This window comes from Plecotus auritus (genome assembly GCF_963455305.1).
Source record: "Plecotus auritus genome assembly, chromosome: 10".
Classification (NCBI taxonomy): Eukaryota; Metazoa; Chordata; class Mammalia; order Chiroptera; family Vespertilionidae; genus Plecotus; species Plecotus auritus.
The window spans coordinates 54,810,974-54,864,312 of NC_137785.1; the positions used below are offsets into that span (position 1 = coordinate 54,810,974).

The 53,339-nt window shown below is 52.7% G+C and overlaps 2 protein-coding genes and 1 pseudogene across 3 annotated transcripts; 1 reads left to right on the forward strand and 2 right to left on the reverse strand.

Annotated features, from left to right (window-relative positions):
- Positions 1–1,519: 1,519 nt before the first annotated feature.
- CX3CL1 (C-X3-C motif chemokine ligand 1) lies at positions 1,520–14,408 on the reverse strand. Its single transcript, XM_080643769.1, has 3 exons — positions 14,032–14,408; positions 7,211–7,331; positions 1,520–4,790 (listed from the first exon to the last, which is right to left on the reverse strand). Exons 1-3 carry the CDS (start codon positions 14,099–14,101, stop codon positions 3,647–3,649), a joined length of 1,335 nt encoding a protein of 444 aa, XP_080499895.1. The 5' UTR covers positions 14,102–14,408; the 3' UTR covers positions 1,520–3,646.
- An 11,490-nt stretch (positions 14,409–25,898) lies between these two features.
- Positions 25,899–30,194, reverse strand: CCL22 (C-C motif chemokine ligand 22; the record flags this gene model as incomplete). The annotated part of the gene is made up of 3 exons (XM_080645232.1): positions 25,899–25,983; positions 28,449–28,572; positions 30,122–30,194. The coding sequence occupies 3 exons, from the start codon at positions 30,192–30,194 to the stop codon at positions 25,899–25,901; spliced, it is 282 nt and encodes a 93-aa protein (XP_080501358.1).
- Positions 30,195–35,198: 5,004 nt separating this feature from the next.
- LOC308236024 (ubiquitin thioesterase OTUB1-like) lies at positions 35,199–35,988 on the forward strand (annotated as a pseudogene). Its single transcript has one exon. The product of its transcript is annotated as a ubiquitin thioesterase OTUB1-like (transcript).
- The last annotated feature ends 17,351 nt before the right edge of the window (positions 35,989–53,339 follow it).

Here is a 53,339-nt window from a genome sequence, read left to right on the forward strand (position 1 = left end):
TATCAATAAAATATATTTAAAAAAAAAAAAAAGAATTTAGGACATTGGCTGGCCCATGGTAAACAGGAAACAAACAATGGCTATTATTATTATTATTATTATTAATCTCAGAGCAAAGATTTCAGAGGCCCCCAAGTCTCTATCAAACTCTGCGTTAATTGTGGAAATTGTGTCAGCTAAAGTTTAGCTCTGTAACTAAAAGAGAAAACAAATCACAAATGGGACTGGGATGTTTCAAACCCTGGGGAAGGGACTGAGCCAGAACAGAGGGCACACTCCCCCGAGCCAGCCTCTTCCTTAAGCAACTGATAAGACAGGGACAAATATGTTCATTTCAGAGCCTCTGTTGGTGTTTCATGTTGCTGGGAGCGTGATGTTGGGGAGCGGTTGAGGGGGCTGGAACCCTGCCTCGGGCAGAGCTCCTTCTGGGGGTGGGAGTGGGCAGAGCAGGTGGGATGTCTTTGGGGTGGAGGGGATGGTAGAGACCTAGAACCACCCCGGCCGGCCCCATCTCAAGGGGCAGCTGCTGTTTAGGCTCCGCCCCAGTTACCGTCCGTTAGGCCATTGTGTGGAGGGCAGACCTTCTGAGTCATCTGAGAGAAGGTAGAAAACTCTGTTTAAGTGTGTAATTTCCAGATTCTTGCATGTTGCCTCTACTTTTAATTTCCTTTTAATTTTTTCAATTGATTTCAGAGTGGAAGGGAGAGGGAGAAAGGGATAGAAACATCAATGAAGAGAGAATCATGGATCAGCTGCGTCCTGCACGCCCCTTACTGGGGATCACGTGCCCTGACTGGGAATGGAACCATGACCTCTTGGTTCATAGGTTGATGCTCAACCACTGAGCCACACTGGCAGGACTCTAAGTATTAAAAACATCATGTGGACATAGGATCAGAGATGCCATTGACTGTAAGACATTCTGATATTTAACGAACTAATAAAGCAAGAGAGACCTGTTCATTAAATTATGACAAGCCATTGACTCTAGGACTAATCTTAATCCCAGAGGTGTCCCGATGGGAAAGAATGTGCGTCTCGGGACCCATGGAACACTGTGTATCAAGAGGCTGGAGTCGGCCTGGGGCACCTCGTGCAGTTTCCAACTTACACAACTGTTCACGGCAGCGCCTATGACGCCACCCAGGTCACTAGGATGGCGGTTCCGTAGGCATGTGGCCGGGGCGGGGGGGCAGGGGGCAGCCTCGTCATGGATTCTGATTCCTGCCAGGGATGGGAGCCACGGGAGGGGCCTCACACCTGCCTTTGCACAGGCACAGACAGGTGAAGGCTCTGCCCAGCACCACACAGCTGCGCAGAGCAGAGCCAGGCCAGGGCTCCACCCTCCTCACCCCTGCCCCCATCGCCCCTTCCGGGGCTGACTGTAAAAGTGCCTGCCGCTGTGCCCCATGGGGACTGAAGACAGGGGTCTCGGTGACTGCCCAGGGAGACTTGTCCCCTCCCCTGTGCCATCCCTGCTGAGGCTCTAAGCCCTCCCTCACCCCCTAGAAAAAGCACCTTGATTTGATCCACAAGACTTTCCCATTTTATTAGTAAAGTACAAAATGGCACAGACATTGGTGATGGGTTGGAAAAGCAAGAGGATCAGCCATCTCCTTCTAAAGTCCTCCCCAAATTGTCCTTGTCCATGTCCCTTGGCAGGGAGCTAACCACGTCCGTGGGAAGGGGGCCAGCTGCTTTCTGACAAAGGAGGGGAACCCATCATGGGTGCCCCACCCCTTGAAGGCTCCCAGCTGGGAGGAGCCCGTAAAAGTGCATTCAGACCTGCTGTTCTCCCAAAAGTGCCCCCCACTCAAGCCAGGCCCAAAGAGGGGGTGCCATGTCCAACAGCAGGGTGCGGGCGGGCCCGGCCCTCTCCTTGTGGACCAGAGCTGTGCCTGCTCCCTCTGAGCGTCCATCATAAAGGAATGTGTCACCTGTACCCGGAGGGAGCCCCACCCCTGGGAGGCTTCTCAGGTGGAGGGCAAGGGTCAGTCTTGGGGACAATCAGAGGGAGATGGGGAGCTGCCATCAGGGACCCCAAGGAGGGGGTGGGGGCTGCAGGTCCAGCTCTGGGTGGGGTGCTGGCCAGCCACAGCTGCCAGCCTCACCCAGGCCTGCCTGCATCCTCAGCAGCCAAAAGGAACCCCTTACCACCCCCCCCCCACATACAACTTCCCTCCCCCCTCGGGTCCCTCCCCACAGGGCAGAGTTCCTTTCAGAAATAAACACGGAACCTCAGGTGTCAGCAGTGGATTCTGAGCTCGTGGGAAACGTCACGGACATTCCTGGCCCTGCCTGCCATGGGGGCAAAGGTGAGCGTGCACACAGGGAGCCAGAGAGGTGGCTGGGAGCCCGGGCTGCAGGTAGAAGGACCAAACGCTGGACCCGAGTCCCTAACAGGGAGTGTGGCTGCTCCCTGCAATTTCTCCCTGGACCCTGCCCTCCCCCCCCCCCCTGCCCGCCCCTCGCCCCCAGGCAGTGCCTCAGCCTTCCCCGGAGCCTGCAGGCTCCCCTCCTCCTTCAGCCTGTCACATGTCACCAGGGCCATCTCAGTGTCCCTGAACGCCTGGTGGACACAGAGAGGGGCTGTTCTCCAAGTCAGGAAGGGGCCTTTAAAATTGGTCTCCCCCCCGCCAAGTACCGCAGCCCAGCCCCCACTCTGGGGCCCACAGTGCCAACTCCTTCCAACAGGGCTGGGCTGGGCTGCCGGGCCCTCTGGGTGCCAGGGCGGTGCCTGCCTCACTGATGGGTGGAGACTGGCTAAGGTGCTCTGTTGATGACAGACTGTGAAGCTGTACTCAGGATCCGGGGACAGGGGTCTCTGGACCACTGAGTGATGCCCGTCGGGGTACAGGTTATTGCCACATATTGGCGGTCCCTCTTTCCTTTCACAGATGGGAAGCCGGAGGGGCGGATGCCTCAGCAGGTTGGTGGTGGGCTTGGGCCCAGAACCCTGGGCTTAACGCTCAGAGTCAATGTTCCCTCCCCGTGCAGCACAGACCGAGGAGGGAGGCAATCCAACCAACCGGCCAGGCGACTTCGTCTCAGGTTTCCATGGAGCCTAACGCAGCGGAGTCTCCGCCGAGAGCAGTGCCAACAGACACCACGCCCGTCGTCATGCAAGAAAAGACAGGTCCCCGCTAGGGCGTGGGCTCTGTACAGGGGGTGGGGGCTAGCACCGCAGGCGGCCGGGGTGACTGGCGACTGCAGCGGGACCACAGGACACGATGAGGTCGGAGGGAGTGTACAGAAGGGCCTGGCCCGAGGCTCATTTGGGAGAGGGATGACGTGGTACCTACATGGGGACACGGGCGGGGGGGCTGAGACTTCAATAAATAATTGTTCGTCGGGGCTGGGATGGTGTCAAAGGGACCCTTTAAGCAGCCAGCAGCAGAAGAGTTTTCCGACTTGGGGGCGTCGGGGTGAGTTTCGGAGGCCACCCCCTCTGCCTCCAGCAGGTCATGGATGGCCAAGGGGCCTCCTGCATCTGCCAGGAACTGGGGACAGTCCCACCTGGGGGGTCCTGCCTCCCTGCTTCCATCATCCCAGCTCGGGCCAGGCCCTTGAGGGAGGGGAGGAGTGAGGACGGGGGACCCCAGGCAGCTGTTTGAGTTGAATATCTGGACACAGGCAGGTGGGCCGCTCACACTGGCACCAGGACATAGGAGTTGCTGCCACAGCTGCGGGGGACGTAGCGAAGCCCCTCCACCATGTCCCCCACCGCGCTGCGGGGACAGCCCTGGAGCCTCTGATAGGTGAACATGGCCACCCCCAGGCAGAAGAGGAGGCCGAGGAAGGCCAGCAGCCCCACCGCCTGCCTCCGGGTGGCCTCCGGGTAGGTGATGGGAGTGGTGAGGATGCCCAGCCTCTGGGGGTCCTTGGGCGTGGGGGCCCAGCTGCCTGAGCTCACTGGCTCCCTGCTGGGGGCCACGGAGACATGGGGCCTGCTGCGGGGCCTGGTGACAGCATCTGTGTGAGCTGAACTGGACCCTAGAGGGTTCTCCGGCGTGAGGTCCTGCCCAGGGTCTGGGGCTGTGTGTGAAATGGTGGGGGCCTGTGGGGAGGGGGCCTGGGTAGAGGGGGTCTGGGAGGAGGGGGTATCGGTGGGGGCGGTCTGGATGGAGCCGGCCTGAGAGGGGAGGGCCTGGGTGGAGGGGGCCTGGGTGGAGGGGGTCTGGGTGGAGGGGGCCTGGGTGGAGGGGGCCTGGGTGGAGGGGGTATCGGTGCGGGGGGTCTGGATGGAGCCGGCCTGAGTCGGGAGGGCCTGGGTAGAGGGGGTCTGGGAGGAGGGGGCCTGGGTGGAGGGGGTCTGGGTGGAGGGGGCCTGGGTGGAGGGGACCTGGGTGGAGGCAGCTTCAGAGGCCTTCCCCTCAGCCCAGAGGTCCGCTGTAGGCTGGTAAGAGCTCTGCCAGGACGTGGCAGTGGTGGTGGCGGCGGCTGTGGTGGTGGCAGTGGTGGTGGCAGTGGTAGCGGCAGGGACGTTGAAAAGCTCAGTTCTCTCGGGCCCACCTGAAGGCACTCCATCCGGAGCCAGTGAGATGGTGGGGGACCTGGGTGGCTCTGGGGAAGTCCCCGAGGCCCTGTGTGCCTCCTGGCCGCTGCGTTCCTCTATGGCCGGGGGCTCTGAGGCGGGAGACCGGTCCATCCCCCTGGAGGCCGGGGCAGTCATGAGTCCGATCTGCTTCTCAAGGGAGGGAGCGGCCTTGCGGTCCAGATACTCCATGGCTTCCTGCACCCATTTCTCCTTGGGGTCCGCACAGAACGTTCTGCTCTTGATGGTTGTCAAGCTACAGGGAAAGAAGGCAGGGACCTGTGATGCCCAGGCGCCATGTGGAGTGGGGGTGCCACGCCAGTGCCTGCAGGCGAGCAGGCCGGCCGGAAGTCCTGCCTGGCCACTTACTACGACCCATGAGCTTAGCTGGGGTGCAGCAACCCCTGGAACTTCTGTGTCCTCGCCTGAGAAGTGGAACTATGATCCCTACTCTGTGGGTGACCAACCACTCAGTCAACGGGGGCTGAGGGGGTTCCCGAGATGCAGGCCTCTTCGTGAGAGTCCAGGCAAACGGGGACCAGTTGGCCACCCTGCTTTTGTCTTATTATAAAAAACAAAAATTATGTAAAACACTTGGCTAGGGCCCTGGCCGGCGTGCTCAGTGGTTAGAGCGTCGACCTGCAGGTCACAGGCTCAATTCCTGGTCAAGGGCATGTACCTTGGCTGCAGGTTCAATCCCCAACCGGAACCGCATGCTGGAGGCCAGTTGATGTGTCTCTCTCACATCGATGTTCCTCTCTCTCTCCCTCTCTCTCTCTCTCCCTCCCTCCCTCCCCGCTCCTCTCTTCCTTTCACTCTCTAAAAATCAATGGAAAAAACATCATCGGGTGAGGATTACCAAAATAAATCATGCTCTTCAGCCCTTCTTTTTCTTTCTTTCTTTCTTTTTTTAAAGAAAAAAATTAAGCAAACTAAAGAAAAACAAGGCCCCTGGCTCAGAGTAGATCGGTAACCGCTGAACATAATAACGATCTCACTAATATGGTTGTTGCCACTGAGGTGGGGGCTCTGGGCTGGGAGTCCTGGGTTGTTGGGGGCGGTGACAGGGGTTCTCTGCCGCCAGGTGAGTGACTGGCAAGCTCCCTGGTGGGACCTCCTCACCCTGGAAAGGAACCGATGTCACGGTGTCGTCTCCCTCTCCTCCCTCAGTAACAGGCTGCCCTCTGGACCTCTACCCTCTCTCCTAGTGTGTGTGTGTCTCGGCTTGAAAGGACACCTAGCAGCTACAGCCATGTACAGGGTGGCCTCGTTGGGACCCTGAGTGCCACCAAACCCTGAGCGTCCTCTGAAGCCCTGTGTGGCTGGCTCGCTGCCGGGACACGGCCCAGAGGTGACCGGGCCCTTGCTCCGTGTGTGGCCTGTGCCTCTCACCCCCCCTGCAAGGTGGCTGCCACGCTCATCCCTGTTTTGCAGAGAGAAAAATCAAGCCTCCTGGGTAACATAACCGCTCCCGGTCCAGCGTGCTGGACTCCACAGCTGTCCAGGAGGCCAGCGTGATCCTGTGCGGCCCCCAGGCTGAGACCCCCTCCCCGGTGCTTCCCGCGTCCCCTGTCCCTAGAAAACAGAAGCAAATATGTGGGGGAGCCCGGGGCAGCAAGCCTGGGGGGGCGGGGTAGAGAGGGCTCTTGAAGCAACTGCACACTCAGTGGGCTGGGTGGTCGATGGGAGCGCACGGCTTCCCCGAGCTGAGCCTGCATTTCAGAGGCCCACTGGCCACTCCTTTTTTAAAAATATATATTTTTATTGATTTCGGAAAGGAAGGGAGAGGGAGAGAGAGATAGAAGCATCAATGATGAGAGAGAATCATGGATTGGCTGCCTCCTGCACGCCCCCCATTGGGGATGGAGCCCGAAATCCGGGCCTGTACCCTGACTAGGAATCAGACCGTGGTTACCCTGGTTCATAGGGTAACGCTCAACCACTGAGCCAGTCCAGCAGGGCCCACTTCTTGCTGGCAGACCTCTGGGTCCTACTGTGTTGCTTTAGGGCCCAAAGTCCTGAAGAAAGGCCTCCGGGGTGGGCCACTGGGCAGTGCCCAAGAGGACCCCAGAGGAGCAAGCAGCCAAGGTGGCCAGGGGTCCCCACGGCCGAGCAGAGCTGGCTTGGCTGGAGCCTGCCCGAAGTCTCATAGAGATCCTGCTTCCTCGTCTGTCACATGGAGATGCCAATCTTATCGTCACAGCTTCTGGGCACCCTCCCAAGCACGTTAGTTACATTCTCTCCTTTCATCCTCCCAACCACCCACCTTGCAGCGGGCAGGCGCCGTGACCAGGGCCACCAGCTGCAAGTGGCCAAGCCAGGATTTGCCCACACCTGTTGGATCCCGGAGCCTGCACTTTGAGACACCCACGCGTTACCTCCCCATGAAACCCAGCAGGCTCTAGAGCTGCACAGAACCTTCTCTGGCCCAGGAGAAGTGACCCTTCGTGGCTGCTCCGGGCCACAGGCCATGCAGGAAGCCGCTCCCCACCTTGCTTGTGGCGCGGATATTAAAGTCAATGAGGGGGCAAGCAGGCCAGCAGCAGGGGAGCATTTGCTGAGGCCCTTGGCCAGAAGCCCGGGTGGGGCTGGGAGGAGGTGGACATGCATTATCGGAGGTCTGGGGCCGTCCCCAGGGCCTGACAGGGATGCAGAGGCGGAGAGGGTGGTACCTACATGATGGCGGGTTTGCCGCAAGACGCTTCCCTTCGTCGATAGCTGGCTAGGCGTCCCAGGGGGATCTTCGAGGTCATTGCGCTGCATGTGTCGTTGCATTTGCTCACACCGTGGTGCTGTCCTGAGCCCACAGAGGCCCCCAGTCAGCAGGGCTGTCCAGGGGCATCTGGCTTCTCACCCCCATGGCAGTAGGTCCCAGCCACATGGCCCAAGTGCCAGCGCCTTGCACACCTGGCTTTCAAGGCCCTTGACCTCAGCTCCCCATCCTGCCCCTCCCGTTCTGTCCGTCCCTGGTCAAACCTCTCCATGCCTCAGTTTCCCCACCTGTAAAATAGGGACAATGATAGTATCTACCTCACAGGGTAAGGCCCTTCTTGCCCAGCACATAGTAAGTGTTTAACTGTAAGAATTAAGTTGCTATAATTGGTCTGTTGTAAACAGAGTGGCTGAGTCTGAGAGTGACAGGGATCTGCCTGAGGTCACACAGCCAGGAAGTGATAGGACAGGCTCTCCTACCAGGCCTGGCCCCCATCATGCTCCTGGGCCTGTGGTGTTGCCCATGCACCACTCCTGTTGCCTTTACTCCAGTAAGTCACCTGCTCAGCTATCACCTCCCCCCATACACACACACCCTATCCCTCCCTCTCAAGCTGTCCATATTCATGGATCTTCATGGCCTCTGAGACACACCCAGCCCTCTTGCCATTCACATCTCATGTGCCTATCTGTGACATGTTCACACATACACACATACACACCAACAAACACAATGGCATATCTATAATAATAAAAGCATAATATGCTAATCAGAGCAGACAGCTGGATGACCTTCAGGATGTCCTTCTGGATGACCTTCCGTACGAAGCCGGAGCTGCAAGAGCCGAGGCAAGCCACCGCAGCTGCGAGGGCCAACACCCTTGCACGAATTTCATGCATCGGGCCTCTAGTCCTATATAATAAAAGGCTAATATGCAAATCGACCAAATGGCAGAACGACCGGTCACTATGACGCACACTGACCACCAGGGGGCAGACGCTCAATGCAGGAGCTGCCCCCCTGGTGGTCAGTGCACTCCCACAGGGGCAGGTCAGCTTGGCCAGAAGCCGGCCTCATGGCTGGCGAGCGCAGAGATGGTGGCGGGAGCCTCTCCCGCCTCTGCAGCAGGCAGCGCTAAGGATGTCTGACTGCGGGCCTAAGCCATTAGTCGGACATCCCCCAAGGGCTCCTGGACTGCAAGAGGGTGCAGGCTGAGCTAAGGCAACCCCCACCCCACCCCCGAGTGCATGAATTTTGTGTGCTGGGCCTCTAGTACACACACACACACACACACACACACACACACACATAAAGGCATACATACAACCTGGCACATGTAGCAGATAATATAACAAAACATTTTAAATGTGTAAGTACAACCACCTCTAAGAACAGTGGGGAGGGGTCTGCTGAGTAGACCATCCTTTGTTCTGTCATTAAGAACCAGGTGGTCCTGGCTGGGGTGCCTCCTATAAACCAGAAGGTCGGGGTTCGATTCCGGTCAGGGCACATGCCAGGTTGGTGGACTCGATCCCCGGTACGGGGCGTGCAGCAGGCAGCCGATTGATGTTTCTCTCTCACATGGAAGTTCCTTTCTCTCTGAGGAAGGAGGTGCCTGGGGTGGCAGCAGACTTGGGGAAGCAGGGGTCTGCAGATGGCTGGCTACTAACCACATGGAGTCAGAGAGAAACCCCCAGACAGGATGAGGGTGACTCAACAGACACTTGAGAACTCAAATATTTTATATAAAACATTTGAAGTGGTTTGCATTGCAATCCCCCTTCCCCTAACCCCCCTCCCTGCTAAAACCTTCAGTAAAATGTCTTTGTTTGGTGTAAGCTGGGCAGGGGTATGTGAAAAATGAGGAAGAGGCTGAGTTTCAGTTCTGGGTTAAGGTCATATGCAGCAGAAGCAAGACCCTGGAAGGTTTTGCAAAAATGCAGAGCCAGGGCTTCCACACAGCGGAGTAGAGAGAGCAGCTGATCTTGTCTAACGCTGCAGGGCCCTGCAGGCCCCCGCTGGTGCCTGGGCTCCACCAAAACACACATTGCTCATGCACAGGTACATGTATGTGGACATGCAAACATGCACTCGGGTGGAGAGTGAGGAGGGGGCGGGCTCCCAGCAGCTGCTCCCTGAGTCATGGGCTGGTTGCCTTTCTCTCTTGGGAAAGTCCCCTGGCTGCCTTGTCTCCCTCCTTCTCCCCCAGCAGGACCTCGAGCCACCCAGCTGCAGTGTCCCCAGGTCCTGGTGAGCCGAGCCAGGAGGCAGCTCCCTGGACTGGCCTGGCAGGTGTCAGGGAAAAGCCGTGTGAGGACAAGCCTTAGAGGCACCTCCTCCAAGAAGCTTCCAAATATACCCCAGTGGTGCGGAGGGTTACACGAGGGAAAGACCACTCCCTGCTACAAGTGATCTGGGAGGCTTCTTGGAGGAGGTGCCTCTAAGGCTTGTCCTCACACCTCCCTGGGAAAAGCCGCAGAGAAAAGGTGCCCCTGGGTGACCTGGAGCCAGGGGGCAGCTGCCCAGTGGGCAGGAGGGAGAAGCTAGTAAGGTCAGTTCGCTCTCTGGACTCAAGTTCCCTGGAGGGGGAAGGCCACTGTCCACCTCGGGGGTTTTAAGGAGCCACAAAGTCAGCCTGTCCCCACAGCCCCCACCCTCTGCACGGTGCCTGAATGCCCTTGGCCGGCTCTGCTCAAGGTCCTGCCCAGGGAAGGTTGGATGACTAATCCAGGAGCCTATTTCCTTCCTGGAACTGAAGTTTTCTCTCCTGTCGATGGAGGTAGTGCCTCCAGCCAGACAGGCATTTATGATCTGTCACATGAGTTTCAGGAAGGCAGGAGCTTGTCTGTCTTGTGTCATAATGTCTTCCAGCACAAAGTGGATACTCAATAAATATTCACCACATGAAATAATGCCTCAGTCCTCTTATCCCTCTACCATCTATCCATCCACCCATTTATCCATCCATCCATTCACCCATTTATCCATCCATCCATACATCCATCCATCCATCCATCCATTCACCCATTTATCCATCCATCCATCCATCCATCCATCCATCCATCCATCCATCCACCCATTTATCCATCCATCCATTCACCCATTTATCCATCCATCCATTCACCCATTTATCCATCCATCCATCCATCCATCCATCCATCCATCCATCCGTCCATCCACCCACCCATCCATCCATCCATCCACCCACCAATTTATCCGTCCATCCATCCATCCATCCATCCATCCATCCATCCATCCATCCATCCAATTATCTGCTCCCTCTTGTCAATCCTTTACTCATTCCACATCCACCCACATCTACCTCCCACCCATTCCTGCTTACCCCATCCATCCATCTACCCAGCCCCACTCACCCACCTACCACCTTCCATCTGCAGCTCCACCTCCTCTCATTTATCCACTCATTCATCCCTCATCAGCCCACTCACCTATCCTTCATCTATCCATCCATCCATGCCCTGATTCAGCCAACATTTGTTTGAATTACTTTTGAATATCTACAAAGACCCAGGTCCTCTGTCCTTAACCCTGAACTTTCTCCCACAGGTGCTGGTGCTGAGCTTGGAGAGATCACCTCAATCCCAATAAATGCTATCAGGTCACTGTGTGGACTCAACCAACAAATGCTAACCCTCCATCTTGCCGGGAATAGCGAGTTGAACAAAGCCCGCCGCTGCCTTCAGACAGCTCCTAGCCCGATGGACAGCTAAGACACACCCACGGATTACCAGAGAACTTCCTATTGGAGCACCTACTATGTGTCAGCCTGTGCTCAGCCCACGCACATCTGCTCTCATTAATTCTCAACCTCCCTGCCGAGGGTGTGTGGTTATCCCCATTTTACAGATGCAGAAGCTGAGAATCAGAGAGGCTAAATGACATGCCCGCGGCCACACAGCTGCGTAGTGCCAGATCCGGTTGTCTTCCCAGGTCCTAGACACCCCACTTTTCCAGGGTGAAACCCCAAGCTTCCAAATATACCCCGGTGGTGCTGAGGGTTACACGAGGGAGAGACCACTCTCTGCTACAAGGGATCTGGGAGGCTTCTTGGAGGAGGGGCCTCTAAGGCTTGTCCTCAAGGACTGCGAAGAGGCCACGGACAGGAAGAGGCAGGAATGTTCTGGGTCTCTGAGTGAGGTGATAGAGGGCTTGAGCCAACGCTAGGTGTGTGTCCTGGATGAGTCACTTGGGCTGTCCGAGCCTCGATTCCCTTGCCTGTGAAATGGGCACAATAAGACCCGCTTCGCAGGGTGGCTGTGAGAATAAAGCTTTTTCAATATCTGGACCCTCAGAGCAGGGTTTCCTCAACAGCAGACACCACTGACCTTTCGGACCAGGCAGTCCTCTGTCACGGGGCCATCCTGTGTCCTGTAGGGCCCATGGCGGCATCCCTGGCCTCTACCCTCTAGGTGGGAGCACCCCCCAATTTAGAACCACCAAAAACATCTCCAGAAATTGCCAGATATTCCCATGGGGGCAAACCCTCACTGAGGACCACTGCCCTGGCGATATCCACATGCCCTCTCCCCACCCCCGGCTGGCCTCCCTCAGTTCCCCCTTCTCAGGGAGGGTTCCCTGGCCTCTTACTTAAAATTTCAACACCCCACCCCCCTTTTTTTTTGAATCACTGCTTTTTTTCCCTTCTAACAGATCAAATGGTTTACTGATTTATTCTGGGTATTGTCTACCTTCACCAATCGATGTTCACGCCCCGAGGCCCGGGATCTTGGGCGATTTCATTCATTGATCTGGTCTCAGCACCAAGAACAGTGCCTGGCTCAGAGTAAGTGCCCAAGAAATATGTGTTGAATGAATCAGCAAAGTGCGCACAGAAGCACTGTGTGACATAGAACATCTCAACCCATGGAGATAGAGGCATTTTTATTTCAGTCCCACGGGGGCCTGGATCTGACACCCCGCATTTATCCTCCCCTGCCTTCCCCATCCGCCCCCCTCACCGCTAAGCAGGGGGGCGGACTGCAGCAGCTTCAAGCGGATTTTTTTTCTTTCTTTCTTTCTTGCTGGGGCTTGAGTGGGAGTGAATGCGTCAGGGCTCAGGGAGAAAATTTCTCTGACTTGTGTCTGCAGGTTTGTTATATAAAGCGGAGCTTCCTGCCTGCCACAGCCCCGCAAACCCTCACTTGGGAACTGACGTAGCTGCCTGCACCAGCAGAGCAGCAGCCACGAACGTCCCCCTCCCCATCCCCATCCCTCACCCCGCCCCTGGGGGCCTCTCTGGCTGTGGACCACCCCCTAGTCCTGCAGGGCTCCCAGGGGCCGCTTAGAGCCACACCTGTCAGTATGGGTAAGGACTCTAAGGGGGTCTGGCTGAATGCCATCTTTCCAGGAGGAGAAACGGAGGTTCAGAAAGGTCGAAATAATGCAAGCATCTCCCAGCAAAGTCAGGGACCAAGATTAGGACGGGAACCTGTGGTCCTGAAGCCCTAGGTTGCGAGGGAGAGCATCCAGGGTCCCCTCTCCGCCCACCTTGGAGCCTCCCCGCCGCCCCCCGCCCCCCGCTGTTATAAATAATCTTCCTCCCACTTCATCACAGCCTCAGGACGCAGAGGCAAAAACTCTGTCTGGAGATGCGGTGGCTGGGACCAAAGAGGGCAAGACCCCCTTCAGGTCACGGCAAAGCACCTCCATCTGACTCCCCCTCCCCAGGCTCACGATCCCCAAACACCTCGGGCTCTGGCCTCGGGCCCAGGAAGCAGGAAGCCAGCAACACTTGGCCTCCGCGGTGCTGCCACCTCCGCCACTTCCGCCACCCTCACCTGCCTCCTCCCTGTCCCGCTGGTGTGTTCCCCTGGAGGTGTTCTGGAAGCTAGAGGCTGGTTCTCATTCTCCCGGACTCGCTGTGTGTCCTAAGGCGGGCTGCCACCCTCTCTGAGCTTCGACCTGCCAGATGGCCTGGGTACTCCCCGAGGATGGGGCTGACTCAGGTGGTTCCCAGAGGCCGTGTGGCCACAGAGGCGGTGAGCATCATCCACGCTCCGTCCTGCACCCAGCCCACCGCCTCCTGCCCTACTTGCCGGCCATACCCTCAGGCCGGTTTCTCCACCCACCCTACTCGTGGCAGGTGGGATGGATGTAGCATGCCCTACCAGGTCCCAGGCTCCAGAAAGCAAGTGACTGGAGGTGCGCCTTACCTGGACCCTGCCTGGACCACCATTTTCTGAGCTGTGCTTGGAGGAGGAAGACGTACAATGGGGGAGATGGGGCTACAGACCACAGCAAGAGCGATGAGCTCACCCCATGAGCTGCAATGACCTTGACCTCCTCTGGTCCTGGGCCCCCGATTCCTAGGGTGGCCTTGACATCAGGGCAGGAGAAAGTCCCAACTGTGGTCTAGCCCAGGGCCAGGCTGCGGCTCAGGACTTCAAGTTATATATTAACCCTGGGTCCCACTGAGGCTCATACCGGCAGGAGCCACCTCCCGTGCTCGAGCCCGGGCCTCCTGATACCCACCTGGCCCCCTTGTATCTCCCACACCTCCCCCCCCCCCCCCCCCCCCCCCGCCTGGCGCTCCAAGCAGTAGCAGCCTTGCTCATTGAGCCAAATCTTTTCCTCATGGAGCCGCATCTCCGCGCCCACATCCTCCCCGCCCCCCCCCCCCCCCGCCCCGCACATTCCCCAGGCGGGCCTGCCACAGACCCCAGCCTCAGGTAGGAAGGGTCTGGTGACCTGATGTCAGGCCTGAGGGGCAGGCGTGGGGCTGGGGCCACCCCCTCCCTGTTCATGCTACGCCCACCCCACTCACCCTTCAGCAGCAGGACTAGATGGCAGAACACAGCCAAGCGGAGCAGCCAGGAGAGTGGATGAGAAGCCATGGCTGAGGGCAGGCGGGGTCCAGGCAGGGTCCCAGCGCGGGGACCAGGCTGGCACTGTCTCTAGCCGGAGGAGCTGGAGCTCCGGTGTTTCTAAGATCTAAGGAGATCTGCGCCTCTGCCTGTCTCCGCCTCCTGGCCCCCCTGCAGGCAGGCGGTGGGAGGGGAGAGGCAGGGAGCCAGATTCCACAGGATGTTGCCTTAGAAACAGAAGTCTTGGGGATCCTGGGCTGCTGCTCAGAATGGCTCCTCAAACCGGAACCTGCCCGGGAGGACTGCTCAGGTTCAAAGGGCCTTTTCTCTTCCCTTCTGCTGGTCACCTCCCTACCGGGAGCTGGACTCGCCCTTCGGTCTGGCCTGGGGCCCTGGCTCCTCCATGGACAATAAGCAAAGGGCAGGGGCCGAGGAATTGAGGGTGCTGGCTGCGAGCAAACCGGAAGGGACCAGACTGGCAGGGCCCTGGTGGACCTTTTTACGAATGGGGAAACTGAGGCATGCAGAAGTTAAGGAATTTCTTGAGGATCACCAGCCAGGAAGTGGGGGAGCCTGGATTTGCCCCAGTCCGTTGGCTCGGGGGTCTGAGCTCATGACCACCAGATGACCCCCTCCCCACGCCCGCTCCCCCCCATGTTGTGAACTGCTGTGAGGATTGAGTGAGTTTATGCCCATAAGGTGCTGGTTCAGAGCCTGGTATGAAACAGGCGTCAAAATGGCACTGCTTTCCTTTGTTCAGCCCTTGGGGTGTCTTCTGCCCGCTTCTGGCCCAGTTTTTCCTCCCATAAAATTGGAATGGTCACCCCACCCACCTCATCAGGGTGTTCAAGACTAACTGTGTGTAGCTTGGCCGGCCGGTGTGGCTCAGAGGTCGACCTGTGAACCAGGAGGTCACGGTTTGATTCCCACGCAGGGCCCATGCCCAGGTTTTGGGCTCAATCCCCAGCAGGAGGCATGCAAGAGGCGGCAGATCAACGATTCTCTCTCATTAATGTTTCTCTCTCTCTCTCCTTTCCTCTCTGAAATCAACACAAATATATTTTAAAAACGACAATGTTTCTCTCTCTCCACTCTCTCTAGAAATCAATGGAAAGAATATCCTCCGCTGAGGATTAAAAAAAAGAAAGAAAAGACTAACAGTATTTGGATTCAATCCAGACACAACAGCCAGGCTTTCAACTCAGCCAGACCTGTAGTCCAAGGGACTCCACCACCTGTGAGGGGTATTGCCTTGGGCAAGTGACTTAACCCATTTGAGCCTCAGCCTCCCCATCTGTGAAATGGGAGGTAATAGTCACCACATCAAATCAGCCGCTGGGGGCGTGAATACAACTACCGACTTCCACCGAGCGGCACACAGAAGCTACTCTTATTGAGCCCTGGTGTGTGCCTGGCATTGTGGTGGGCAAATCCACAAGCCAAAGTCCTTGCCCCAGGGAGCCCCCGCTCAGCAGTAGGAAGCAAGAGCAGGTGGTGAGGAAGGGAGAGCCTTTATTCTTATGGAGGCGGCAAAGAGGGCAGCGTGAGACAGGCGATGCTGCCCTCAGGAGGCCGAGGGCCGCGTTTTGCTCTCTCTCTTTCACATTGCCATCTGGAAAACTTTCAGACAATAAGGAAGAAATGGGACAGAGAACATATCTCTGCCACCTAAATTCAGTGAGTAGCATTTGGCCACATTTGCTTTGACTTTTTTCCATTTCGAAGTAAATTATGGATGCCTGAGACTTGGCCCTGAAATACATCAGCATGCATCTCCACAGTGTAAGGATAGTGCCTTTTATAAATATACTATTATCTACCCTAGCTGGTTTGGCTCAGTGGATAGAGCGTCGGCCTGTGGACTGAAGGGTCCCAGGTTCTATTCCAGTCAAGGGCATGTACCTTGGTTGCGGGCACATCCCCAGTAGGAGGTGTGCAGGAGGCAGCTAATCGATGTGTCTAACTCTCTATCCCTCTCCCTTCCTCTCTGTAAAAAATCAATAAAATATATTTAAAAAATAAATATACTATTATCTCACCCAAAAAATGAATAATAATTCCTGTCATGTAATTTTCAGTTAACATTAAATTTCTCCAGTTGTCCCCCAAATGTGTTTTATTGTTTCTTCTCTCTTCCTCTTTCCTCTTTTCCCTCCTGCCTCCTTCTCTCCCTCCCTCCCTTCCTTCTCTCTTCCTTTTTTTAAAGTTTTGAACCAGGACCAATCTAGGTTTATGCATAGCATAAAGTTATTTCTTTTCAGTCTACAATAGCCCTCCCAACACATTTTTCATGGCTTGACTTTCTGAAGATTCAAAGCCACTGTCCTATACGCTCTTCTCATTCTTAATTGCTCTAATTATGTCCTTGTGAAGTCATCTAAGTTGTTCCCCTAACCTCTGTATTTCCTGTAAACGGGGAGTTGGAGCCACGGGCTCGATTAGATCTCCGCCACTTTGGCAAGAATTCCTTATGAGTAATACTGGGTTCTTCACACAGCACCTCACATCGCCTCAGACATGTTATTCTCCTAACAGATTTCTGCTGGCGGGGTCTCCTTTGTGATCATAAGTAACTTACCTGTGTTGTGGGTCGAACCCTGGAGTCAGAATAAGACCACCGGAGGCTGCTGATGGATTAAAAAAAAGCAGGCAAGGATTGATTGAGCTGGCCAGGACGGCCACGAGAGCACCACACGCAGGTGGAGTCCACCCTCACGACCGCGCCGTTTCAGGTGTAGGCAGTCCTTTTAAAGGTCTAAACCACAGAAATTTTCCTTTGTTCTAAACGAGCCCCCAGCCACATCCTGCTGGACATCGGATTGGCATGTGGACCTATTTTGCGAAGGCAGATTGTACAGAAGCAGAATTGAGCAAAGTTAATAATCTCTAAAAGTTGTCTGCAGTTTCAACTCCTGGAGCTACTGAGTCAGTGGGAATCCATCTCCTGTGGTTCTGGTCCACAGGCCCAGGAAATAACCTTTGCGATGTGGGATGGATTTATGTGCTGGGGTAACTACCCTATTGTTTAAGCAAGTAAGTGTGTGTAGAAGCCAGAATAACAGGGTTAAAATTCAAACAGCAATTTTTACCCAAGTATAGTTGCTACCATACTTCATTCCCCACTGGTTTTATGTGTATGAGTCAAATCACGGACTCATCCTTATTAGTTAGGGGATTGTACTGCCCCCTAACTTTAAGTAGTTTGACTACATTAATTTTTCTAAACTATCTGCTTGGCACAATTAGTTTTCTATTTACTCATCCCACTTCCTTTAAGGGCATTCTCTGTTCTGTTCCTGCTCTCCTGTCCCCTAGCACATCTAGCCTCACTTAGCCCTGGACTTTCTCACTGGCTAGCAAAAATGTTCTTACAGTTACCAAGGCCCCTAGTACCATGGTCCCCATCAGTACTGTCATCACTGAAGTTCAGTTCCCCTCCTGCAGGCGTGGAGTCTCCTCCTGGCCTGTGTGGAGCCCAGGCTAGGGATTTCACTGGTGAGGCTGCTGGTTGCCAGGATCCAGGCCGTCTCCTGATGCAGGAGCTGGGAGTGGTGTAGCCAGGTCTGGACGCCGTCTACTGTAACAGCCGTGGGCGTGCTCAGGATAACAGTGTAGCGTCCCTTTTAGGTTGGGGTGAGTCCTAGGGCAGTGAACTTCTTTACCCACACCGAGTCCCCGGGCTGGAAGGGATGTATAGGGTCCGCGGTGGGCACTGGCAATGTGTTTCAAACAAGCTTATGGGTGGCTCTGTGGGTATATTGCAGAGCCTGTAAGGACTTGAGCAAGGAATGGTTATGAATTCTAGTTTTCAGTTTCTTCCTGACCCTGGGAAGGATGGGGGGAGGTCTACTATACATGATCTCAAAAAAAAGGGGGGAAAATCCCTCCCGGTAGAGGGTACACCTGGCCCACAAGAGGGCGAAGGTCAGGAGGTTGGTCCAGTTTTCACCGGTTCCTAGGACAAATTTAGTTAAATTCCTTTTTAGAGTCCTGCTCATGCCCATCCTGAACTTTGTGGCCGGTATGCACAATGGAGTTTCTAATTTATGCCTAAGGCTTGAGCTATACTTTGAGATCTACAAAGGCGGGCCATTCTCTGATCCTATGACTACTGGCAGCCCGAATCTAGGTATAATCTCCTGGAGTAATTTCTTGACTACTATAGAGGCAGTTTCTGTGCTAGTGGGGTATGCTTCAACCCAACCCGAGGAGGTGTCTGTGAGAACTGGCAGGTACTTGTACCCTGACGCTGGTGGCTTAATCTCTGTGAAATCAACCTCCCAATGCTCTCCTGGGGAGTTTCCCAGGGGCCCAAATTCCCAGGGGGACCCTCTTACCTTGCTTAGCATTGCACAGACAGTACTTCTAGTGACTATGCTTTTAATTACCTTATCTAAGCTTGGTATATAGCACCTGCCTCACAGAAGTTCAGAAGTCTTGGTGACGCCTAGGTGGGTAGCCTGGTGTAACTGGGCAACTAACGTCCGACCTAGAGCCTCTGGGACCAACAGTCTGTCATCTGTAGGGTCCACCAACCATGTGGTCCTTTGATGGCTTGCTTCTGTTCTGCCAATTCCTCCTCTTGTTTGGTGTAGGGGGGGTCTGCCGTAGGTCGGGGTCCGGCAGGGTTACTAAGACCTGTAAAGGCCCCACTGGTTTTTGGGCGGCTTCCTTGGCAGTTAGGTCTGCGGCTCTATTTCCTCCGGCTTCAGTTGTCTCCCTTTCTGAGGTCCTTTGCAGTGCACTATTGCAATTGCCCTTGGGAGCCAGATGGCCTCTAATAAGGCTAACATCTCTTCCCTATTTTTAATGTCCTTTCCGGCTGAAGTTGGTAACCCTCTTTCCCGGTGGATGGCACTGTGTCCCCATCGAAGGGCCTTGTCTGGTGATGATAGCGGGACATCTGTCAGGTCTGGGCGAGCCGTTTGTACTGCGTCTGTTACCTCTATGCAGTCATGAATGGGTTCCTCCGGATCATCATCTGGAAGCAGGCTGGCAGGGTTGATGGCCAGTGTCTTATGGAACCGAATACGGGGCTGGTCCAGGAGAAGAGCTTGGCACTGGGTGATCCTGGTGTTTGATATCCACCTCTCCGGAGCACCTCGAAGGAGGGCCTCCACAGCATGGGGTGTCGTCAGGGCTAGTTCCTGGCCCAGAGTCAGTTTATCTGCCTCCTTTACCAGCAATGCTGTGGCGGCCACTGCCCGGAGGCACGCTGGCCACCCTGCTGCCACGGGGTCTAGTCTCTTAGATAGGCCACAGGTCTCTTCCAGGGACCTAGAGTTTGAGTGAGAACCCCTTTGGCAATGCTCCTTACCTCACTCACGTAGAGGTGGAAGGGCTTCGTGACGTCTGGCAAGGCTAGGGCAGGTGCTGAGACGAGAGCCTTCTTTAGCTCCTCAAAGGCCCGTTGTTCCACTTCGGTCCAGTTCAGCGGACTTGCAATTGGACTACCACAGGAGCTTGATGACTTGCCAACCCTGGGGGGGGGTGGGGTTGTTTTCTGCCCAGACCATGGGATAGAGATGCTGTAACTCCTCCAAGTAGGTGGAGGCTTTATGTTCTTCCCCTAGCACCGCTTTTTCCATTTCCTGCAAGAGATATTCTTCTGAGAGAGAACAGGTTTAAAAGAATACAGGCAGGGGAGGATGCAACCGGAGTTGGGTTCCTTTTTGATGTCCAAGGAAAATAGGCAGTTTGTCAGGTGGCTCCCTGGACTGATGTCTTCTTAGAGGTAACGGGTCCCTTCGGCTCTGTCAAGACTGAATAGGCTGCCCCAGTGTCCACCAGGAAACTAACAGGTTTGCCCCCCACTTGTAAGGTTACCCTGGGGGCTTAATGGAAAGGAGTCCCAGCCCTGTCAGTCCTCTTCCTCTAAGTTAAAAGATCCTTAGAATCTGAGTCTCCCCTTCTCATCACGTGCCTTCACAAAAACCTCCACAATTTCAAATTAGCCTTCAAACCTTCTTTCTGTGTCCTTCAAAAATGTATAACCATGCCTCAAACCTTCTATTATTTTAAAATATTTAGAAAAGGTAGAGGGAGGACGGAACAGGCCCAGCACCCGGTTCCCAGGCCTCCAGCCGCTTGAAATTCAAACGGCCACCTTCTTCCTAAAGATAAAAGATCTCAGTTTCTGATAAGCCTGAAAAGGGGAATGGGGGAATTTCTAGCTGCCCTCTTTAAGCCCCCTAACAGAACACGGTGAAAAGTGTCCAAGGAGTCGCCGGGGTTTCTTGGGTCTCATTGGGGCGCAGGGGGTCACAAGGGAATTTCCCTCTTCACCACCGCCTCCAGCTACTCAAAACAACCCCAGAGGGGACGGTGCCGGGTGGGCGGAGGCAGGGAGCGCGGCTCGGGTCCCAGGTGGCGAATGGAGGTGCTCCCACCGAGGCGTTTTCATCTGGCAGACCTCTCTCTGTTCCCACTGGGAAAAGCACTTGCCTCCTGCCCGCGAAGGTGGCGTGTGGGGAACCGGTGACCCTTACACTGCAATCAGACTCCCTGACCTCTCTGAAAAGCCCCTCTGCTTGAGTGTGTTTCCATTAAAAAGTACTGATTTTAGAACCAATAACTTGAGAGCTGCCACACACAAAAGGACCAAGTGGCCCACAAAATATTTTCCTTTTCTTCTAAAGGTTTTACAATGTAGTGTAATCATTAACTATATTAAACTCAAACGGCCAATTGAGACAAACAGTTCTGAGACCGTTCCTCCACCACTGATTCAGACTGGGTGGCGGCAGGTGTCAGAAATAAGATTCATTTAGTTTTTGAGCTTTCTGGGCAGACTTGGTGACTTTGCCAGTTCTGGCTTCCTTCTTATAAATAGTTAACTTTAGAATGTGGTCCCTGCTTTAAACTTCTTCGGACCACAACTGTTACAACTTCATACCTTCAAATGAATAGACAGAAATTTTATTACTTAGGTGGGCCGATTCCCCCTCTGACGGAGAGCAAGCACCCCTGGGAAAAAGGAATCCCAGTGGCCACTCGGGGCGGTTTGCTATGTGTCAGAGCACTCAGCCTTAAAGAAATTAAATGTTTTTTTCTTTTTTCTTTTTTCACAGACTTCCACACTTACATGAACAAATAATTATACCCAGGCAGACAAAGAAAATATCAAACAAACATCTGTCCCATAATGAGGGCGGGACCAGGAGGGGCGGCGCGGGGAGACTGAGGGCTCAGGAAGCGAACATCCTGAGGGAGGGGAGGGTGTGCAAACGCCCGCTGCTTTTTCTGGCTCCGCTGCCACCGCCTCAGGCCAGTGAGCTGACGGTGTGTGTGAAGGAAAAAAAAGGTTAAAACCACTCCTGGAGTCCGCCAGGGACGGTGAGGGGAAAGCCATCCTGCACTCCGGTGTTGACCTGGGAAAAAGAGTGCTTAGTCGGAGGGGCAGGTTACACATAGAGGGTCATTTCAGGAGAGGTAAAATCCTGCAAGGAACCTTGATACAAAGATCAGTAATCCAGTCACACGGTCAAAGCTTAAACAGGAAGGGAAGAACCACTCAGTGTCCCCCAAGATTTCAACAACCTGACAAAACCTTTACAAATCCATAGCATTAACATCAGAGCCGTAGTCGTCCACCCGTTTCTTGAAGTCCTGAAAATTTTTCAAAAAACATTGTAGAGGGGAACACAAAGACACAGACGAACCTGGACCCATTTTGACGAAGACCAAAACACAAAACAAATAGTCCCGACACCTGTCCCGGGCCGAGGACACCGTCGGGTCCTCCGGCCAGAGTCTGGAGGTTATGCTGCGTCCAGCCCTCCGACAGACTCGTACCCTTGAGATCTCAACCTAGGCGCCTTACCTCCTGTGAGACCGGTCTCCCCGTTTTCAATAAATCCTTGCGGCTCCTGTCTCTGGCTAAGGTTCCCGAAAGGAGGGAGAGCCTCCAGCCCCTTCTGGGGGGTCCCTCTCTCCTCTCTCTCGCTGGGGCCTCCAAATGTTGTGGGGTCGAACCCTGGAGTCAGAATAAGACCACCGGAGGCTGCTGATGGATTAAAAAAGCAGGCAAGGATTGATTGAGCTGGCCAGGACGGCCGTGAGAGCACCACACGCAGGTGGAGTCCACCCTCACGACTGCGCCGTTTCAGGTGTAGGCAGTCCTTTTAAAGGTCTAAACCACAAAAATGTTCCTTTGTTCTAAACGAGCCCCCAGCCACATCCTGCTGGACATCGGATTGGCATGTGGACCTATCTTGCGAAGGCAGATTGTACAGAAGCAGAATTGAGCAAAGTTAATAATCTCTAAAAGTTGTCTGCAGTTTCAACTCCTGGAGCTACTGAGTCAGTGGGAATCCATCTCCTGTGGTTCTGGTCCACAGGCCCAGGAAATAACCTTTGTGATGTGGAATGGATTTATGTGCTGGGGTAACTACCCGATTATTTAAGCAAGTAAGTGTGTGTAGAAGCCAGAATAACAGGGTTAAAATTCAAACAGCAGTTTTTACCCAAATATGGTTGCTACTATACTTCAACCTGCAACACAGATGATTGCGGGTGGAGGGAAAACCTCCCCAGGTGGGAAGTGCCAGGCCTCTGCAGGGGCTGAGGAGTGGTCTGATGCCTTCGGCTCCGAGGAGGGAGTGGGCAGAGAGGCTGCCTTAGACACTGAAGCTGGAGCGAGGGATGAGGATGCTGCTGGGGCAGAGGAGCTGGGAAGGTTCTGAACTGAGGAGTAAGTAGAGCCACACAGGCGATTGAAAAGTGGAGCCATTCAACAATAAAAAATGTATTTAAAGAGAAAGAAACAAAAAGGAAAGTGGAGCAGCAGCTGGGCAGTAGGAAAGAGTGGCTCAGGGGTTGAGCCTCGACCTCTGAACCAGGAGGTCACGGTTCGATTCTGGTCGAGGCCACATGCCCGGGTTGTGGGCTTGATCCCCAGTGTGGGGTGTGCAGGAGGCAGCCGGTCAATCATTCTCTCATCACTGATGTTTCTATCTCTCTCTCCCTCTCCCTTCCTCTCTGAAATCAATAAACATATTTTTTAAAAAGAAAGAGGGTTTCCTTGCGGGTCAGTGGGGTGGGGGGATAGGGGTGTCCCTGCCCACACCTTCCTGGGTGCCCCAGAGAGCAGGCAGCCGGCACCTATCTTGTGGGACATGAGGGATTCTCCCTGGACCCTGGAAGCAGAACAGAAACAGCTGCGGGGAGCCTGGCATGGAGCCCAGGGCACTCCTGCGGGGTCCCAGAATGGTCGGAGGGGCGGGACGGCCAGTGAGGCGGGGGGCAGCCTGGCCTAGCTTTCCCCTGCCCCACCCCAACTCTGCCCAGCTCACATTTCTGGCCAATAAGGAGGGCTGCCCACGTGCCCTTTGTGTGCACACATAGCCACGCCCTTTTTATTGTGAAATATGAATAACATAAACTTAACCATTTTAACCATTTCTGAGGTTACAATTCAGTGGCGTTAAGTACATTCACACTGTTGTGCAACCATCACCACATCCATCTCTAGAACTTTTTTTTTTTCTTGCAAAACTGAAACTCTGGACCCATTCAGTAACTCCCATCCCCTCCTCCTCCCCAGCCCCCGGAAATCACCACTCCTCTTTTTGTCTCCATCAATGTGACAATCTAGGAATCACACGGTGTGTGTCCTTTGTGCCTGGCTCATTCCACTTACCATCATGCCTTCAAGGTCCATCCTGCTTGTTCACCCACCCCTCGATGGGTGGTTTCCACCTTTTGGCTGTTGGGGGGAATGCTAAGCTCCACATGGGTGTAAGATGTCTGTTAGAATCCCTGCTTCCAGTTCTTTTCTGTGTATACCCAGAAGCGGATCAGATGGCGATGCCATGTTTAATTTGTTGAGGAACCACCATGCGGTTTTCCATGGCAACCGTAGCATTTTACATTCCCACCGCCAATCCCAAGGACTCCAATTTCTCCACACCCTCGCCAGCCTTGCTTTTTTTTTTTTTTTTTTTTTTTTTTTTTTTTTTTTAATAATAGCCATCCTCATGGGTGTGAGGCGGCATCTCATGTTGAGCATCTTGTCATGAGTTGATTGACATTTGCATGTCCTCCTTGAAGAAACGCCTCTCCCAGTCCTGCCCATGATGAGATTGGGCCGCTGTGTCTTCTCAGTTCATTGACTCTCACAACCTCATGCACGGACATCTGCTTTACGCCCCCTGTTCCCAGAGGTAGAAACGGAGGATGAGGGACACCCAGCCAGTGAGAGTTCCTAGTCTGCCTGAATCCGTGACATGTACCCTTCCAGATGCGTCTCCTGCCCCCCAGACAAGTACTCTGGGAGGACATGAGGGAAGAGGGGTGTGTACTAAATCCAGTCCCAGTCCTTAGCCTGGCCCCTGCCACCAGAGAATGACCGCCACCCCAGGTTTTTCACTTAACAGTACCCCACCTCTCACTCCCAGGGCCAGGAAAGCCCTATTCTGTCCCCTTCCCCACAGCTCCTAAAATCCTTCCAATCATCCACATGGACTCTTAAGCATTTGCCTTCTTTTTTTAAAATATGTTTTTATTGATTTCAGAGAGGAAGGCAGAGGGAGAGATACAAACATCAATGAAGAGAGAGAATCTTGATCCACTGCCTTCTGCATGCCCCACACTAGGGATCGAGCCCAAATCCTGGGCATGTGCCCTGACCGGGAATTGAACCACGATCTCCTGATTCATAGGTCAGTGTTCGACCACTGAGCCACACTGGCTGGGCTGCCTTCTTTTCATATACAAATTTAACTAGAGTTCAATACCAAGCCAAGGGGAGTCATTCACATCATACCGTGACTTCGGTCATCAGCTATTTGGGGAAACAGGAAGGGAAAGTCAGGGGCTCTGAAAAGGTCAGGCCTGGGTTTTGGAGGTTGGAGGAGCAGTGAAAACCGGAGGGAAGCAGGAAGGACAAAGAGACCCAGCACAGAGGTAAAATGGGGAAAGAAAGGCGAATCTGGACAAATGAAAGGCTTCGCAAGGGACCCAGCTCCCTGGATGACCTGTAGCCTCGGCATTGATGTGTGAGGGCCTTCAGGGGGCGGGAGAGGGGCCTTATTTTTATGGAGTGAGTCTGCAGCCACCTGTTGGGCTCTGATTCTGAGCCAGGCCCTGTGCTCTGTCCTGGAGGCCAGGAGACAAAGTAACTCAGGTGTGGACACTGGTCCAGCCTTGCGGCTGGAGGACACGCTCTCCAATCCCGAGGGTTCTGGGCAGACTGTAACCAGGGCTGTTAAGAAGGGCAGAGGGCCGGTGGAAGTCTAAAAAATGAAATCGACTACTTAGAAATAGTGAGTCACTTAGGACTCATTGGTAGAAAGTGGACACAGACTCTACCAACCTAAGCATCAAAGAAAAAAAAAATAATAAAAAGGTAGAAATGAAACTCCATTACTGGCTGCTTAGGCTGAGCTGCGCCTTGGAGGGCTGGTGGGGTTGTGCAGGGATGGGGAGTCATTCTGGGTGTCAGGAGCAGCACAGGCAAAGGCCGGGAAGTAGACATGTAATTGGCATGGGTTTGGAATCCAACGTGCATGAAGGGGGATGAGATGGGGCTGGAGACAGAGATGCGACCCAGATCCAGAGGGCCTGGTGCCAAGCTCGGGCACTCTGACCTCGGCCTAGGGCACTGGGGAGCCATGGGAGGGTTTTGAGCAGGGGAGTGACTGACCCGCTGGCTTCAGTGGGGCAGAGGCTGGGATGGAGGAGTAAGAGGGGAGATGAGAGTAGGGATAGAGATCGGGGATTGCAGACAGAGTCACTGGCTGGGGAGCAGCTGTCATGGCAGGAAGGTAGGGCTCCGTGAGCCTTCCCGGAGGAGCCAAGGCCACGGTCACCAGGGCAGGATCCTTCCTCAACCGTTCAGCTTCTGGAGAATCTTCTTCACCCAGGGTACCCTGGGGTCAGCGCAGACCTCCCGGCCCTTGAGGGTTAGCAAGCTGGAAGGAGGAGATGCCAGGGGGACAATGAGATATGCAGGGAGGATGCCACATCCTGCCTGGAAAGCTTGGCACTTATGAGTCACCTACTGTATGTAGAGATGCCTTTTATAGAGAGTGGCTTAGCATTTATGAGCTGCCTGCTGTATGCAAACACATTTCTTCAGGAGGAGGGGGGGTGAGCATCAGAACTTCCCAGGTGGTCCCTCAGCCTCAGCCTCGAGTGCCAGGTCAGGCCAGAGAACCGAATGCCCTCTCTCACGGCCATTGCAAACATTGCCTTGGGAGAGAGAGTATTGGGCAGGGGCCAAGAGCATGAACTTTGGAGCCACCTTATCTGATTAAAATCCTAGCCCTGTGACTTGTTAGCAAGTCCTTTAACGTCTCTGAGCCTCAGTTTCCACATCTGTAAAATAGGGATGATCATCGTGGTCCAACCTCACAGGATTCTGATGAGATTTGCTGAGTTAATTAATATAAGCTAGATGCACAGCAGATGGTAGGTCCTGTATAACTGTGCCAGGAGCTGGCCTGAATTCTTTTTTTAAAAAAAATATTTTTATTGATTTCAGAAAGGATGGGAGAGGGAGAAAGATCAACGATGAGAGAGAATCATTGATCGGCTGCCTCTGCATGCCCCCTACGGGGGGATCAAGCCCTTGATTGGAATCAAACCCGGGACCCTTCAGTCCACAGGCCAACTCTCTATCCAATGAGCCAAAACAGCTAGGGCTGGCCTGAATTCTTAACATTCATTGTCTTAATACATCCTGACAGCAATCCTATGAGGTCGGATTGTTCTATCCACTTCCTAGCTGAGGGGAGGGAGGCAAAGCAACGTGCCCCTCGGCCTCACCATGCTCGCCGTGAGCTGGATACTAGGGGCATTGTCTCTGGTGAGTGTCCCCACCAGGCCCTCTGAGAGGCTCCAGGCACAGAGAGGCGAACACTGGCCCGGCATCACACAGCCATTGCGGGCGAAGGCTCCCACCCTCGCCCAGCCATGGCAAACACCACGCTGGGCCCTTGGGTGGCTCTGCCCCCACCATTGTTGGTAGGACATCCCCCAGCCCAGGGCTCCCTGCCTGCCTTCTAAGAAGGAGCCTGTCGGGGGGTGGGGGCATCCGGGGAGTGGTCCATGGGGGAAAAGGAGACTTATGTAATACTTTAAACAATAAAAAGTTTAAATAAAAATAAATAAATAAATAGATAAAATAAAATCAAGTGATGTAGGTAAATCATATTTCTGGGATTGATTTTCAGATTCTTTTACCTCCAACGCCTACCTTCTCCTTTTTAGCTTATTTGCTCTCCAGTTACCAATAACTCGATTCCAATAGAATTAAAATAGGACTTAAAAAGAGAAAAAGGAGCCTGTCCGTGGGGCGGGGGAGCTCCTAGCTTCCCTACGTCCCTGCCCTGCCCCAGCCCACAGACCACCAAGGAGCAGAAAGAACAAAGAAGGCTGTGGTGTTGGTCCTGGCCCCGTGGGCAGCCTGCCCCGCCTCCCGTGGGACCCTGGGCAAGGTTCAGCCCCCAACCTCCCCATCTGTCAAGCTGCATTCTTCCACCTCAAAGTCCAAGGATGACACGTGTGCTGTCCTTTACTGAGCACCTAGCATATGCCAGCGTTCCACTTCCCGCTCACTATGACTCTGCCCTGGGATGCTCAAGAGGTCCCATACCCTCTCGGTGCCCTTTTCCCGCCGGTAAAGGGGGATCCTAACAGCACCTCCCACATAAGGATTAAGTGCGTTACTATTTATAAAGTGTTTGTAACAGTGCCTAGCACTCAGCAAGCACTCTCTACAAATGTGATACATAAAAATAAGTGAAGGTGGTCATTTGGGGATCCTGATGGGGAAAGGGAGGCTCAGGATTGAACAAGGACCCAGGAATCTTGGTTCAACCTGGGCCACTGTGAGCAAGTCACTCCCCTCCCTGAGCCTGTTTCTCCATCGATAACATTGGGAATAATCGCACCTCCTCGCAGGGATGTTGTGAGGGTCAGGGACTCAATGCAGTCATGCTCAGAACAGTGCCTGGCCCAGACCAAACACTCAATAAGGGTGAGCTCTTTATAGTCTTCTAGGAAGATCGGCTGCCTTGGGGAGGGTCCAAGATGCTTCTGATAAGAGCATCCTCATTAGCTCCACCCACCAGCTACCCTGTACCCCATGTCCTACAGCCTCTATACTGCCTGCACCGCCATGCCCGCGGAGTGAGGGCACCTGTTCGTTCGGCTCTGCATCCTCAGAGCCTGGCACGCTGCCTGGCACATAGCAGGGGCCCCATCACATTTCTTGAATGACCACATGGCTTCCTTTCTTGGCACACCCAAGCCTGGGCTGAGCCATCTACTCCAGCCCGTCTACAAATGCCCAGCTGCATTCCCCACCCGCCTGCCCCTGGGCCCTCCTGGGCCACATCCGTCGGGCTCCCTGCCTCCCCAGCGCCCCACTCACACGACGCCAGGCCTCCGGCACGAGTCGGAAGTCCAGTAGTAATACTTCACCAGGCGCAGGGGCAGCGGGTGGCGGGCATAGTCGCGGCAGCAGACGCTGTTCTCCACGTTGGCTCCGTAAGGGCCTGGGGGAGAGGGGCGCTCAGAGGGACACAGGCTGGGCACAGGGAAGTTTCCCCGCCCCAGCCTCTGACCCAGCTTTTCTGCTCCACGTGGAAGGTCGGTGTCCAGAGGATTCTGAGCCCTCAGTGTCCCCGATCTTGGGCCTCTGAGAAGCCACGAAGGGCCCAATGTCATTACTCCGGGTGGGTCAAGTCCAGGGAGAGGGATTCCGAACAGCTGAGCATCCACGATGCCCTACGCTTCCAGGCGGAACCCAGGGCCTCTGAACAGGGGCCTTGCTCTTCAAGGAGAGGTCCCCGGGATGTCAGCATCGTCTGGGAGCCGTGGGGTGCTGCTCCACCAGCCCTGCTGAACCAGCGGGCAGTGACGGACCCCAGGGAATGCAGACGCCTGCTCAGTGCACAGCCCCGTGGAGCCTGTGGAGGGCTGTGTCCAGAACGGGGAGGACTTGCCCCAGTCACACAGCACGGCCTTGGAGAGCCAGGACAAGGGTTCGGGGCCCACTCTGCCCTGAGTCACCCGGCCACTGAGGGAAGTCATTTAACGTCTCCGATTGACGTTTTAAAAATTGAGTTTTGGGTAATATTTTGGCTTAAGATATATCTTGTAAACTTTTTATTATCTCTAGACTTTCTCAGCTATTTTCTTAAAAGTATATTTTTTCTATGAACATCCTCTGCTGCTAATTGAACCGTCTGTGACCTGAAAAAATAAATAAATAAAAATAACGTCTCCGAGGCCCAACTTCCTCCTCTGACCGAGGGGGCGATAACAGCGCTGACTCTGCGGGGGCCTCTAAAGCAGGGAAAGCACACAGGAACCCCATCCCTGAGCCGGTATTGTTCCTCGCTGCCCGACTCCCAGTCCAGTGCTCCTTCCCCTACCCAACACGGGGCAGGAGCAGTTACACTGGCGTGAAAAAAATCAGGACCCCAGGTGTGGCTCAGTGGTTGAGCGTGGACCTATGAACCAGGAGGTCACAGTTCCATTCCCGGTCAGGGCACATGCCCCAGTTGCGGGTTTGATCCCCATTGTGGGACGTGCAGGAGGCAGCCGATCTATGATTCTCTCTCATCATTGATGTTTCTATCTCCCTCTCCCTCTCCTTCTCCCTTCCTCTCTGAAATAAATTTTAAAAATAAAAAATAAAAATAAATCAGATCGCAGGGCAGGTTCTGGAGCAAAAATAGGGAGGTGGGAGGCAGGGCCAGCTGCCTTTCCATGGGGATATCTCAGGCCCCAGCTCCTATCCTCCACCCCAGGCCCTCTTCAGCAGCGCCTTCTCCACTCCCCAAGGGCCCTTTGCTCCAGTTCTCTGGAGTGGAGGAGCCCGGGCCATGCCTACCACACCCCCCAACCTGGCTGAGACTGATTCTACACTTAAGCCTTCAAGACTACCCATTTAACAGATGTGTAAGTGGAGGCCCAGAGAAGCCATGGGACTAGTTTGAGAGCCAGCAGCAGACTGGGGTGTCTGCCCTCAGTCCCGCGTGTTTCCACTCCACGAGGAAGATGCCCAGGGTGCGATGCCCTCTCTCTCCCCAGCCTCACCTGCTTCGGTTGCTTGAAGAGCCAGAGCAAGGAGCAGGAGGGCAGCCAGGAGCGGGGTCCGCAGGCCGGCCATGCTCCTGTCCTGTGTCCCAGCCAGGTGTCTGCTCTCGCCGGAAGACAACCAGGTCTGCTATTTAAGCGCTGGCTACACCCACAAGCCTCAGCCACTCTTAGTCACCGGTGAGCAAGGACTATTGACATTGACGTTCTGAAAGAAGAACTCCCGCTTCCTCCAGATTGGAGGAAATTTTCTGTGGCTGGAAACCATCAGAGGGGACCCCCACCCTCCACCCTCTGGGTCTCCAGAGACTTGCAAAATTCCCCGTGAGCCAGGCCTCGTGGAGGCCTGCGCCCCCGGGGTCTGTCGCGTGTGTCCCTGCCCACGTCCCCGTGTGGCTCTGGAAATGGGGAGATGGGGCCACAGCCCGACCTGGGAACCTCGGTGTTTGTGAGTAAATGACACGAGAACGTGGACGGGCGTTGAACGGCCCCAGCCCTCAGCTGGACCGAGGCCACCTTGTGCCCTTGGCGGTCACGGCCCATCTCTCTTCCAGGGGAGAGGCCTGTGAGTCCCCTGGGCTGCTTCTCAGCCTCTCCTCCGGGTTCTCACCAAGTCCCGACCTGGGCCAGCTCGTGGGCCCCTCAGCAGTTGCAAGGGGCTCCCACACATGTTTCCATCTGGCCCGTCTCCCCCGCAGCTGCCTCTGAGCTCTTCCTCACTCGCCCCTTCGCAATCTCTCACCCTGTCCCACTTCCCACTTCCTAAATCTCAGATCTGTCCTCTCTCTCTCTCTCTCTCTCTCTCTCTCTCTCTCTCTCTCTCTATATATATATATATATATATATATATATATATATATATATATATATTTCAGAGAGGAAGGGAGAGGGAGAGAGAGACAAACATTAATGATGAGAGAGATTCATGGATCGGCTGCCTCCCGCACGCCCCACACTGGGGATGGAGCCCGAAACCCGGGCATGTGCCCTGACCAGGAACGAACCATGACCTCCTGGTTCACAGGTCGATGCTCAACTACTGAGCCACACCGGCTGGGCTGTCCTCTTCTCTCCATCCCCACTGTCCCTGCCCAGTCCAGGCCACCTCCATCTCAGGCTCGGACCCTAGACCCTCAACCCCCTCTCTACCTGGTGGTGGCCCAGGAGCCAAGCTGCACACGTCTCTCTTGTGCTTCAGGACCTGCTGTGGTCCCGTGAGCTGAGGGCAGAGCCAAAGCTCCTGACCGTGGCCTTCAAGGCCTCGTTTCCAGACATGTTTCCGCCCCCACTGGGCTCCGGCCACGCTCCTCACAGTTCCTCAAAGAGGTCGGTGGCCTGTGCCAGGCCGTCAGTGCCCTTTCCACTTCTCTACCGCATAAACTCCTACTCATGCGTCAGGAGCCCTGTGAAATGTCACCTTCTAGGCAGGCCCACCCACTCTGACTTGACAGTTCTCTGGGGTGGCCTAGAATGTGAGTTTTCTCACTCAGGCCCCTCCCCAGAAGCCCACGTCTTGGAAGGCTGGGGTCTCCTTTCCTGGTCTCAGCATCCCCAGTGTCTACCAAGAGTGGGGTACACAGTGGGTGCTGGGGGGGACAGCTAGTGAAGCAGGAAACAGAAGCTCAGAGAAAGAGGACTGGCCCAAGGTCTCACAGCCAGGGAGTGGCTAAGCCAGGCCTGGGATTCAGAACTCAGCATTCCATTCGTAAAGGGAGCCACCCGTTCATTTATCATTCATTCAACAAGTACTTACGGAGTCCTCTAGCGACAGAATAATGCCCTCCCCCCCCCACCCAAAAAAAAAAAAAGAAAAACAAACCTGCCCACTTTCTAATTCCCGAAACCTGTGACTCTGTGACCTTGCATTTCAAAAGGGCTTTGCAGTGTGTTTAAGGCCAGTCAAGTAGAGAGAGTTCCTGGACGATCTGAATGGCCCCCTGGAGCCGCACTGGGTCAGCCGCAGACAGGAGATGGGATGCCAGAGACACAAGTAAGCGATGCGAGACCATGAGCCCAGCAGCGTCAGGGCCTCTGGGAGCTGCACGAGCAAGGACTCAGATTGTCCCCTGGAGCTTCCCCGGGGGGCACAGCCCTGCTCACACCTCGATCTCAGCCCAAGGAGACGGATCAGGACGTCCCACCGCCTGACCCGCCAGCCAATGCGTTTGTGTTGTCTGTAAGCCCCTACGAATGCGGTCGTGTGTTAGAGCGGCGAGAGGAAAGGAAGTGAAGCCCCTGCCGCATGCCAGGTGTGCTGCCAGGACCTGGGGTCACCGCGGGGAGCGGGTCCCTGCTCCATGGCGTTTACCTTGGAGACAGACGACAACAGGCAATCAACTACCAAACATGGTCATGTCAGGTTGTCCTGAGCGTCGTGAAGAAGATGAAACAGAGACTGTGACCATGGGGGAGAGGTTGGGGGTACGCAGGGAAGCATCTACGAGGGGGTGACACTGAGCCAAAATCCAGAAGATACGAAGGAGTCTGCCAGGGAGCAAAGGGCGTGTGCAAAGGCCCTAACGGGTGGGGGGCTGAGCAGCTGGGGCAGAGTGGGTGTGGAGGGGAGGCAGCTAAGGGGAGAGGCGGGCAGGCCTCCTGATGGTTTGCATCGGAAGCGCACAGCATCACCTGGGAAAACCTCTTGTAGAAGGTGTTACCCAAAGCCCGTCACAGCAGACAGACCCCCTGTGAGCCCACACCCGAGAGGTCCCTAGAGTGATCAGTTCATAGAGACAGAATGGCCCTAACCGGTTTGGCTCAGTGGATAGAGCGTCAGCCTGAGGACTCAGGGGTCCCAGGTTCGATTCCGGTCAAGGGCATGTACCCTGGTTGCGGGCACATCCCCAGTAGGGGGTGTGCAGGAGGCAGCTGATCGATGTTTCTCTCTCATTGATGTTTCTAACTCTCTATCCCTCTCTCTTCCTCTCTGTAAAAAAATCAATAAAATATATATATTTTTAAAAAGAGACAGAATGGTGGTCGCCAGGGGCTGGAGGGAGGAGGGGATGAGGAGTTATTATTTGATGGATGCAGAGTTTCAGTTCGAGAAGACGAACAAGTTTTGGAGATGGATGCTGGTGATGGTTGCACAAGAATTTGAGTGTATTTCATGCCACAGAATGATACACTTGAAAATGGTTAAAATGGTACGTTGGGTGTCATGTATATTTTATCAATAAAAAAGAAAACAAAAGCAAATGAAAAGATGCTCCACATCCCATGTCATCGGGGAAAGGCAAATTGAAATAACAGCGAGGTATCACTACGCACCTATCGGAACGGCCAAAATCTGGAACACGGACAGCACCAAATGCGGGTGAGGATGTGGAGCCCCAGGAACCCTCCTGCACTGCTGGTGGGAAGGCAAATGGCACAGCCACTTTGGAAGGCAGTGCGGTGGCTTCTTACAAAACTAAACGTACTCTTACCATATAACCCGGAGATCACGTCCCTTGGCATTTACCCAAAGGAGTTGAAAACTGATGGCCACCCAAAAACCTACGTGACAGCAGTTTTATTCCTAATTGTCAAAATTTAGAAGCGTCCTTCCGTAGGTGAATGGATCAGTAAGCGGTGATGATGGAATTAGTGCTTAACGGAGAAAGAGGTGAGCGATCACGCCATGAAAAGACATGGGGGGCCACAGGCGCACAGTACTAAGTGAAAGAAGCCCATCTGAAGAGGCCGCCTTGCGTGATGCCCGCTATGGAACATTCTGGAAAAGATGAAACTATGGAAACGGCAAAAAGATTCGTGGTTGCCAGGGATTCGGGGTGGAGAGAGGGAGGAACAGGAGGAACACAGGGGCTTGGTAAGGCAGTGAAGCTACTCGTATGGTACCATCGTGACGGAGACACGCCAATATGCTTTTGTCCAAACCCATACAACGTACAACAGCAAGAGTGACCCCCATGTAGACGGTGGACCGCGAGGGCCTATGATGTGCCGTATCGGAGGATAACAAACGTGCCACTCTGGTGAGTGATGTTGTAAAGGGGGGTGGGGCAGGGAGTGCAGGGGAAACCTCCGGCGGGAAAGTGGCATCGACACCTTCCCGGGCAGCCGCTGCAGACCTGCAGGAGACACACTTTCTAGGCGAGGCCATCGAGGAGGAGGGGCGATGGTTGGCGTGCATGCTGCACCTCAAGAATGGCTGATTTTCGAAGCCTAGTGCCCAGAAGAGAAGATGCTTGGTTTCCACAAGCCGCGAAGTGCGGGAGGCTGCTGTGTGTGCAGAGCTAGGTCCTCCGGGTCTCCGTTCGCCGACAGCGAGCGCTCTGAGGAGGACTTCCAGGGCCGTTTTGCGATGCAGGAGACGCGACCAGGAGGCATCCGTGACACGTGTGTCACCAGCAGAATCAAGACAAACAAACAAAACTAGAATCGTGGGGTCGATGCCACGGCAGGACCCAGTCTAAAGACTGCATTGAAACCGAAGCAAGTGAAAAAACAGGACAAAAAGCAACCAGCTCAGCAACTGCAGAAGGAATGTAAACGTCACAGTCCTGATGCTCACGGCCGCGCCATCTCCCTGGTACAGCGGCCCCTGGGGGACGGCTGGGACACAGAGGGGGCTTAGGGCGCTAGCAGAACGCCAGGGCTTTCCTTAGACCTCACACGCCGGAAAAGGGAAAAGGCAGGAGACGTGTTGTGGGGCATCTGTAAGGGCGGTGGGGGGAAGTCTGCAAGGACACACGTGGATTCTTTTATTTATTTATTTATTTATTTATTTATTTATTTATTTATTTTTTCCCCCATGGACCTCCCCCCGGCCTCCCCTTCCCCCCCAGTACATGCCTTTACCTGCTCCCCCCTGCCCAGTGTCTTTTATCCATTGGTTACGCTCACCCGTGGATTCTTATTGCTGAGCGATAAGAGAGCAGCCGCGCACAGAACAGTTCTGGATGGGCTGTTTTCCCTCCACCCCCACACGTGCCACAAACTCCGAAGCCAGTGTCTACGTTACTAGAAGAAAAAGGAACGTGGAGGTACTATTTAAGAAGCTGAGTATTTCAGAGGGAAGCTGAATGCTGATGTAAAGTGCTCTTTAAGTCTTTTTCTTTTAAACCCCCTTGTCATGGAGCAGCAGAAGCCGGAGCCGCTGGCCAGCGACGCCGAAGGTGCTAACCGTCTTGCCTATGATGAAGCCATCCTGGCTCAGCAGGACCGAATTCAGCAAGAGATTGCTGTGCAGAACCCTCTGGTCTCGGAGCGGCCGGAGCTCTCGGTGCTGTACAAGGAGTATGCTGAGGACGACAATATCTACCACCAGAAGATCAAGGACCTCCACAAAAAATACTCGTACATCCACAGGACCAGGCCCGACGGAAACTGCTTCTCCCGAGCCTTCGGGTCCTGCCACCCGGAGGCGCTGCTGGATGACAGCAAGGAGTTGCAGAGGGTTCAAGGCTGTGTCTGCCAAGAGCAAAGAAGACCTGGTGTCCCAGGGCTTCACCGAGTTCACAACTGAGGATTTCCACAACACGTTCACGGACCCGATCGAGCAGGTGGAGAAGCAGACCTGCTGGCTTCCTTCAACGACCAGAGCACCTCGGACTACCTGGTGGTCTACCTGCGGCTGCTTCACCTCCGGCTACCTGCAGCGGGAGAGCAAGTGCTTCGAGCACTTCGTCGAGGGCGGGCGGACCGTCAAGGAGTTCTGCCAGCAGGAGGTGGACCCCGTGTGCAAGGAGAGCGATCACATCCCCATCATCGCGCTGGCCCAGGCCCTCCACATCTCCATGAAGGTGGGGTACATGGACTGCGGCGAGGGCGGCACCACCAACCCGCACATCTTCCCCGAGGGCTCCGAGCCCAAGGTCTGCCTTCTCTACCGGCCTGGACACCACGACATCCTCTACAAATAGGGCTGGCTCTGCCCGCCGCTGCCCTGCTGCCCTCCCCTCTGCCAGGCACTAGACATGAACAGAGGTTTTTGTGTGGTTGTAAACGGTCATATTTCACTCCCCCTTCCCTGTCATACAACCTTCCACATTTTTTTAAAGGGGATGCTGGTGGTGAAAAAAATAAAAAAAAATAAATCCCCTTGTAATGAATGAAACCAGGGGAATTTCAGGGGGCAGAGGTGGGATTTGCTGCGTGACAAACGAGGTCTTTCTATATTGAGAGGCAGTGGTGGGGGCATTTTTAAAGATGGTTGACTACCCTTGTTTTCCTTCGTGACGATACATTTGTCATAACCCAGCCACCTGGACTTGCCCTAGAGGCAGTCGCTCATAACTCTGAAATATTAAGGTCTGGCCAAGGTCCTGGTGACTCGGACCTGTACGATCAAGCAGGACAGCCTAAGCTCCCCGGTGCAAACACCTTGGAGGAGTAATTCCTAAATATCCAAACTGGTCCCTGGCCCGTCGGTGTGGTATCCTGAGTCGTCGCTTCCCTCCTAGTGACATTTGACCAAGGTTTTAACTTACATGAAACTTCTACAGCAGCACCCAAGTTCCTCTTGGGGGAAATGTCAAGACCTTAGGCTAAGCACCCTCATATGAATAGCACCAAGGCTTTCCCACAGGGTAGAGAACACGCTTTATTACAAATGTTAAGCCTGGCTGGCGTGGCTCAGTGGTTGAGCGCCGACCTATGAACCAAGAAGTCATGGTTTGATTCCCGGTCAGGGCGCATGCCAGGGTTGTGGGCCTAAAGAAGACTTAGAGAATATGTAGGAGAATGTCCTTGTTCTGAGATGCTAAAGTATTGAAGGATGAAGGTCATGGTGCCCTTATCTTCAAAGAGTTCATGTTCAGAGGAAATGTGTATGTGTAGATGAATGTGTAGGTGTATGTGTGTATATATGTACATACATATATGCATATTGTATAACATGTGCATATGTATGCACATGTGTACATTATGCGTACATGCATGCATATATGTGAACATATATGCATGTACATATATATGCACATGTGTGCAGGTATATTAATACCCTATAGAGAGAAAGGGAGAGACAAAACAAATATGAAAGCTATTAACAGTGTGCAGGTAGGTGGTGGCTGTGATCACTCAACTACTCCAACAACTTTTGTTTTAAAATGTTCCATAATGAAAACATGGGGAGAAAAGAGGAAACGTTTTTAAATGTGGAAGTCCTCTTTGAAGAGTGGGCTGTGTTTGGAGGAGTGCAAATGCAGACAGAGAACGGCCTAGTGGCTCTTCATCTGAATGGGGGTTTTCTTACGTGGGGCCCCCCAGGGCTGAGGCCCTCCAGGGGGTAGGCACAGGGGCTTCCCCCCGGGGAGCGCCTGTGTCCCCAGCGACTCCCAGGGCCCTATGCCCTTCCTGCTGACTCGGCCTCTGCCTCCCTCCTCCCATCCCCTGGGTGAGCCACACGTGTAGCCAGCAGACCTCTGCTCCCCTGGGCCCTTGGCCTCCCTGGAGCTGGACAAGAGGCAGGTACAGCGTTCGGGGCGCCCTGAGCTCCCAGGCAGGATGCAGGGGCAGCTTTCAAAGAAAGGAAAGGGGAGTTCCTCCCGGGCGGGCGGGCGAAGGTGGGGAAGCACCGGCAGGTGCCCGGGAAGGGGATGTTTCCCCTGCCTGCACGGGACCATTCTGTGCTCGATGCAATTTGCGGAAAGCTCCCAGAGCAAGTCCTCTTCCCCCAAACTTCCTTCTCCTTTTGTTTAATTTCTTTTTTTTTTAATTAAAAAGGATATAGCCCTAGGCAGTTTGGCTCAGTGGATAGAGCATCGGCGTGAGGACTGAAGGGTCCAGGGTTCGATTCCAGTCAAGGGCACCTACCTCAGTTGCAGGCTTGCCCCGAGTGTGGGAGGCAACCAATCGATGTGTCTCTCTCACATCGATGTTTCTCTCTCTGTCTGTCCTCCGCGCTTCCAATCTCTAAAAATCACTGGAAAAATATTTTCCAGTGAAGATAAAAAAACAAAAGTCTATAAAGATGGAAACAACTCAAATGTCCATCAGCAGAGGAATCGATTTTTAAAATGTGGTAAATCCATGCAATGGACTATGATTCAGCCTGAAAAAGGAAGAAATTCTGACACAGCCCACAGCATGGACGAACCTTGAGGCCATCATGCTGAGTGAAATAGCCCGGTGCAAAGGCAGATACTGCGTGATTCCACCTGCATGAGGTCCCGAGGGTCATGGAATCCATAGAGACAGCAGAATGGTGGGTGCCGGGGCCTGGGGGAGGGGAACGGGGGGGTCGTGCTTCATGGGGACAGGGTTTCCGCTTGGGAAGACGGAACAGTTCTGGGATGGATGGCGGTGATGGTTGCACGGCAGTGTGAATGCGCTCAGTGCCACTGAACTGTACTTAGAAATGGTCGAAATGGTAGATTTGGCTATGTATATTTTACCATAATAAAAATGTACTTAATTACGTATGAACATGCATTTACACAAATGCACAGTGTATATCTGGAAAGATACACAATTGGCTACATTGTGACCCCGGAGGAATAAAACAGGGTAACAGGCCAGGAGGGGTGGGCAGGTGATCAGAGGAGGGGAGACTTAGTTCACACCAAATAAATCCCCTTCAGTAGGATGTGGCATTCCTTCCACGCGCATAACTGGCCTATCCAAAAGGTAAAATGTTAAATTCACGCAGCACGGAAAGGGTGGACTGGAAAGGGGTGGTCCCACCTCTGACCGACACCGCCCCGCCCCCCCCCCCCCGCCCCCCGCAACCCTGTTTCATTTCCCTGCCTCAGAGACAAACAGGGTTAAGGATTTCTCCTTCAGAACGGTCTGTGCATACGCAAGCGCCCCTGTGAAGGTGTTCCTTTGAGAGAAATGGAAGAAAAGGAGAGAGAGGGGAAGAGGGAGGGAGCGAGGGAGGGCAGCACATAGTTAATACTGTTTTGTACCTTGTTTTTTCACTTGGGATCGGTTCCCTAAAGTATATTTAGCCCCATAGCTCCCAATGGCCCTGTGCTTTTCCGCTGCACGGGTGGACCGAATTGTGTGTGGCCAGTCCCCTACTGATGGACACTTAGGGTTTTCCCAGACCTTCAAGTCATGTAAATAACCTCCTCCAGCACAGTCCCGGGGGTGGCGGGTGGCGTCTGGTGGGCAAATTCCTAGAAGTAGAGAGTCTGGGCTTTTGCAAAGAGAAAGTCCCTCCGGGAGCAGCTGCCTTGGAGCTTCCTCATTTCAGCAAAGGTAGGGGGACCCCCGGGGAGAGGGCTCCACATGGGCCCCTGAGTTCTTTCTGAGCATCTGGCTGCGAGCATTCCCCAAAGCCTCCGGGGAGCACCCTGCCATCTGGCCCCTGGGTGGGAGCAGATCAGCACCCCATCTTGTCCCAGGAGCTGGAGAGAAGGATGAGCGCATTTATCTGAGCGCCTGAGGCAGGGCTGGCAAGTCTGGGCTCTGTGAGTGAGGAGGGAGTCAAGAGCCGGCCAGGAGACCAGGTCTTCGAAGATGAGTCCAGACCACCACTTGGGCCAGACAAGCAGACTATGAGGCAATTGGGAAATCCTGGGGTGGATGAGGAAGAAGAAAAAAATGGGAGAGGCTAAATGGCTACAATGACAACCACCACAATAATGATGATGATGATGATGATGATGATGATGATGAAGGAAGGAGAAGAAGAAAAGGTGGAGGAGGAGGAGGAGGAGAAATAGAAGAAGAAGAAGAAGAGGAAAGAAGAAGAAGAAGAAGAAGAAGAAGAAGAAGAAGAAGAAGAAGAAGAAGAAGAAGAAGAAGAAGAGGAGGAAAAGGAAGAAGAGGAGGAGGAGGAGAATAAGGAGGAGGAACCCATGCTAGACTTGTGTCTTGTATTTTATGTTCACTGTCTCATCATCTCCCCGCAGCAACACTTAGAAGAGACCACCATCATCATCCCCATTTCACAGTCAAGGAAACTGAGGCTCCGAGAGAGCTCACAGCTGGCAAGTGGTGGGGCCCGAATTTGTGCTCAGAGCCGACGCCAGAGCCCAGCGGTGTTCTAACAGCTCCCTGCCCTCTGGTTAGGAACAGAGGGCACGAGTGAGAGTAACCAGCCATGTGTGGCTCCATCTCAGCCGGGGTCAGCCTGAGCTCCGGTCCCCTGGGATGAGGCCCCAAGGCCCGGAGAACAGAAGCTATCTAGGTGGGCCACACAGAAGGACTCTGTATTTGGTCCCAAGTTTTTTGTCTTTGTTTGTAAATTGAGATGTCGTTCACATGCTACAAAAACCGCCTCTCCAAAGGATATGATTCAGTGGTTGTTAATATATTCCCAAGGTATCTAACCATCACCCAAAAGAAACACGTGCCCATCAGCGGTCACTCTTGATTTTCTTCTGTTTCGAGCCCCTGACAACCACTCATCTCCTTCCTGTCGCTGTGAGGTTGCCTTTCGTGGACATTTCCATGTAACCACGCGAGGTGCAGCCTTTGGTGACTGTCTCCTTCCACTTAGCCTGAGTTTTCAAGGTCATAGCACGCATCAGTGTCAGATCCCTTCCCACGCCTGTCGCGGCCATCTACACACGCCCAGTGTCACCCCTCCCTCATTGACAATCTTAGCTCCCAGCTCATAGTCATTCTCTCCAACGTGATTCTGTCACAATCATGGTGACAGCCATCACCACCTCTCAGCTCCATGACTCCCTCTGCTCCTGTGAACGTATCCTCCACCTACCTCAGCCCCTCACACCCTTGACCACCTCATTACCCAGGAACCACACTTGCATACTCTCAGTTCCCAACCCCCACCATCTATCCGCCCAGCTCTTCATCTTGAGCATCCAATTCCAATAGTCCTTCCACCCCACCCAGACTGATCCCGCCCCCTTTCCCTGTCCCTTGCTCTTCCCTCAGGCCCTTACCTTTCTCCTTATTCATGTCAACGTCCATGGTCATTTACTACAAGCATCGTGTACCTACACCCTCAACTCTCTTGCCTAAATAACATCAATTCCCATTCTTGCCACCTCCTGACGAAAACACAACCGGGCCGAAACCCAGCTCCGCACTCGCTGCCCCTACAAGGTGAACACGGCTGGAGAGAAGCTCCCAGTCATGCCAAGGGAAAATGCAAGGTCACGAATGGTCCTTCTTGCTATGCTTCCCTGGCTTGTCTGCTCTTCACTGTCCTAGACCAGTGGTCGGCAAACTGCGGCTCACGAGCCGCGGTTTGCCGCTCTGTGGATTAATGAGTTTGCCAACCACTGTCCTAGACCATCTCATTCTTCCTCCCCTCCACCCCACCTTCACCCCTGCTCCCTGACCCTCACACTCAGCTGATGACGGTGACTCCTATTTCCCTGAGGAAACAGAAGTTTGCAGAAGAGCACACCCGCCTACAACCACCGCATCTGCCCGCGCCACGACACCCCTCTGCCTCACCCCTGACTAGTCCCCTCTCCTCCTCCAGGCCCTTCCTCCTCAGTTCTCCCGTTTCTTTCCTGCCTCTGCCTCTACTACTGCACCTTTGCAGGAAAACTCAAAACGACTGTCTATGTTTGCTGGCTCCAGTTCCTCTGCTCCTGGTCCCCCCACTCCCACTCTGATTCCAAAGATTCCTTTGGAATTCCCTGTGATGATAGATTCATGACAGGAGGGCATGTACCTTGGTTGCGGGCACATCCCCAGTAGGGGGCGTGCAAGAGGCAGCTGATCGATGTTTCTCTCTCATCGATGTTTCTAACTCTCTATCCCTCCTCTCCCTTCCGCTCTGTAAAAAAATCAATAAAATATATTAAAAAAAAAAAAAAAAGATTCATGACAGGAGGATCCCTTCTGAGCGGGAGGAGGAGGTGAAACACCGGGGCTTATTGTATTCGAAGGTATTGACAGAGGTATAAGAAGATAGTTTGGATTTCTGCGGGTTTGGAAAATTTATTAAATTCATGAAGGATATTAAAGATCGGACCTGGCCGGCATGGCTCAGTGGTTGAGTGTTGACCTATGAACCAGGAGGTCACGGTTCCATTCTGGGTTGCGGGCTCGATCCCCAGTGTGGGGCGTGCAGGCAGCAGCCAATGAATGATTCTCTCTCATCATTGATGTTTCTATCTCTCTCTCCCCTTCCCTCCCTTTCTGGAATCAATAAAGAATATATTTTAAAAGATCTTTTGTAGTTTAAAAAAATTCTATATAATAAAAGCCTAATATGCAAATTGTCCCCAGGACCAGGAGTATGACCGGGGGCGGTGGTGGCAGGCAGCCAGGGGAAGGGAGCCCCCCTCCCTGACCCCTGGCTGGCAGCAGTAAGCGGCCAGGGGAAGGGAGGCGCCCTGGCCAGCAGCCAGCAGCCAGCAGCAAGCAGCCGCTGAGGACCCTACCCTGCACGAATTTCGTGCACGGAGCCTCTAGTAATAATAATAAAACCCTACCGGTAAAATCAGGTAAGCTAACCAGATACTGTAACAAACAAGCTCAGACATGATACGAGTTTAGTTCTCACCACGTAAAGTGCACAAGGGGTGTTCCCGATTAATGGGCAACTTCCTACAAGTGCTGATGCAGGGGCCCAGGCCCCTTCCGTCTGTGGCTCTGCAGCTGTTAACAGGCCACTGTGCTCATCCACAGGAAGCCGAGGAAGGGAAGACAGAGCAGGGCCAGGGCCCGGGAGGCTTTTACGGTCCAGGTCTGGACATGGAGCTCACGAGTCCTGCTCACATTCCAGTGACCAGATTCAGACCCTTGGCTTCCCCTGGCCGCAAGGAAGGCTGGGAAAGGTTATCTAGCGGAGTGTCCAAGGAGAAGGGGAAACGGGCTTGCAGAAGCGCCAACCCGTCTCTGAGGACCATGGACGTCCTCCAAGGAGCGGTGGCCAGGCCAGGAGATGATTTATCTCCAGCACATTGTTCCGAATGAGGAGCTCGCTCTGGCTGGACTCCGAGAGCAAGTCCCATTATAAAATCACAATTGCTCTTTTCCAAGAGGAAATCCCTGAGGAAAGCAAAGGTTCCTGCACCTTCCATTGATCTCTTCTGCCATGTGACCCGGCTCCCGGGTTTCCCGTGTGCCATTCCAGTGAACAAGAGGCACCTGAAGCCTGCAAGCAGAGGTGACTAGTGTGGCTTCTGCCTGTTTCAGAGCCTGGGACTCTGGCACCCCGGCTACCGAGCCCCGTGTCCCTGGGACACAGGCTCCAATTCTGTGAAATGGCAACTAGTGATACTTGCCACTACCAGGTTGTTTGAGGATCAAAGACTTGCTCATTCTCTACTCCAAATAGCCTTCATATGATCATCTCAATAGACAGAAAAGGAATTTGACAGAATCCAACATCCTCTCGTGATAAAAAACACAACAACTAAAGATAGAAGGGAATTTCCTTAATCTGATCAAGGGCATCTAGGAAAAACCCACAGCTAACACCATAATTAGTGATGAAAAACTAAAGTTTCCCCCTAAGATCAGGAAGAAGAGAAGGATTTCTGCTCTGGCCACTTTTATTCAACCTTTTATGGGAGGTTCTAGCCCAGAAATGAAGCAATGAAGAGAAAGAAAAGGCATTCAGATAAAAGAGAGAGAGAGAGAGAGAGAGAGAGAGAGAGAGAGAGAGAGAGAGAGAAGAAAGTAATCAATCCCTATTTTCAGAAAATCCTAAGGGAACTACCAAAAAAAACCAAAAACCTGCTAAAAATAATAGTAGTACAATAAGATCACAGGATAAAAGATCAATATACAAAATCAACTGTATTTTTGCATACTACTTACAAACAATCTAAAAACAAAGTTAGGTAAACAATTTCATTCACAACAGTAGCAAAAGAACAAAATACTTTGAAACAAATTTAACCAACACAGTGTAAGATTTGTACAGTAAAAATTGTATGTCTTTGCCAAGAGAAATTAAAGAAACCTAAGTAAAGAGAAAAATATTCTCTGTCTATGGATTGGAAGACTCATTGTCTACAGGGAATTTCTCTTCCATTTGATCCATAGATCCAACTCAATCCTTATCAACATCCAAGCAGGCTTTGTGTGTGTGTGTGCGCGCGCGTGCGCGCAGAAATTGACTAGCTGTTTCTAAATTTTATATGAAAAGACAAAGGTCCTAGAATAGCAAAAACTATCTTGAAAAAGAATAACGAAGTTAGAGAACACAACGTCCCAATTTCAAACTTACTATAAACCTATAGTAACAGGATGGGACTGAATAAGAGTAGACATATAGATCTATGGACAGAATTGAGACAAACCCTTACATTTATGGCCAATTGATTTTTTCAGCAAAGGAGCCAAGGTAATTCAATGGAAAAAGAATAGGGGTTTCCCCCCCCCCGCCCCAATAAATAGTGGTGGGAAAACTGGGTACCCACATGCAATAGAATAAAGTTGGATCCCATCCATCAAACCAGTCACAAAATTAAGTGGATCAGAGACCTAAATGTAAAGTTAAATCTACAAAACTCGGGAGAAAATATTTAATTTCACAGCTATGACAGCAAATGCACAATCCATAAAATTAAAAAAATCATAAAAATTTAAAACTTTAGGGCTCACCATTAAGAAAATCTAATCACTAGAAAATATTTGCAAATTCTAGGTCTGCTTAGAGATGTATACCTAAAAATATAGAACATTTACAACTCAATAAGACAAATAATCCAATTTAAAAATAGGCAAAGTAGCTGAATAGATATTTCACTAGAGAAGGCATATGAACTTCCAATGAGCACATGATAAAGTGTTCAACATTTTTAGTCATTAGAGAAATGTAAAACACAATATTATACTACTTCATACCATAAAAATGACTATAATAAAAACACACACAATAACAGGTGTTAGTAAGGATGAAACTAGACCATTCATAAATTAATGCTGGAAATGCAAAATGGTGCATCCACTTTGAAAAAGTTGGGCAGTTTCTTAAGAAGTAAAGCATAACATTTTTACATGACCCAGTAGCTGCACTTCTAGCGACATTTACCCAAGAGAAATGAAAACATTTGTCCACACAAAGACTTAAATATGAGTATTCATAGCAGCATGATTCATAATAGCAAAAAGTGGGAACAGCCAAATGTCCACCAATGGATGAATGAATGAACAAAATGTAGTCTACCCATACAATGGAATACTACCCAGCCACAAAAAGGAATGAAGTGCTGATACCTGCCTGGATGACCCGCTAAAACACCAAGCTAAGTGAAAGTAGCCAGACATAAAGGGCCACACGTTGGGTGATTCCGTGTGGATGAAATTTCCAGAAAAGGCAAATCTATAGAGACAATGATTGATTCAATTGTGCTGATGGTTGCTTAACTCTTTTTTGTACATTTACTAAAAATTATTGAACTGTATGCTTAACAAGAAAATAAAAAGACCCGGATAAAACAAAACAAAAAGAATATACAATGTATTTACCCATCCTACTGATGATAGACATTTGCAGTTTGGAGCTGTTGTAAATGCTGCTAACATAGACTTTCTTCTGTATGTCTTTTGTTAGACACACTTCTCGGAGGTATGTATCTTAGAGCAGAATTTCTGGGTCATATATACATTCTGCTTTCATAAATACTGCTAAAGACTTTTCCCAGGGCTTCTACCAATGTACATCTCCATCGGCAGCACGTGGAATTTCCAGTTGCACATCCATGATGGGTGCATATAGGTGCCTCCTTATCATTTTCATTTGCATGTCCCTGGTGACGAAGGCAATTGAACACCACTTCAAGTTTGCTTTGTTTTGTGATTTTGGCCATTTGAAAATCCTCTTAGTGAAAGGCTGTTTGACCTTTCTGGGCTTCCTTAAGTAGTCTGTTTTCTTATTGATTTTGTTAAGGAGTTGTTTGTTTTTTTTATATATTCTGGACAAGCGTTTTGAAATTCCACTCTTTAACTTGACTTTTCACTTTCTCAACTGTGTCTTTTGATGAACACAAATTTTAGCTTTCATGTAGTCTGTTTTATCAATTTTTTTTCCATACAGGGTTTTCTTTATGAACTCTAATCTCCATTGTGATGTTGGAGGTGGGGCCTCTGGAAGGTAATTAGGCCCTGAGGATGGAGCCCCGAGAATGGGATTAGTGCCCTTATTACGAAGCCAGAGTGCCGCTTACTCCCTCCTTTCGCCACGCGAGGATTCAACTAAGTCTGTAGCCTACAACCCGGAAGAGTGTCCTCACCTGAACCTGACCATGCTGACACGGTGAACTTGGACTTCCAGCCTCCAGGACCGTGAGAAATGTATTTCAGTTGTTGATAAGCCAGCCAGTATTTTGTCATAGCAACCGGAGATGACTAAGATAACGTAATACTGACTTCAGAGATATATTTAGTCGGTGTACTTGTTTCTTTTATAATAAATAAACCCATTTGAAATTAAATCATTACACAGTGGGAAAGACAGTTGCCGGGAAAGCACCCATCTTGGAGAACGGGTTGGGTGTCAGCCCCGCCCCCAAGACCCCGCTGTGTTTCTGACAGGGAGAAGAGAGCGGCAGGGGGACGAGGGGAGCAGGGGGGACGCGGGGAGCAGGGGCCACGCGCAGGGAGGGATGTGAGGAGGTGGGAGCCCCGCTGACCTGGGAGACAGCAGCAGCAGCGGCCACAGAAACAACGCGTCCCAGAGGTTGGCAGAGCGCCTGGCACAGGAAGCAGGAGCCCCTGTTCTGAGAGCAGAGGGCCCCCGATAGGTCCCTAGAGACAGTCCCATCTCCTCAAGCCCTGGTTCCTGTGTGTCCCCGTCACATATCCCACCCCAGAAGCCATGAGCACATCTTGCCCCTCAAAGACACGGGCTCACGTGGGGCTCTTCACTGACCTTGAGTCACCTGGGGAAGGTGGCTGCCTCTTCTGGCTCCATACTCCGTGTGGGTCAAGATGGGCCAGTGACTCTGAGCTCCTGCCTGCCCCTCAACAGAGTTGGGGGCTGAGCTGCTCCAGGAAGCCCCAGCTGCTCCGTCCCCGCTCCTGCCCCCCAACCCCAGTGGTTTCTGGACATTCCGGGCCCCCGTGTGGGAGGCCTGGGCCAATTCTTTGTGTCACAAATGGCCATAAATCTGTGACCTCCCTCTCCAGCTGACCTGCCCTGCAAGGGTCTTCCGGAGCCCTTAGGCAAGAGGACCACTGCATGGGATGGGGGTGTCGCTCTGCTCTGTCTAGAGCAGCCCCCCTTTCTCTACTTCCCCCTCCCCCTCTTCTCTTTTGTCCTAACTCCTGGATCCCAATACAACAGCTGGGATTTTCTAAAAGCTCCCCTGACCCTATTCCCAGAACCCACCCCTCTCTCCAGGCCACCCTTCCGGGGTCTCAGGTACAGAGTGGGGGGAGGGGTCCTGGAGCCCCAAAGAGCAAGGTGGAGCGAAGTGCAGAAGAGAGAGCACTGGGCCCACTGGGACGCTCCTGAACCAATGATGATGTCAACAGCAGCAGCTGGTCATGGCGTGCCTAGCTCTCTTGTGGGGCGTAATTTATATAACACTCACAAAAATCCTTTTTGGTGGGCACAGTTTCCCCTATTTTACAGAAAAGAAAACCAGACCAAGAGCTTAGGATCAGGGGTGGGCAAACTTTTTGACTCGAGGGCCACAATCGGTTCTTAAACTGGACCGGAGGGCCGGAACAAAAGTATGGATGGAGTGTTTGTGTGAACTAATATAAATTCAAAGTAAACATCATTACATAAAAGGGTACGGTCTTTTTTTTTTAATTTCAATAGTTTTATTCATTTCAAACATTTTAACAAGAAGAATGTAAACACTAATTATTATAATTTGAAACTTCAAAAAATGGAGGAATCATAGCACAATAACATACCTTATATTGAAGATGGCAAAGGCAAAATAAAATTGCCTAACAAAGGAAAGGTACAGCCCTAACCCGTTTGGCTCAATGGATAGAGCGTCGGCCTGTGGACTGAAAGGTCCCAGGTTCGATTTCGGTCAAGGGCATGTACCTTGGTTGCGGGCACATCCCCAGTAGAGGGTGTGCAGGAGGCAGCTGATCGATGTTTCTCTCTCATGGATGTTTCTAGCTCTCTATCCCTCTCCCTTTCTCTCTGTAAAAAAATCAATAAAATATATTTTAAAAAAAAAAAGGAAAGGTACAAAAGCCTTTCAAATTAAACTTAAATATAATAAAATAATTTAAAACTAAAACAAATAGAAAAGAACAAAATGTGTAAACAGTACATTAAACATTTTCTTTAGTGCAACTTCCAAATTATGCCCGGGACGTAGATGCAGATGGCAATGTAGACTGGGTTGAAAGGTTTTTGGTCTTTAAAACATCAACTTCAGTGGGAACAGTGTTGTTGGTCTCCTTTTCAGCTAATGCTCTGATACTGTGCTCTCCAGGGGCGTGTCTCCCTACATCACCACGATAACGTGTCTACGCATTCCCAGGGTGATGTCGGGGGACCCGTCCGCGGGCATTACAAGGAGCCTCTGGAAGACTGAGAGGTTGTTCCTTCTACTGAATGGGGGATATAAATCCGCCCACTCAGAAGAAGGAGCTGCGGCCGTTTTCCCGACGTTGCCATGTTAACACTGCTGCTGGTGAAGGAGCGGAGGGGAGAGCAAGAGAACCCTCCGCTCTTTCGGCTCCGCGGGCCGGATAGAACAGCCGAACGGGCCGGATCCAGCCCGCGGGCCGTAGTTTGCCCACGGCTGGCTTAGGATGCTTGCCAAGGCCCACAGCTGTGAGAGAGCCCAGGTTCAGACCTAAAGAGTCTGATTCCAAGATCTAGGCTCTCAACCCCTCCATTCGCCTGCCTCTCGCAGTCCCTGGGCAAGATCCGGCCGCTGAGCTTCTGGTCATGCTGTTCCCTCCTGCTGGAATGCTCTTCCTCCCCCTCCACCTGGCACGGTGCGTCCTTCCAGGCCCACCCAAGTGCTTTCCCTGATGTACTCGCCTCCCCCCACCAAACAGAATCCCAGGGCATCGCCCTCTGGCCAGGAGGCTGCCACCTCTTCCTCCGTGGAGTGGCCACACCGTGCTGTCTCTGCCCAGCCGTGACCTCCCTCCACACTGAGCGTGACCATTTCCCAGCAGGCCCTGGGCCTGGTCCACATCATGGTGTTGCCAGCCCTGAGCACACAGCACACCTCTGCAAGAGCTGGTCACGGTTCCAGCCTCTGACTTTCTGTGCAGCTTAGATACATGCCTGCCCCGCTCTGGCCTCAGTTTCCCCATCTCCGGAGATTCTCCTCTGACTGCTGAAAGCCCCATCTGTCTCCGCCAAGGGAAATCACCCAGGACCTTCCCTCCACACCCAGTTGGTGGGAGAGAGACTGGGAGCTGCCGGCGATGCCAGCCCAGGGCCTGGGATCTGCAGCTGGACTTGGACTGCCCGGGAGGAATGTCTGAGCCACCTTTCTGAAGGAGGAAGATGTTGGCTGCTCTGCCTTAGTGGCTGCAGGGCAGGAATAGTCCTGAATCCTGTATTCCAACTTCCCCTGTTCCTGCCCAGGCCCAAGGAGCAGGGTCATTGAGTGACAACACCCCATTGATGATAATAACTGCTATGAAGTATTAACGCCATCACCTTCCTTCCTAGGGCCACACGTCCCTACGCCACGGATCAGAGCAGTGATGGTTAAAACGACAGCCTGGTGCCTGGCTGGTGTGGCTCAGTGGTTGAGCATCGACCTATGAACCAGGAGGTCACAGTTTGATTCCCAGTCAGGGCACATGCCCAGGTTGTGGGCCTGATCCCCAGTAGGGGGCGTGCAGGAGGCAGCCGATCCATGATTCTCTCTCATCATCAATGTGTCTATCTCTTTCTCCCTCTCCCTTCCTCTCTGAAATCAATAACAATATATTTTTAAAATAAAAATAGGAGAAACCAAGATGGCGGCATAGGTAAGCACCTAAACTGCGGCCTCGCACAACAATTTCAAAACTACAAGTAAAAGACAGAACGGACACCATCCAGAACCACAGGAAAGCTGGTTGAGTGAAAATTCTACAACTAGAAGGAAAGAGAAAAGCTCACAGAGAATTGGAGGTACGGCAAAGGGTCTTTGTGCGCGCAGAGAGGAAGGGTGGCTGAGAGCCTGGCTGACTTTCTCTGGCGGAAGGGAGAAGGAAGCCCCCGACCGCACTGAACCCCAGTTCTGACTGCACTGAACCCCAGTTCTGGGCGAGCCCCTGGGGACCCACGCTCTTACGGGGGGAGTCTGGACTCTCGGGCGGAGACTCAGGAGCTGGGGAAGGCAGAGGTCTGAAGGCGTGCGTGCCAGTGTGCACAAAGGCTGCGGAGGTGCCACAGGCTTTCCCTAGTGGAAGGGAGTCAGAGGCTCCTGACTGCACTGAGCCCCAGTTCTGACTGCATTGAACCCCAGTTCCAGGCGAGCCCCTGGGGACCCATGCTCTTGTGGGGGGAATCTGGACTCTCGGGCGGAGACTCGGGAGCCGGGGAAGTCAGAGGACTGAAGGTGCGCGCAAGGGCAAGGCTGACGGGAAGCCAAGACTGTCTGCTCCGCCCTGAGACTCCACCCCATCTAAGCTGAGCACAGAGGCTATTGCAATTTGGCAAGTCTAATCCTATAAGGCTGTCTCCAGCACCAAACTTCTCCCAGCATAGACACAGCTGATCCTTACAGCCAACTGGCCCGGAGGTCAATTCCTCCCAGTGATACCAACAACTATCAAGACTTAATTACAACAAGGCTGTACACACAGTCCACAAAGGGGTGCACCAAGAGTGTCCACCTCAGGTTAACTGGGGAGGCCGACCCACTGGGCCTTATAGGAAACCTAGCTCACAAATCTACCTTACAAACTCAGGGAAGCAGTGAAAATGCGGCGTCAAAGAAACAGATCACAAACGAAAGAAATGGAGGAAAATAAACAACTGGATATAGAATTCAAAACCACAGTTATAAGGCTTTTCAAGAATATCCTAGAAAAGGCCGATAAATATAACAAGACCCTCGAAGATATGAAAAAGGACCAACTAGAAATTAAACATACACTGACTGAAATAAAAAATATTATACAGAGACCCAAAAACAGACTAGAGGAACACAAGAATCAAGTCAAAGAATTGAAATACAAAGAAGCAAAAAACACTCAACCGAAAAAGCAAAAAGAAAAGAAAAAAATCCAAAAAGTTGAAGATAGTGTAAGAAGCCTCTGGGACAACTTCAAGCGTACCAACATCAGAATTATGGGGGTGCCAGAAGAAGAGAGCGAGCAAGATACTGAAAACCTATTTGAAGAAATAATGACCGAAAACTTGCCCCACCTGGTGAAAGAAATAGACTTACAAGTCCAGGAAGCGCACAGAACCCCAAACAAAAGGAATCCAAAGAGGACCACACCAAGACACATCATAATTAAAATGCCAAGAGCAAAAGACAAAGAGAGAATATTAAAAGCAGCAAGAGAAAAACAGTTAATTACCTACAAGGGAGCACCCATACGACTGTCAGCTGATTTCTCAACAGAAACTATGCAGGCCAGACGGGAGTGGCAAGAAATTTTCAATGTGATGAATAGCAAGAACCTACAACCAAGATTACTCTACCCAGCAAAGCTATCATTCAGAATTGAAGGGCAGATAAAGAGCTTCACAGATAAGAAAAAGCTAATGGAGTTCATCACCACCAAACCAGTATTATATGAAATGCTGAAAGGTATTCTTAAAGAAGAGGAAGAAGAAAAAAGTAAAGAGAAAAATTATGAACAACAAATACATATCTGTCAACAAGTGAACCTAAAAATCAAGTGAATTAAAAATCTGAGGAACAGAATAATCTGGTGAATATAATAGAATCAGGGGCATAGAAAGGGAGTGGAATGATAATTCTCAGGGGGAAAGGGGTATGGGGGGTTCAGGAAGAGTCTGGACAAAAATCATACACCTATGGATGAGGACAGTGGGGGGGGAGGTAAGGGCAGAAGGTGGGGTGGGAACCGGGTGGAGGGGAGCTATGGGGTGAAAAAGGAGAAACAATTGTAATAATCTGAATAAAGATTTATTAAAATAAATAAATAAATAAATAAATAAATAAATAAATAAATAAATATAAAAATAAATGAATAGAGGAGGGTCCCACTGCCTGATCTCCAAGGACAGCAGAGGAGGGATGGAGGCTGAGTCAATCCCCAATGGCCCATGAGTTCATCGTCACGCCTATGCATACAGCCTCCAGGGAACCCCGAAAGAGGAGAATGTGAGGAGTCTCCACATCGGGAACCAGAATGCCTCCACTTGCCTCTGTGCCCGGCCCCAAACTCCAGGGAACAGAAGCCCCTCTTGGTTGCAGACCCCACCTTCTGTATCTCTTCAGCTCGGTGTTGATTTGTGCCCTTTCATAGCCTCTGTAACAAACTGGTAACCCTAGAAAAAAAAAATTGGGTAACAGGGACTGCGGTGTTCCTTTGAACACCCTGAGGTTCAAAGGGGGAAACCGCCAGAGACTTCCTGATGGCGGTGAGGGGAGGAGGACGGACAGACATATAAGGTTAGAAAATCCAAGCCTTGCGCTCAAAGGCACAGAAAGGGAAACGAAATCCTTCCCCCTCCCCCGCCAGAAATAACCTCTGATAAGAGCTTTTTGTGACTCATTGGGAAAGGGCTGGGGCTCAGAAAACAAACGTAAAAGGAAGCAGCAGGTATACGAAAGGCAAGTTTCCATTTCGTTTAACCCTGTCGTCTGCTAGGAGCTGTTTCTGCAGGTGGTGTTCGTCCTGTTTCCCTGGGCAATGGGCTGGGCTCCACGCTCCTCGGCCAGAAAGGCGTTCCAGGGCGCAGCAGCCTGTCCTCCTGAAGTTAGGCAGCGACCTCACCCTGAGCCTGCCCAGCCTCAGTCCCGCCCCCTGGCAAACAGCCCCGCGCCCTGGCCCCTGGCTGTGGCCACCGCGGCCACCTGTCAGCAGAACCATGAGCGTCGGAGCTGGAGCCGGGCCGAGGCACGCGGCAAGGGCGTCCAGAGCACGAGTGCCTTTTTCTAATCCAGGCGTCCTCAAACTACGGCCCGCGGGCCACATGCGGCCCGCCGAGGACATGTATCCGGCCCGCCGGGTGCCGCTGCCTGTCCTGCTTAGCAGCCGACGCGTCCCGGGCCCGCAGTGCACATAGGAATTTGTTCATAGTTTTTTTTTTAAACTATAGTCCGGCCCTCCAACGGTCTGAGGGACAGTGAATTGGCCCCCTGTTTAAAAAGTTTGAGGACCCATCTCTTGTGCAGGATCAGTGTCACACGTGCTCCTGATAAGAAATGCCAGCACTGCCCTGACTGGTTTGGCTCAGTGGATAGAGTGTCTGTCTGTGGACTGGGAGGTCCCAGGTTCGATTCCGGTCAGGGCATGTACCTTGGTTGCTGGCACA

Excerpts from the sequence above, each read along its gene's own strand:
- CX3CL1 (XM_080643769.1), bottom strand. The coding sequence starts at position 14,101 with ATGGCTTCTCATCCACTCTCCTGGCTGCTCCGCTTGGCTGTGTTCTGC. Across the intron at positions 7,332-14,031 it reads TCTAGTCCTGCTGCTGAAGG|GACAGCACCACGGTGTGAGC; the intron begins GTGAGTGGGGTG and ends CTGTGGGCTCAG. Across the intron at positions 4,791-7,210 it reads TGCGGCAAACCCGCCATCAT|CTTGACAACCATCAAGAGCA; the intron begins GTAGGTACCACC and ends CTTTCCCTGTAG.